The sequence below is a fragment of the Arachis ipaensis genome, chromosome B8 (genome assembly GCF_059453495.1).
Source record: "Arachis ipaensis isolate K30076 ecotype BB chromosome B8, ASM5945349v1, whole genome shotgun sequence".
Lineage (NCBI taxonomy): Eukaryota > Viridiplantae > Streptophyta > Magnoliopsida > Fabales > Fabaceae > Arachis > Arachis ipaensis.
This window is the reverse complement of record NC_142443.1, coordinates 28,110,924-28,171,871: the sequence shown is the minus strand read 5'-3', so window position 1 is coordinate 28,171,871 and position 60,948 is coordinate 28,110,924. Positions and strand designations below refer to the sequence as shown.

The 60,948-nt window shown below is 33.4% G+C and overlaps 2 protein-coding genes, 1 long non-coding RNA gene and 1 other non-coding gene across 9 annotated transcripts; 2 read left to right on the top strand and 2 right to left on the bottom strand.

Annotated features, from left to right (window-relative positions):
* The first annotated feature begins 1,067 nt into the window (after positions 1–1,067).
* On the top strand, positions 1,068–3,557 carry LOC107614396 (uncharacterized). Its single transcript, XM_016316607.3, has 7 exons — positions 1,068–1,207; positions 1,359–1,442; positions 2,590–2,656; positions 2,777–2,899; positions 2,973–3,056; positions 3,139–3,225; positions 3,311–3,557. Exons 2-7 carry the CDS (start codon positions 1,375–1,377, stop codon positions 3,395–3,397), a joined length of 516 nt encoding a protein of 171 aa, XP_016172093.1. The 5' UTR covers positions 1,068–1,207; positions 1,359–1,374; the 3' UTR covers positions 3,398–3,557.
* Positions 3,558–15,351: 11,794 nt separating this feature from the next.
* Positions 15,352–19,467, bottom strand: LOC148547528 (uncharacterized). 5 transcript variants are annotated; one of them, XR_015896796.1, is made up of 10 exons: positions 19,209–19,467; positions 18,354–18,967; positions 17,719–17,819; positions 17,563–17,592; positions 17,071–17,322; positions 16,896–16,989; positions 16,528–16,545; positions 16,354–16,390; positions 16,139–16,251; positions 15,352–15,622 (listed from the first exon to the last, which is right to left on the bottom strand). It is a non-coding gene; the product is annotated as an uncharacterized LOC148547528 (long non-coding RNA). The 5 variants fall into 5 exon arrangements; XR_015896799.1 differs by having other exon boundaries at positions 16,139–16,268; positions 18,371–18,608; XR_015896795.1 differs by having other exon boundaries at positions 18,371–18,608.
* Positions 19,468–26,475: 7,008 nt separating this feature from the next.
* ABCC13 (multidrug resistance-associated protein 11) lies at positions 26,476–46,029 on the top strand. 2 transcript variants are annotated; one of them, XM_016314577.3, is made up of 36 exons: positions 26,476–26,846; positions 27,362–27,402; positions 27,552–27,651; positions 27,811–27,966; positions 28,060–28,191; positions 28,322–28,422; positions 28,791–28,854; positions 29,189–29,440; positions 30,346–30,415; positions 30,927–30,987; positions 31,749–31,836; positions 32,263–32,381; positions 32,770–32,867; positions 33,279–33,345; positions 33,623–33,740; positions 33,892–34,008; positions 34,142–34,222; positions 34,326–34,574; positions 34,814–34,915; positions 34,997–35,064; positions 40,070–40,201; positions 40,310–40,457; positions 40,669–40,952; positions 41,085–41,241; positions 41,604–41,779; positions 41,869–41,980; positions 42,086–42,139; positions 42,364–42,486; positions 43,037–43,135; positions 43,557–43,649; positions 43,736–43,846; positions 43,926–44,087; positions 44,176–44,363; positions 44,467–44,656; positions 44,816–44,983; positions 45,362–46,029. In XM_016314577.3, the coding sequence occupies exons 1-36, from the start codon at positions 26,805–26,807 to the stop codon at positions 45,440–45,442; spliced, it is 4,404 nt and encodes a 1,467-aa protein (XP_016170063.1). In that variant the 5' UTR covers positions 26,476–26,804; the 3' UTR covers positions 45,443–46,029. The 2 variants fall into 2 exon arrangements, with proteins under 2 accessions (XP_016170063.1, XP_016170062.1); XM_016314576.3 differs by having other exon boundaries at positions 40,307–40,457.
* A 1,340-nt stretch (positions 46,030–47,369) lies between these two features.
* Positions 47,370–47,451, bottom strand: TRNAS-AGA (transfer RNA serine (anticodon AGA)). Its single transcript has one exon. It is a non-coding gene; the product is annotated as a tRNA-Ser (tRNA).
* Positions 47,452–60,948: the final 13,497 nt, after the last annotated feature.

Sequence of the window (60,948 nt, the reverse complement as noted above, 5' to 3'; positions counted from 1 at the left end):
AGTGTCGCCGTCGTCTGGCCGTCGTGTCTTCGTCGTCTCGCCGTCGTCTTCCTGCTGCCAGTGAAAGGTTAGTAAAACTGTGATTTACTGATTTGAGGATAGTAGAAAGTTGAGTCTGTTACTCTGTTTCAGGGATCTGAGGTTGAATTTGTGATTTGTGATTTCTTGAGTCTTTTGTAATGGTGCTGATTTGAGTTTGGAATTTGTGATTACTGATTTGAGGTTAGTGGAAAGTTGAGTCTGTGTTACTTTGTTTGATGAATTTAAAGTTGAATTTGTGATTTGTGATTTTTTGGGACTTTTGTAATGCTACTGATTTGAGTTTAGATTTTGTAATGCTACTGATTTGAGTTTTGGGACTTTTGTAATGCTACTGATTTGTGATTAACCCGGTCCAACCCGTTCGGGTAGGGTAGGGTAGGGTCTGGGTATGTCTGCGGGTAGGGTAGGATACGGGTTTAGGGTGTACCCTACCCTACCCTACTCGCACCTCATATATAACACATATTTTATAAAAATTAGGTATATAGTGAAGGAAGTGAGAATTGAACCCACAACCTCCCTTATGTAATGACTTACAATAAGTGAACAACCACTAAAACTAGTTAGTTAATTTAGTAATTTAAAGCATTAGTTTTTTATTTTTTATGTTATTAATATGTATAAAATTTGAAATGATTGAATTTTATATTTACTTTGAAAAACTTGATATTTCTGCGGGTATGGTAGGATAGGGTAGGGTTTAGAATTTTAGGGTGCGGGTAGGGTTAGGATTGAGAGATTCTCAACCCGCAGATAGGATAGAGTAGAGTTTTAATAAAATTTTCATCCCGCATGAGGGAACGGAATGCCATATGAGCTATGGCTCGTCGGCAGTAGTATGGGTGGTTTAAATTACTACCAAATACAAAGTCGATTTAATTACTTTTTGGTTAAATAATTATTTTTTTTTTTTATTTTTGAGTTTTGCCAGTTGCTAATTGGATAAGATTTTAGAAAGCCCATTATACAAAAAATCAAATTAATGAAAAAAAAAGAGTTAAATTACCAAAACACCCAAATTGAAAGTCTAGTTAGTACTGTAGTTCTCACTTCTCAATGTGAAAGAACCTCAACAAAACGTCACTCTTATCGTTCGCAGCATCGGGTACGGCAGCCACAAGAGCCACGCCACCGTCACCGCCGGAGTCACCCTCACTGGAAGGAGGTATTTATTACACTTTCTTCATTCTTTTATATTGGTTAAGAAGTTTTGGATTTTGAGCAGAGAGAATCTCACTTGACAGTTCTATAGCTGAAGCTTAATGGTCGTAACTTTTTGTGGCCTTCATTGCTCTCTCGTTCCAATTTCTTTGCAGATTCAAAGCAGAGACTATGAAGGTGTTTAATATAAATGAAGCCACACTTTCTCTTGCACTCTACACCGACGTCACCAATTCCAAGTTAGTCTTTTTCTCTGGGTTTCTCTCTTATTCTAAAAACAATTATAAATTATGGAATATTAGCAACTTGTTATTGGAAAATTTTACTTGTTACTTGTTAATGAAAGAAAGATATTATTGCATTTTTGACTTGTTTGACATTTGTATTTGTTCAAGTTATTGAGACTTTTCGTCACCCAACTATCAGAGAGGCATTGTTGTCTAAAATTACCGTTTTGTTCCTTTATCTATTTAATTAGGTTAAATGGTTATTGGAGGTGCATGATTGGTCCAGTAAACATCAAAGTAGCTATGATCGAATAGATCATAAGGGGCTTTGTTTTTATTTTTATTTTTATTTTTTGGGTCTTGATTTCGCAGTGATATGTTTTCTTTGTTAATTACAAAAATGATATCTTGTTTTCATTTGTATAAGGAAGAGTAATGTAACTTAGCACACAAGAGATAGAATTTGTTAGTTGTTAGGTAGTTAATAATTTTCCGTTTGATGTTTCATACTACATCAGTATATATAAGGCTGGTACTCTTATCTATGAGTACTTCCTTTCGATTTCCTTAGAACTCATTTCACATTTTGGGAACAAGAAGGAAAGTAATTAGTACAATGTAACAATTTTGTAATTAATAATGAAAACTTATCAACTTAAAAGAAAGCAACCCAAACCAAACATATCATAAGGTTGTGTTTGGATTTTCCTTTGAGACTAAAATACGCAATGGCAAGTCGAAGACAGAAAAATTGTGTGTGTCTCTTCACAACCAAATGAGCTTTTGTATTCTCTTTGTTTTTGTGTCAGAGACAGTATTCAGACGCAGCGTAAGGAATAACTTCAACTGAAAGTTATAATTCATGGTAGCTAGAGTTCAATTTTCCACTTTTTCTTGTGATAGTAAGAGCGTTTAGTGAAACTAGTGTTGCGGCAGTTAGAAGTGGTAATTTATAGACTAGTTGCTCCTTTCTAATTGTTTTAGAATGGTACTTGCAATTTTTTTCTTATTTATATCATACAACCAATCTGTAAAAGACTAAAAGTAAATATATGGAACACATTGTAAAATATTGCTATTTGTAATTCATTCTAAAGATTGGGATCCTGCTTCCCTTCCCTTCGATAAATTATATGATGGAATTCTTGTTTTCTGGTAGGGAGCTCTTGGAAAGTATGCAAGCTGGGACATTGGAGCCAGAAGTTGCATTCCTCAATGCTTTACTTGTATTGTTTCTTATATTTGTGCTTTATGTCATACCCAGCTCCATTTATAACCATGACTCTAGTGCTTTTATGTGCCATTTTACATCATTCTAATGTTCCAATTATTATCAACTGAACCAGATTCCAGATGTTTTTCCTCTTCTAGCTGCTGCGCACAAGACGCTTGTAGCTAAGTCACGGGATTCTTTGACCACACGCACTCTTCACTCGGAGCTTGTTTACAATTACTCAGGGTCCAAGCATGTAAGTATGCATTTGTATTTGATTCTGGTTCATTCCAATTAAGTAGGCTAACTTATGCTTGTATTGTTGATAGATTAGTGAATCTTTGAAACGATGTGGTATCTCAGATAACACGACGTACATCCTTGCTGCTAGATTTGATGCTACTCCTGATGAGGTCAGACAATTCTAAAATAACGTAGGACACCTTTTTTTTCCTTTTAAGCATGTAACTTTAGTGATCTCCGTGTCGTCACTAGATAAAAGGCATTGAGAAGCTCATTAATGGAAAAGAGATTGAACTGGAGGAGCTGGAAGGAAGAGCAAACCAATCCCAGATACAAAAGGTTTGGCAGGGCACTGATTCTAATTTCTAATGGCTTTGTATCGTTTTCTTCAGACTATATGATATTCTAATTCGTTCCTTTTCAGCATTACAAGCTATCTGCCCCCGAACTTGGAGTTTCATCACTTGCAGATGCGATAACTTGCCGAATTGCTTCTCGTGATGCCTTGTGAGAACAATGACTGCGATCTCCATGTATGTTACAAGTTTTATGATCTCTCGTTGATCTATTGTAGAATATTTGAAAGAAAGCTTTTAGCTTCAAATAGGTACCTTACCTCTCAATGTTTCCTACATTTGATATTTATTTTAATCAATCTTACTTGAGTTTCAGTAACATTTCTTATGGAAAATGGGAAATCCAAAGTAAGCTAGTTCAGCAATATAACCATTGGTTTGCACACCTTAAATTTAAAACCATGATGACTAAAACGAATTTCTTGCATCAATCTCTTATTTTATGCCCAGAATTCCCAGATAAGCATCCCCTGTGTATAATGTTACGGGCTACATATCCCTTGCAATGGAGTGTACCCCCTGAAACCATGGAACAATAGAAATGTCATTCTTACCTAAAATAGCTCCACACTAGTAATTATTATTACTTTCAAAATGGGGAACCCACGTTTCATTGCTCAAAGTAGAAAGCGTTACTCATTTTTAAAGCTTTTGCTTATTGTGAAAGATTGGAAGCGTGACAGTATTACATTCCTCATACATTGAGTCTTGAAACTATATACATGAACATGACAGATTAAACTATGCTTATATCGATCTTAGAGTCTTGTATATTCGTGCATTATAGGTTAAAAAAATAGGTTAAATTATGTAGTTGGTTCTACACTTTCAGTGAAATTGTAAATTGGTCTTTACACTTTAAAAGTTTATAATAGGTCTTTAAAGAGAATTAAAATTTGCAATTTAGTTTCCATCGTTTAAAAAATGTTTGATTTAACAGAATATTTTCAGTATATTCTCTATTTTAAACATGTAAGTTGCATATGTTTGACAATAGGGACTAATTTGCAATTTTAGTAAAATTATGGAGACCAACAGTGTAATTTAAACATTTGAAAATGACCAAAAACTCCCTAAGCTATCTAAACCCACCTTGCTCCTTCTCAGTTCTCTCGCTGTCACTTTCTCACTTTCCAAAATGGCATCCCAACTCCAGCGCTCTCTATCTCTCACCTAGGCTCACCATTGCGGTGCCTCTCGCCTCCGTCATCGTGTCGAATTCACTGATAAATTGAGTTGCTATTTTTATGTTGATTTGTTGCTATTTTCTTCTTAGACATTGAATTGTTCACTCTGACCATGTTTGGGATTGAAAATGTTCTCTTCCATTTATGGTGTCTAGTATTGGGATTGGAAGAGAGGAAAAAGTCGCCGGATGAGAGAGACAAGATGGAGGAAGGAGGCGAGACCCAACTCGTGAGCACAAATACGGTGGATCCGGCGCGGCGACGGTGAACCGAGGTGAGAGACAGAGAGCGCTAGGGTTGGGATGTCGTTTTGGAAAGTGAGAAAGTGAGAGTGAAAGAGCTGGGAAAGGGCGGGGTGGGTTCAGATAGCGTAGAAAATTTTTTGTCATTTTCAAATGGTTAAATTACACAATTGGTCTCATACTTTCACTAAAATTGCAAATTGGTCTCTATTGTCAAACATGTGTAGCTCACATGTTTAAAATAGAGAATATGCTAAAAATATTTTGTTAAATAAAACACTTTCTGAACAGCGAGGACTAAATTGTAAATTTTAATTCTCTTTAGGGGTTCAATTATAAACTTTTAAAGTATAGGGACCAATTTACAATTTCACTGAAAATATAGAGATCAACTGTGTAATTTAACAAAAAAATATAAATATTAGATATGTATTTTCAAAAATGTTTGAGATCAAATTTTGATGTAGTTTTTTGTAAATATGATTAAAAAAATAATTAAAAAATTAAGATATTTTTATATTTGAAATTGATAATTTTTTACCAAGTGAAATTTTATGCGATTACTTTTTTGAATAGCTCTAGAAATTAAATTTTATTCCAATTTTTCAGATCTATTTTTTAAATAATTATCAAATTATTTTAAAAAGGTTTTAAATTAAATACACAAATTGTTTATCAAATATAAAAATTATTTGCCACTTATACAAGAAATGATGTTTTTATTTTTGTTATGTTTTGAAATTTTTTAAAAATATTTTTATCTTTGTGATATTTTCAAAGTAATTTTATTATGCAAAAATCTTTGGAGAAGAATGAATGCTAGTTTTAGATATTCTTTCATTCATTCAAGTTCAGAAGTTTGTGTTGGAACTCTAAGTCATAATGAGCCACAAGTGCCATAATGATACGCAATGAATCTTTCTTAGAAACAGGTGAAAATGTTTTTTTATAATCAACACCATTCTTTTGAGTAAATCCCTTAGCAACAAGTCTAGTTTTATATCGTTCAACATTGCCTTTTGAGTCTCGCTTAACTTTGAAGACCCATTTACAACCAATACATTTAGCACCTTCTGGCAATGCAACAATATCCCAAACTTTGTTATCTTCCATGGATTTTAACTCTTCTTTCATGGCATCATTCCATTTTTCTGAATCATTATTATTTATGGCTTGTGTAAATGAAACTGGATCTTTAGATATTCCAATATCTTCTTCTTGTAAATAAGTCTCATAATAGCTTGGAATAGCTGACTTTCTTTCTCTTTGAGATCTTCTCAATGGTATTTCTTGAGACTCATTTTTTTCTGATATTTGTGAGTTAGTTTTTTCATTAGGAGCATTATCATTCAAATCTTGTTCATCACTATTAACGTGTTCAACAATAGTTGGAACAACTCTTTGAGTAGGTGTGGATAAAGGAACACTAATATGTATAGGAACATTAACTTTAATTTCCTTTATTTCTACATTTTGATGATTTTCACTCCCACTAACTTTACCATTTTCAAAGAATTTTGCATTACCAGTTTCTACAATTCTTGGACTATGGTTTGGACAATAAAAAATATACCCTTTAGACTTCTCTGGATAGCCAATAAAATAGCCACTCACTGTTCGAGAATCTAATTTCTTTTCTTGTGGATTAAATATTCTTGCTTCTGCTGGACAACCCCGAACATGTAAATGCCGTAAACTGGGTTTCCTATTAGTCCATAACTCAAAAGGAGTCTTTGGAACAGCTTTACTAGGAATTCTATTTAGCAAATACATGGCAGTCTTTAATGCATACATCCACAAGAATTTAGGTAAAGAAGAATTGCTAATCATACTTCTAACCATATCCATTAACGTTCGATTACGCCTTTCTGCCACAAGTGTGTATGGCATTGTGTATTGTGCACATATGCCATGTCTTTCTAGAAGTTTTGCAAATGGACCAGGACATTGTCCTGTTTCATTATGTTTTCCATAATATTCACCACCTCTATCTGACCTAACAACTTTCACCTTTTTGTCTAATTGCCTTTCAACTTCTTTAATATAAATCTCAATAGCATCAACTGCTTGAGACTTTTCTTTAAGCAAATAGACATATCCATAACGTAAAAAGTCATCAATAAAAGTGATGAAATATTTTTCTCCACCAATAGATGGAGCATCAAAAGGTCCGCATACATCAGTGTGTATAATTTCAAGAAGCTGACTACTTCTTGTGGCACCTTTCTTGTTTTGTTTGGTTTGTTTTCCCTTAATACAATCCACACATAAACCAAGATTAGTAAAATTTAAATTTTGTAAAATTTCATTCTTTACTAATTTTTCTATTCTTTCCTTGAATATGTGACCCAAGCGTTTATGCCACAAAAATGCAGAACTTTCTTTAGGCGTATTTGGCCTAACTATATCATTCTGGTACTCAATAAGCAAGGATTCAGAAAATTGATCAAGAAATTTTAATTTATACAAGCCATCAATTAAAACACCCATAACCAACAATATTAGAATTTTTAAATAAATAAAAACAACCATGTCCACCATTAAAAGAAAAACCACAATTGTCCAACTTTGAAATAGAAATTAAATTCCTAGACATTGAAGGTACATAAAGAGTCTTAGGTAAATCTAAATGAAAGCTTGTATCCAACACCAAACGATAAGTTCCTATTCCTTCAATTGGCGCTTTCACACGGTTTTCCATGTAGAGGAACATCTTACTTTGGCTTGTGGTTTGGATCGTAAGGAATCCCTACATTACATTAGATACATGAGTTGTAGCACCGGAATCAAGCCACCAAGAATTATGAGAAATATCAATTAAATTTGATTCATAAGTACATATATATGTTTCAAATATACCTTTCTTTTCGAACCATGCCTTACGTTTAGGACAATCCTTTTGGAAATGTCATTCTTTCTTACAGAAATGACACTGTTTTGTATTGGCATGTCCTTTCTTCTTAAAATTCTTGGGCTTTGTCTTTAATTTCTTTTCTGATTTGCCAGCTCCTTGAACCAAGTTGACAGAATGACCACCACAATTCTTAAGTCTATTTTCTTCCTGTATGAGCTTTCCAATCAATTCATTAACGTCCTATTTTTCCTTCATGACATTATAATTAATTTGAAAAGCTCCATACTCAGAAGGTAATGAGTTCAGAATGAATTTCATCATAAAAGAGTCATCAACTGTCATACCCAGTGACTTTAATTTTGCAGCAATATTAGTCATCTCAATAGTATGCTCTTGCATGCTCTTAGACCCATCAAACTTCATGGCCGTGAGCTGTGACATTAATGTACTAGCGAGTGAATTATCAGCAGAACGGAAGCGGTCTTCCACAAACGCAAGATATTCTTTAGCACTTTCTATTTGTGGAAGGGTAGTCTTAATATTGCTTGCAGTAGTCATTCGCATAAACATAAAGCTTAATCTGTTAGAATGTTCCCATGTCTTAAGTGCATACTTTTCATCCTCATCATTGTCATCAGTGACAATGGATTTCTCTTCTAAAAGTGACAAGTCAAGATCCAAAAGACCTAAATGGAACTTCACTTGTTCACTCCATTCAGAGAAGTTTAAACCATTAAACATGGTAACAGATGAAGCTTGTGAATGAATTGAAATACCTGTCATTTAATCATACAATGCTCATATTAAGTTTAATTTTATCATCTACTCAGATTACAGAACATAACAAGCATATTACAGTTCACCTTTGGGTAAAATTCTATAATATACTAACATATTAACATACAAATAACTGCCATATTTATCATACTTGAAGATTAAAATTGTCTGCCAAATACATATACCATCTTTGGACAATACATATATCTGACCAAGAATAATAATTTTTCTCGTTCAAGTCTATTAATAATAGAAGAGATTTCCTTTGGGTAAATCTAATTCTAAAATTAATTAACACATTATTAAATATACTGGCATTTTACGTTATAACTTGGTCACTTTGTGTACACAAGCAGTAAATAATCTAAATAAATTTAATACTATAAATAAAATATTTATAGACTTTTCATAAAATTAGAGTACATTACATACTCAAAATAATTTCATAATTGTCATCAAAACACATGCTCTGATAGACTTAAGAATTGTGGTATCAGAGCACGTGTTTTGAAAGTATGTGATTTTCTCTGATCTAATTATGATATCCACGGTGTTTCATGTTTCTGATTAATTATTTATAATTGAATTTTAATTAAGTGGATTTTAAATTTCATGCCATCAAAACTGCATATTTGTAGTTGTATATGTTCTATATGTTTTCTTCTGAATATTTTAATTTGATCATAAATTATACTTATGTATGAATTTAATCTTGAGTTTAAGTTTAGTATTGATGACAATTATGAAATTATTTTGAGTACGTAATGTACTCTAATTTTATGAAAAGTCTATAAATATTTTATTTATAGTATTAAATTTATTTAGATTATTTACTGCTTGTGTACACCAAAGTGACCAAGTTATAACGTAAAATGTCAGTATATTTAATAATGTGTTAATTAATTTTAGAATTAGATTTACCCAAAGGAAATCTCTTCTATTATTAATAGACTTGAACGAGAAAAATTATTATTCTTGGGTCAGATATATGTATTGTCCAAAGATGGTATATGTATTTGGCAGAGAATTTTAATCTTCAAGTATGATAAATATGGCAGTTATTTGTATGTTAATATGTTAGTATATTATAGAATTTTACCCAAAGGTGAACTGTGTTCTGTAATCTGAGTAGATGATAAAATTAAACTTAATATGAGCATTGTATGATTAAATGATAGGTATTTCAATTCATTCACAAGATTCATCTGTTACCATGTTTAATGGTTTAAACATCTCTGAATGGAGTGAACAAGTGAAGTTCCATTTAGATCTTTTGGATCTTGACTTGTCACTTTTAGAAGAGAAATCCATTGTCACTGATGACAATGATGAGGATGAAAAGTATGCACTTAAGACATGGGAACGTTCTAACAGCCTTATGTTTATGCGAATGACTACTGCAAGCAATATTAAGACTACCCTTCCACAAACAGAAAGTGCTAAAGAATATCTTGCGTTTGTGGAAAACCGCTTCCGTTCTGCTGATAAGTCACTCGCTAGTACATTAATGTCACAACTCACGGCCATGAAGTTTGATGGGTCTAAGAGCATGCAAGAGCATACTATTGAGATGACTGATATTGCTGCAAAATTAAAGTCACTGGGTATGACAGTTGATGACTCCTTTATGATGCAATTCATTCTGAACTCATTACCTTCTGAGTATGGACCTTTTCAAATTAATTATAATGTCATGAAGGAAAAATGGGACGTTAATGAATTGATTGGAAAGCTCATACAGGAAGAAAATAGACTTAAGAATTGTGGTGGTCATTCTGTCAACTTGGTTCAAGGAGCTGGCAAATCAGAAAAGAAATTAAAGACAAAGCCCAAGAATTTTAAGAAGAAAGGACATGCCAATACAAAACAGTGTCATTTCTGTACAAAGGAAGGACATTTCCAAAAGGATTGTCCTAAACATAAGGCATGGTTCGAAAAGAAAGGTATATTTGAAACATATGTATGTACTTATGAATCAAATTTAATTGATATTCCTCATAATTATTGGTGGCTTGATTCTGGTGCTACAACTCATGTATCTAATGTAATGTAGGAATTTCTTATGATCCAAACCACAAATCAAAGTAAAATGTTCCTCTACATGGGAAACCGTGTGAAAGTGCCAATTGAAGGAATAGGAACTTATCGTTTGGTGTTGGATACAAGCTTTCATTTAGATTTACCTAAGACTCTTTATGTACCTTTAATGTCTAGGAATTTAATTTCTATTTTAAAGTTGGATAATTGTGGTTTTTCTTTTAATGGTAGACATGGTTGTTTTAATTTATTTAAAAATTCTAATATTGTTAGTTATGGTGTTTTAATTGATGGCTTGTATAAATTTCACATATCAAACTTTTCCTTTATAGGTGCAAGTGGAACCGTGACATGGATGGCATGTGTGAAGCCATTTCATTGCCACTATTTACTAAAAGAAAGAAAGCTCTGATTAACATGTGCATAGATTCATGAAACTTAACCTTATCTCATGTTTCAGGTTGCTTTAATTCTTTATGTGTTATTGCAATACACATGATTCACTATGAATCTAGGTGTGGATGGTGTTGGAGTATCTCTATTGCTTGTCATCTTGTATAAAGTGAAAGAATTAAAGTAGTTGTTGTAGGCTTTGTAGCACTTGTCCTCTATCTCCTTTTCTTCTTTTAACATAATGTTTCCGTCCGATAAATCATGAACCAAGCTATTTTAAAAGTAATTCGTTAAAGATCTAACTTTCTTTAACGATTTTTCATTGACTAATAAATTACACACAAACCGAAATTTATATTATCAATATTTAAGTAGTTGAATAAATTTTTCTTTGACCAATTTGAATTAGTTTCTCTCTCCTTTCTATTGTAAATTCATGAGGAAAATTCATGATTATCTTATTATTTCTTCAACAAAAATATTTATTATGAACTAATTAACAAGAAAAATTTAATTTTGATGTGTTGTTATCAGTATAATGTAATTTTATACGTGTATTTAATTATATAACATTACATCAATAAAAATATTTTTTATATATTAATTATGTAAATAGTTGGCCAAAAAAATGACTATAATTATACAAATATATAAAATATTTTATATTATCAGTATATCAAAATTAAATTCCTAAAAATAATACTAATCTGTTGAAATAACAATGTCAAGGGTATCTTTGGTTTGAGATACATGTAAGAGGAGCTGGTCCATGAAAATCGATTGTCATTGTTACCCTCAAATCAAATACATTTCAAGAAAATAAAAGATTAAATGTGAGAGAAATATAATTTGTATAGTAATATTTTATTTTTATTTTTAGTATCTATTTATATTAAATTACAACAAGGTTGGGTTTATTTCAAAATTTTCAAAAGGTATTTTGATAACATAATTTTTTTTATATAATTGTAGGCTTTTTTTTGGGCAATTATTGTATGTCAAAAAATAGTTGTCAATTAAGAACAAAATATGATCTTTGCCAAGTAAAAATTGGAACAAACCTACCCAATGAAGTTCGAATCAAATTAAGCTTTCTGGCCAATTATTTAAGTTGCGATTCGTTTTGGGTGAAATTATTATTAATTATATTTTTGCATATAAAAACCAAATTAGATTGGTTTAGTAGTTAACTCACTAGTATCGCCAATTGCATAATTGACAGCATTAATTTCTGTTAAACTATTTCCTCCTACTATAGTGCTAAGTGTTAAATATTTATTTATCTAATTTATACTGCAAAGTAATATTTTATTTCATTTAATATACTTGATAAATTAAGAATGATATAGAAATTTGGTGTCCAATTCTTTTTTTTTATTTTATTCCATCACTATAATTTAAGTTATCATTATTTTTAGGGGTAAGTACGGTTTTGGTCCCAAAAGTTTAGCACCAGAATCGAAACTGTCCCTCATCTAATTTTCGATTTAAAATCGTCTTTAACGTTTTTTTTTCGTATTAAAATTGTCATTTTTAATAAAATTTTTTGTTTTATTCCTAAACTACCCGTATTACTATTTTAATAATAAAAATTATAATTTTTTTTTAAAAAAAAGAGAAAACACGTGTTGGGGGGAGGGGGAAGAAAATGCATTTTGGAGGGGGGAGGGTGTGGAAGAAAAGGATATACGAAGGGGGAGGGGAGGGGAAGGGAAGAGGGGGACGGCGTCGGCGAGCCTCCGTCGTCGCCGCCGCCTTGATTTGATTCTGGGTTAGTTTAGTTGGATTTTAATTTTCTGTTAGTTAATTTTAGGTTATTGAATTGTTGAAAGTTGCTGCTGAATTGTTGTTGTTGTTGTTGAATTAGCTTAGGTTATTGAATTTCTGTTAATGGTTAATTGTATACAAGATCCATGGTTGTTGTTCTTCTGCATCTGGTTGTTGCTATTGAATTTGATGTTGGTCTGGAATTTCCTAATCTGTTCTTGTTCTTGTTCTGAATTTTCCTAATCTGTTCTTATTTTTTGTTCTTGTTTCTTATTTTGTTCTTGTTTCTTATTTTCCTAATCTGTTCTTGTTTCCTAATTTGTTTCTCATTTTCCAAAATTTATAGATTTTTATTTTTGTAATTGAAGATAAATTTGGGTATTTTTAATTCTTGTAATTGGATTTTGTTAACTGTATCTAAAATTTTGAAATTTTGAGTTTTGTTAACGGAAGAAGAATTTTTATTCTGAAATTGTTCTGAATCTGGAATTGAAAAATTTGTTAATGGAAGAAGAAGAACAATTCTCCTGAAAGAAGAAGAACAAGAAGAATGAAATGGTGAAAAAAAAGAGTATTTTTGTCATTTAGAAAAAAATTTATTAGAAAGAACGATTTTAAAATGAAATGCAACATTAAGGACGATTTTAAATCGAAAATTATAAGAGGGACGATTTCGATTCTGGCGTTAAACTTTTGGAACCAAAACCATACTTACCCCTTATTTTTACTATCATAAAGCAGTTTATACATAAAATTATTATTATTTCTATTATCTCATATATATTATTCTAACTCTCTTATCATACTATTATTATTATCCCTTTTTTTTTTCATTCTCACTCTTTTCTGATTTTTTTTTTTCATTTATATTGACATGGATATTTACTATAAAGTTATATACGTGCTACAACAAACAAAAAAACATGCATACCAAACTTTCTTCTTTCAATTATTTACTTTTATTTTACTATTAGATGTTAAGTTTTCTTTTTTAGAGTTAAATATTTTTTTATTTAATTTATACTATAAAAATAATATTTTATTTTATTTAATATACCTGATAAATTAAGAGGGATATAAAAATTTAGTGTCCAATTTTTTTTTTCATTTTATCCATCACTATAATTTAAGCTATTATTATTTTTAGAGTTAAATACGATTTTGATCTTTAAGGTATAGATAAAAAATTTTATTCATTTTCAATTTTTTTTTAATACAAAATCATCCCTAAGATTTAGCTTGGTTTTAAAGTCATCATTTTGAACAAAAATACCCTTCTATCCCCAATTTATCCCAATCTTCATCTTTTCCATTCACGGCAACGAAAGGGTGCAGAGAGTAGACTAAACAGGCTGGTGGCAGCAAGGACGGATCTATTCATTTGAATGTGGGGGCAAGCGCCCTCACTACAATTTGAAATTTTATTGAGTAGTATATAATAATAATATTTATTTGCCTCTACTAAATTATTAAATTTGACCTCACAATAATTTTTTATTCAGTTTTCGATACTTGATAGTTAATTTGAGAACTCCATATTAGATAGGATAATGATCCATTTTTAAATTTAAATAAGATTGGTGTTCTTTCTTAAAAATCGACTCGAAAGAATATTATCTATCCATTTGTGTTTCTTCCTTTGAAATTAGCTTTAGTTTTTTTTTTCATAATAACTACACTAATTGAATGAAATTTTTTAACTATGAATATCATCAAAAGTTAATTGTATGAAAGTTGAGTTTTAAATTATTGTTTAATGATATATACAAAAAAAAGAGACATTTTGATTATATCGTCAAAGTTTTAAAATATGAAATATAAAAAATTAAATTTTAAATTATATGTTATTATTTAAATTACTATTTTAATATTTTAATTTATAATTAGATATTTTAAAATCTAATCATATTTTACAATAAAAAATATAATTATAACAATAATTATGCTACGTATACATAAAATAATCACTTGTACAGAATAAATCTTAAAATACAAATTTTAAAATATAAAATATATATTAAAAATAAGTTAAATAATATATGTCTTTATACACAAATTTATAGTAGATAATTTGATAGCTAATTTTTTATATAAACGTAATATTTTTATTATAAAAATTATTATCATATTATATATATTTTGCCCCCACTATCAAAATTTTCTGGATCCGTCACTGGGTGGCAGCGACGCGGAGAGACAAAGACGCTGGCGGCAGCGACGCGGACAGGCAGAGACGCAGGCAACAGCAACGAGGCGAGAAGACACACGGGCGCACTACTAGAAAACTAGTTATTACAGACAGATTTAGTCCTTATTACAGACGGATTTTTGGTTACCGACGGATTTCGTCCCTCTGTAAAAGCCTCGTCGGAAATTATTTACCGACGGATTTTTTTTCCGTCGGAAAATTACAGACAGATTTTTACCAGTTACCGACGGATTTTCCGTCTGTAATTACAGACGGATTTTTCGACGAATTTTCCATCTGTAATTACAGACAGATTTTCAGACAGATTTTCCGTCTGTAATTACAGACGGATTTTCCGACGGATTTTTCGTTTGTAATTACAGACGGATTTTCCGATAGATTTTCCGTCTGTAATTTAAACTTTGATAAATCATCTCACACTCTGATTACAGACAGAAAATCTATCTGTAAATTTGTCTGTAAGGTAAAAAAAAATTTTTAATTACAAAATAAACTTATTTTTATACACAATAAATATAAATTTAATACAAATTTTTATCTAATTTGTATTTGAATATTTATAATATTTCAAAAAATAAACAAATTTCATCGTATTATCAAACTAAAAGAAAAGTACTATAAACAAGCAAGTCAATATATATAATTCAAAACAAAAACAAAATGTATTGATCATCAACTATAATTCCTAGTATATCATCAACATGCTGCTTCTTGTAAAACATTCTGGATGGCATTAAAACGGCAAAGAATGATTGGATGAGAAAAGTTAAACCCCTAAACCAAGCATCTACAGCAACGAATCAGCAGATATCTATATTCTTTCTTTTTCTGCCACTCACACAGGCCCAGTCATCCATTTTCGACACTTCTATGCCTTCTAAGAATAGTGAATATTTTTGTAATAAGTTCTGGACCTACATAAGGAACAAAGGAGATGAACCAAGTGATCCATAATATGAATAAGTGATCATTCCCCGAATAAGAATGCTAAGTAAAGAACGCAGTAAATTTAATAGCTATTAAACAGAAACCAAACAATTAGCAGTTAGTATTTAACAGCTAGAACACAGGACTAACTCGATTTCATAAAGAGCATCATTGCCTCATTGACTCGATTTCTAGTTCATAAAAGATGAACCTGTCTGATTTTCACTCATGCCCTTCCAAAATTGATTTGAACAGAAACACTAGAAGATACACCCAAAAATTTTAGCTACTCTGCCTTCGAGTGAAAGGCATACAAAGACATTTTTCTCATGAAAAACTTTGCCAAATATCATAGAACAGAGACTAGATGGCTGAAGAAATGTGAATATAGCATAATAATGCAGAACTTCAATAGCAAGGAAGTTGCGTAGATATTAGATCAATCTTCTAAAGCAACACAAGAACAACTTCATGATATTGATCTAGAAAAGAAGCAAACTGACCTGAGCTCCTTTCATCTAGTCATCCTCCTCAATAATTTTAACTTCATATCTTGGTATCTCTTTCAAACCAATAGAATCAGCAGCATGTGAAATGCTCATATTTATATCCTCACCTTCAAGAAAAATGGAACTAACACAAATTAGTAGAGTTTTAGAAGTGTTTGAAACAGTTCACATAAAATGAGTGCCTTGATCAGATTAGAACTGCAGAGTACCTCTCGTTGGTTTTCACCCTCTGATATTGTCGGATTCCTGAAGAATCAAGAGAGAAAAAAAAGAAGCAAAGATCATATTCACATTCATACCAAACCCACCGAAAAGATAAGAACGGAAAAGAGATAAAAGAAACAGTAGTGCCATCACTAGATAAAAGAAACAGTAGTGCCCACTTTGCTTAGGTATGGACCCTGCATAATCAAATTTCAAGGGAAGTTGAGTAACTTAATTGAATAGAGAAGCTTCTATTCTAAATTACTAATCAATATTAAGATGCATCAAATATATAAAATTATATGTGAATAACAAGGAGGTAATGTTCATTTTAGTCCTTTGACTAAGTAGGAATAACTCCATTTAGGCAGACACTTAATCAAAGCTACCACACACATTGAAATATCTATTATTGTCAAAACAGATTTGAATGTAATGCTGTATCTCAATGAACTAAGCAATAGGCAAAGTGCGACACTGGTTTTGAAGATAAAGAGCCTAAAATCAATGAAACAACAACCTATGCATTAAAAGATAAGAAGCATACTTATTGAGCTAGCTCCCTGGTAGGAGAGAGCACGAGGCAAAGAGAACATTGTAAATTAGAGACTTGGGCAAGGAAAACCATTTAATGAGAAAAACTGCAGCCAAAAATAGAATTCAATAAGCCATTGATTTGCAGCAACAAATACATATATCGACAAACGATACTGATTTCTAACCTTATTGGCAGCTGAAATAGGTCCGAAGTAGCTTATTGCTTATTGCAGCAACAAATACATATATGGACTTCTATTCTATTCTATTTTATTTATCTAATCACTAACACAAGTTGCATTAAAGACTTTACACCCACGCCATCACTAACTCTCAATTCCTAAAGGTCTATTAGTATTCTGAGGATCATAGGGTTCACCATAAAAGAAGTCCGGAACAACCACATACCAGAAGCTGCAATTTCGTCTGCAAGCTTCCTAAACAACAAAAGATGAACAATGTTATTTAGGACAGGAATACATTGAGATGGAAACATAGATAATTGACAATAAGAGCAGATTGAATCAGATTAGCCTCCTGCTTCTATTGGTGGTAAAATTTATCAAAACCTTCAGAAATTTTAAGTGAAAGATAGCGAGACTTTAATCTTAGCAAGTAACCTCAAACAAGCAAGTAACTCTAACAAGCAAGTAACCTCAAACAAGAAAAGCTTATACCTTCCTTCTCGTCAATTTTTGTTCAGTCAACTGTCAAACAAGAACACATTCAAATAATTATTTCAAATAAGTAAATAAAGAAACAAATAAATAAGAAACAAGGAACCCAAATCTATAAAGAGCAACTGGCGTATTAAGAGCAAAACACTAATGTACCTATTAAGAGCAAAACACCATCTTAAGGTGGTTGCTGTTGAACTCTGACTATCTATAAGGAAGCAACTGGCATAGAAGCCAACCACCATCCCACAACTTCTCTGCAGATATAATAAAACAACAGAAGAGGCTAACTAATACATCAATTACTTGAAAAATACACCATACATAAACATAGGAATTATCTATGAGAAGAGCAAAAGGTACAACACAGTATACCAAGAATTATCAGACAAAAACAAATATTGATTTTACTTTGTGCATTAATTAAAAAAAAATATCACTTTTTGAAAGAAAGTAATGTCGCCTACACACTTGAATTCAGATATTAAACTAAGTAGTATTACCTGTTATTTATCTGCATATAATTTAGTGTTTTTGGCAAATTAAAGTTTTTAAGAGTGAGAATGACCCATATCCTTTTTGCTAATTCTCCAACAAATCCATCAAAGTTTCAAGGTGTGTGTCATGTAAGTAGTAGATAGATGTCAATTGCTCATTAGGCATAAACAAGTGATAGAACTAGTAATGCTATTAAATAACTAAAAAAATAAGTAAGCCATGAATTAGAGTATCCTCGTCCAGATAGTGATAGAACTAGTAATGCTATTCAAGGATAGGTAAAGAAAGCATACTTTAACAGAGACAATACCATTAGAGTATCCTCGTCCAGATTTTTCCTCAATGACGTCTCAGATCCCCAATCAAACCATAACAGGTTCTATATCAGTAGAACCAAACAAGCCTAGAAACCAGAAGTTGTTGGTTTTAGGCAGGGCTAGGTGAGAACATTTTCTTGGTCAAGTGTTTAATGAAAAAATGGCCATATCAAGGATTGTTGGTAATTGAAGTTGATGAAGAAGATGAAGTGCCTTCTATGATACCTAAAGCTGTCACAACAAATGGATCTTTGATGTATGAAACATGCAAGGTATTGATTATTGAAAGATGGTGCTGCGGTTCTAGTTATATTGATTAACAAATAAAAGTACCACAAGAAGTTTTCTACTTGTGATATACTAACAGAATTGACCCAGCTCGACAACTCACACAATGAACAATTAAAAAACTTGGAGGAAGAAAAACAGCATCAAAAGAAACCGAGAGTGGAATAGATCATAAATCACAGCACAGCTACTCGAAATTAAAGATCCAAACAAACAAATAAAGAAAAAAAAGAGAAAAGCTTGTGGCAATTAATAGTGACTCATAGTGAACTCAAGTCAGCTTCGGGCATAGCCTCCAAACCCTAGAAAAGATAGATTACTTGATTATTCCCATTAAAAAAAACTTAAGCACCAGAAAGCAACTAACTAAATCAAATTCTGCAAGAACAAATTCTAACAGAAGAAATCAAAGAGATAAACCAAAAGGTTGATAAGGAAATAAGAAAAAATTAAAGGAAGCAGAGATGAAATCACAAAATCAGAAATGAAATCACAAAATCAAAGGCAAAAACGGCGAGAAGCAGAGAATCAGAAATGACGCACGGCGAGGAGGGGAAGAACCCTTCGTGACGGTGACGCCACGAGCTCAACTCAGAACTTGGTGCAACGGCGAGGAGAGGAGGAACCAACAATGCGAAGAGGGCCGAGTAGAGCTTCCCCAGATGACGAAGGTACCCACGGTCTGTCTCCGCCGGCAGCGACAATACCTTCTACCGGAGGAGAAGCGTTCGACGACAACTTTGAAGAGGGAGGGATGAGGGTGAAAATGAGTTCATAGGTCAGGAGGAGAATGGAGCTCGATAAGGGTGGTGATAAAATTAGGGGTAATTTAATATTTCCGACGGAAAATTTTAAATTACAGACGGATTTTCTGTCTGTAATAATTTAATAAAACGCAGCGTTTTATTTATTTAATTACAGATGGAAAATTCGTCTGTAACCATTTCCCACGAAAAAAAATAGTTTTGCCGACAGAATTATTGACGGATTTTATTTTCCGTCTGTAATTTATGCTAATTTATTTTTTTTGTTTTCCGACCAAAAATCCCTCTGAAATTCTGTCTGTATTTTCGTGGGATAAAATCCGTCGGAAATATCTGTCTGTAATAACTAGTTTTCTAGTAGTGGCGGCAGCAACCCAGGCGGGGAAGAAACGCATGCACCAGCGACGCAAGCCGGCACAGACGCTCGCGACAGCAACCTGTGCCGTAATGTGTACATTTGACATAAAATGTCATAAGTTTCGATTCATACACCCAAAAATCTACACTTCTACTACTCTATGAATGGTATAATTTTTTATTGCCGTAATGACAACTTCTCTAATACTTAATTACATTCTCATGACGAATTCATGATTCGTCATGACAGAAGGCTTTGGTACAGCAATACTGTGAAATAATTTAAAAAAGGACAATGGTCTTAACATACAAATATACAAGTTATAAAGTTGTAACAAATACATAAATATTAGGGTTAAATACTTTTTTCGTGCTTCAGGTTTAGAATGAAATCAAAATGACTCCTAATCTTTTTTTTTTGTTCAAATGATCTTCAATATTAAATTTAGTATTAAAATCATCATTTTGAACATAATAATTTTTTTAAATGATACAAATAATATTTCTCTATTATCACCACCACCTCACCCACTACTCCCAACTCCTCCCACTTGAAACAGAAACAAAAGAAAGGAAGAGAATAAAAGAAACACATGCAACAAAAGAAGAGAGAAACAGAGAAGGAGAAGAAGGCTTTTTTATCTAAATACGCATGGAAAAATGATTTATTCCCTAAATGCGCATGGTTTGAAATTGTGCTCAAGATACGCACACCCATTTCATCCCTGTCGATCACGAAATGGATTCTAACTCCATTTCACAAGAAGCGCCCACAAAATAGACCTGCTGCATGTCAGAGAGTAACTCAAGTATGCCTTCCACGAAATGGAACATATCACAGGAGGCATCCACGAAATGGAGGCGTGAGATATTAGAATTGAATACGAATCAAAACAAACAGATGGTAGACATCAAACTTGGAGAAACAATGGAATATATATATATATATATATATATATATATATATATAATTAATTTTGATGTATGAGAATGTAAAATTTTTTCCACGAATATCCAATTAAATTTATATGTTTAGATAATATTTTAAATAATAAATTTTAATACGGTTATTTATCTATATAAAATTCTTTTACATTAATAAACAATAATAATAATAAAATCTTATTCGGGTTTCGTACCCCTAAAACCGATACCTGAACCAATTATTAACAAAGGCTATCAGTTTGGTTTGGGTTGGATCCGATTAACCGTTGATTCCAGAACCAATTTAATTGGTTTGGTTCGAGTTCAAATGCAAAATCACTTTTAGATAAAAAATTACTAAAAAAGACATCCATTTAAATAATTTTTTTATATGCATGTAAAATCAGAACATTAACAAATTAAATATAAAAATATTTATCATATAAATAAAATAAATACAATAAAAAATAAAAATATGAATGAGAGTACTATCAATCTTATAATTTCAAACAAAAAAATATTCTATAATTTTTCTAGCACTGCCATTACTCTTTAATTTAGTATTTTTTTGAACTATAAATTTTCATTATTTATGCCTATATTGTTACTTATGATTAATTTTTTATTTATTTTGTCTTTTTTTATAGAGTACATCAAAGAAATAAAAAAAATCATACAGATAAGAAATAAAAAAATTTCATAAAACCAACAACATATATCATATGAAAAAAATACAATAAAAAACAAATAAAATTCATATGAATAAAATCAAATAAAAATTTCATACACAACATAAATACAATGTAGTAAAAGATAAAAAAAGAATTTATATTAACAAAAAATAATAAAATATCATAAAAATTAATAAAATACTTGAAAAATTAGAGCACTATAAAAAATATAAAAAAATCAACAACATTTGTCATATAAAAAAATGCATTTGCGTCTTCATATTTTAAAAGTTGTATTGGCATAAAATTAGAATCCAAACATTTTATTTACGTAAATTGTCCTATTATTTTATAGTAACAAACACTAAAAATTAAGATGACTATAATTACAGAAATTTTGATATTACTTAAAAAATATAACAAGAATTAAGATGACTTTTTTTATTACTGCTTTAACTGATGAATGGCTAAAATACTAGCAAAAAATCTTTTTCTCTTCTATATATTGAAGTGCCTTCTAAAAATAATTAAACTCGCTTATTATAGAAATATAGCATATAAGAGTATTTCGTTGTTGGCTCAGCTGATGTCCACCAATTCGTTGGTGCCAGGCTTGGCCATTTCGTGGATGCCTCATGTGATATGTTCCATTTCGTGGAAGGCATGCTTGAGTTGTTCTCTGACATGCAGCAGGTCCATTTCGTGGGCGCTTCTTGTGAAATGGAGTTAGAATCCATTTCATGGTCGACAGGGATGAAATGGGTGTGCGTATTTTGAGCACAATTTCAAACCATGCGCATTTAGGGAATAAATCATTTTTTCATGCGTATTTAGATAAAAAAGCCGGAGAAGAAAGATAAGAAAAGGAAGAAGAGGGAGGTGACAACAGAAAAGAGTGCGACTGCCGTCTCACCTCGTGACTGTGAGAGAGAGACAAGACGAGGAAATGAGAGAGAGAGAACGGGAGAAGAGAGAAACAAAGAGGGAAAGAAAGAAAAGGAAAGAAAAAAGAGGAAGGTGATGACGGGAAAGAGTGCAACTGCCGCCATCTATCGTGACTGAGGTTGGAGCTACTCCTATCGACGTCGAGCTCCATCACCATTGTCGAGCTCCTAATGGTGAGGGACTCTGTTTTTTCCCCTCTCTCTACGATCTATTCAGCTGTTTCTCTCCTCATTAGCCACAGTTGCTATAGCAATAACGACAGTGGCTTCCTGCGTCGCTTCTTCCTCATCTTTTTTCCTCTTTTGTTCTTCTTCCTTCCCCACAACTTCTGTTTCTCACTCTCTTTCTATCTCTGCTTCTTTCTTAGACCAACTCACACTTTCTCCTTTTTCGAGTTTCTTTTTTTTTCTTTGTTTCTCTTGCTTTCTTCGTGTATTGTGTATGTTGGGTGTGAATTTAAGAAATTAAAATTATGGTAATATAGATATACAATGACAATGATGAAATGAGGGGTGTGGCAGTAGATGCCCATTGAAAGGTGGAGGGAGGTGGTGGTGGTGTGAACAGTTGGAGTGAGGAGGGTGAGAAAAATGTGATGATGAAGGATATTTTTGTTTGAAAATTAAAAAAAATGATGATTTTAAAACAAAATTCAACGTTAGAGACGATTTTGAATATAAAAAAGAATTTAGAGATAATTTTAATTTTCACCCCAAATTTTAAGAACGAAAAAAAATACTTAATCCTAAATAATAATTGAAGGTTGTAGAAGGTTTAGAGAAGGGGGTTGAATATATGACATTCTTTTAAGTTACTGAAATAACCCTTTTAAAACAAACTTTCAGTTTGAATCTGTTTGAACTTAGCAGCGAAAAATTTATGAGACAATTTATTTTTGTCTCATGAATATCAGAAAACAGAACAGAGCAGAGAAGAGAGAAGCTGACACCATCATGTATCCTGGTTTAGTTGCCTTGTGCAATGCAACCTACATCCAGTCTCCACCACAACAGTGGTGGAATTTTCACTATAGTTAAAGTGTTACATACACCAATTCTATAGGATTGACACAATCCTTTCACTCTCAAGTTCTAACCTAACTTGACTTGGTTATGCTAATGTCTAACTATTCACTCTTAGTACTCACCCAACTAAGAAAGTGGTACCTCACTGGTACAAGATACAAGACACAAAATCAACCTAAAGAAATCTTAAATCACTATAGGCTTTTCACTCATGTGTATCTCTCTGCCTCTTTTCACTCTTATACTTTTTCAATGACTCTCTCATTCAGCCTTTTACCTCAAGAAATTACAGAAAGATAAACATTAAAAAAAAAATTACAATTTGTAAAATATGAAGGAGATTGATGCTTCAACAGCTTATTTGCTATGTGATAAACTAGATTTGCTTGTCTCTGATTCAGTTCCTCATTTTGGCGGAATGCTCCTTTGACTAGGAAGCACTGTCCAAGTTGATGAACTTCTTCAGAGAACTTTTCTCAGAACATACACCTCAAAACACTGGTTATCTCTCCTTCGCTTCTGAATGATGAGAAATCTTCTTTTGTATCTCCTTACATGTTGCTGAGTTGCTCTCTCCTATGTCAACCCTCGAGCTGTGTGCTTCACCAACTCACTTTTTCACTTTCTTCCATTTTTCCTCAAATTAGGAACTATGGTTCTGACCTTCTTTCTTGACCGAAAGCCTCATGACAGTAAGGAAGAAAATGTTTTCAATGGTAAACCCAGATCTGAACCATTGAAATACTACTTGGTTCTCAAGACACATTTTTTTTATCATAGATTCACAGCAATGTTGAACAGAGATCATCTTTCTCATGTATCCCAATTTGGAGTGGCAAAGAGTTGAAGATGAAGAGAAGAAAATGAGATGCATGTAGAAGAAAATAAATCACCTTTAGCTTCTAACTTATTCTTAATACAGATTGATGTGGATGATTAGATTTCAACCTTTTTGCTAAACCTTCTCTTTCTTGCTTCTTTGGTGAATAGCTTAGGAAATAAGCTCTCTCTCATTTCTCTGATTTTTTATCAAGAGGAAAAAAGGTGAATGTTGCTTTTAGTGAAAGCAAATCGGGCTTTGAATGGAGGGATTTGAATGGAGATGCAATCGGACTTAGATCGGTTATCATTCATGCAACCCGTTTGCTTTCTATTCATCACCTTTGGGCTTCTATTGTTTTTGTGGCCCACTATAATAGATTTAGCTTGCTTTGTATTGGGCTGTTGTTGATTTGTAGCCTACCAGCCTTATTTTTATTTTCCATCCAATTAGAACTGTTACAACAATGAGTTTTGGCCTGCAATATTTAGTCATAAATAATCAACACTAATTATTTAATTTACCCAATAAAATAATATTTATCATCATTAATTAATTTAGTTAATTTCTTAACTCAACAATAATATATATATTAGTCCATGATTTAAAAATATTAGTTAAATAATATGTCTATTAATAACAATTTATATTTTACAAATCACATTATTAATTTATTTACAATATAAATAATGACAAGATTTCATTCTTTGTCATATTAATCAAGTAATCATTCCAAATCTAACTAAATTTACAATATTAATCTACTATACAAATGTCCAAATTATATATATGTTTTCATATATTTAGAAAATTTTAGTACCTGCATAATTTTCAAATTAACACATGCATATAAAAAAATGACTTTTTAAATAGATGCTGATTTATTAGTGTATTTACCATTTTCATGATATCTATTTTTATAGTGCCATGAATTTGTTCTTCGCCTTCATTTAGATCAATTACCTCGTAATTGATTTCAAACTCCTACTCATTATCATTATTGTAATTTTTTCATTCGATTTTCAGTTGGCTTGAGATTGTTTGAACTCAATATATAATTTGATGAATGACATTTTTGAGCGAGTTTTAATATAGATTGAAAATATCTTTTGCATACTCGTTTCATTGGTCACATACGTAATCTGAAATAAAACAAATCCACCAAACATTGAGATAGGATACTTGTACAAAATACATGACACTCTTTTTAAAATTTGAGAATCTATCTTTTTATAAATCACATGTTTTAGTTCTTCAAATGAAAGTGTAAAAAGAATATCAATATCATATAGATTTTGATATATAATATTTACTCCCCAAACGTTTGTGACAAATATGACCATCATAATATATTTTTAACATAATTTTATCATTCATTTTATTTTTTTATTCACATTGAAAAAACTTTTCATTTGAACACTTCTCTTCTTTGGAAGCAAAGGAAGAGAGCATGAGGTGAGGCCAAGAAGAAGAGAGTTTTGCGCAATTGACAAAAGTGTTGCCTATATATATCTATAAATTGGACAGTTCAATTTGTGATTTTTCATTTAAATATTTTTTTTAATTTCAAATTGAATCTACCGATTTGGTATTTTCAAAATAAAAAATAATTATAAAATCGAACCTACCAATGTCTGTACTTTAGAAATTTAAATTTTTTTATGTTAAAAAATCGGATCGTCCAATTTCTCCTTTGAGTATGTGCAGAGCAAAATTCTCCTTTTATGATATTAAATTAAAAAAAATTTCAGTACAACTAGGATTGTTCATGGATCGAATCCGATTCACATATTCGGTGTTTATTTGAATCTGATCCGAAAATTACGGATATCGATCTAATACGTAAGACTTTTCGAATCGGATCTGCACACTAATAGAATTGGATTGCGGATTTTAGATAAGTATTCGCATATCCGATCCGCATATATGCGGATCTGCAAAAATAAATAAATAAGTAAATATTCTTTTTAAGTTTTATTTCAACTAATAATTATCATATATATTATACTATTTTATTTTTATTATTTAAGAAAAGTATGTTTAATAATATTTTAAGAGTAAACATATTTAAAAGAGTGAAAAAGAAAGATTTTATTGTTATTTTTTAATAAAAATAAAATTTTAAAAATATTTTTATGTTTTGCGCATATATCTAAAATTCGATTCGATTCGATATGCAAATATGTGGATCAAATCCAAGATAAAAAAATCTCACATATTAGATCCAATAATTTTAATGCTAATTAAATCAAAATCAAATCGAGATTTTGAACATATTAATTCAATTGGTGTTTACCCCTGAGTGTAACACACTCCTCCTCCTCTATGCGAGTGCATAACTCTAACTAAATTCATATCTAAAAGAATAACCCAAATTCAAAAAGTGATTGCACAAAAATTATTTATTGTAAAAAAAATAATTTCATTATAAAAAAGAGAAAAAGAAAAAGCTGTCAACTTTTTTTTTTTCCATAGTTGCATGGCAACGATATAATGTCATACTAAAATGCAGGAAAGACACTTCGCTGCACGAGAGGGTGAGTGAGCGATTCAATGATTCATTCAAAGTTCGAAGTTCAAACAAACAATCGGTGACTCTTCTCTTTCTACAATTCTGTGCTCTCTTCCATTCCATGGACGACTTCCTCGCTCTTATTTGCCCTAATTCTCCATTCGTACGCTTCTCTTTTCTCTTCACTCATTTTCCCTCTTTATTTTGCCCTTTTATCAAGGAACCAACGCTATTCCAATTCTGATGTTTAACAAGTAGCACCAGTGTGTGCCACATGCGTTTATTTTTCATTCTGAAGTCAACCCCCAAGTGACTATGACTAGTTATTACATCAACACTTTCAAATATACAAACTCTTTTGTTTAGGTTCATTTTTCATAAAGGAACAATTTGAATCAGAGTTATCATATTCTGCGTCTTGCTATATCCTTATCTGATGCGAGGTTATAGAATTGAGGAATTATGTGCTTCTGAACATGTTTCTGTTCTGTAATTGAGCTTAGAATTAAGTTTACTGTTGTGAAGACTGTGCAACTAGAGCAGCTTTTTTATTTTTACTGTTTATTGGAGAAATGATTCCACTGCTAACGAACAATAGATTATGGATTAAAGATTACAACTTTTTAAGATCATAATGGTTCATGCACTCATGACTTGCACTTTTTCCCTGTTTAACAGATATGGAATGGAAAGAGATACTCATACTGTTTTGAAGACATATATCCTTATTTAGAAATTTCAGTTTTAAATTTGTGCATTGATTTTTTTCCCTTAACGATATTTACATTTCATACTAATTATTATTATTATTATTATTATTATTATTATTATTATTATTATTAATTTGATTTTCCTTAATAATACCTACTCTTTTAGGCATTGGATTGAATATAGTGACTACTATTATTATTGTTGTGCTTGGATTTAAGCAGAAGAGTGGTCGAGGAGTTCACGGATCGGATGTGCAGGTAATAGTTAAAAGTTGATTAGAAGCCACCTGAAACTACCACCAAAAAAGAAAAGAGGATAAATCAATAAATCTTCATACTTATGATTTTTGTATTTTAACTTTTAAGGATGTACATAAGATATCTTCTTACGTTGATGTTTTTGCAATGAGTAAACAGATGACTGTTCCAGAGAAATCGGTTCTTTATTTTGTACCAGCTATTGAAGCATGCCTTTCAGTCCTGGAAATTATTTTTGTGTGGAAGAAAGAACATAATAGTCAGTTTGTTGGATATCATAAGTGGTTTTATAGCTGTTCTGAATTGATTGTGTGGGTAAGTTTCTTAGAGTTAAGCTACAGTATTCTGCATAGTATAAGGCATGTGGTTTTATGTGATCTAAAACCTCACTTACAATCCTATATGTAGACAAATATCATTCTCTTCTCAAAGCGTGCCAGCAGTCATTACATAATCTTCAGTCGTGTTTTATGCTTCTGGTGGATTCTGAAACCAATTTTGGGGGTCCTCCGTTTGGTGACTACATTCCCATCATTGGAGGTACTATTACTTGATGCCATAGGATCTTCCGGGCATGTCAACTTTCTTTATTACTAACATCTTTTGTTCCTTTAACAATGAATATTGCCAGTTGACTGCATGTGGCAATTTGTCTTAAATTTCGTTGCAGGTTTCAGTTTGCATCGTGGAAAGCTTAGTTGTTCTCTTGAGTATCACGTATGGCACAGCTATAAATGTGATTAGGGTGAAGAGAGAGTCTTTCAAAAGAAGGTATATACCTTCCTGTCATTCTTATCATAGTCGCTTTCTATTTTATATTTTTGATAAGCATTCAACATCAGATAAAATTTTGAAAGCGGGCATAATTGATTCTCTCTCTCTCTCTCTCTCTCTCTCTCTCTCTCTCTCTCTCTCTCTCTCTCTCTCTCTCTCTCTCTACACACACACACATTATGAACATAGGTTGGATTGCATATCACTCTGCTTATCACTTATTCAGATAATTTGATCTAACTGTGGTAACAAGCAAAGGGAACACATTTGATTGACTATGTATTTATTCATATAGGAAGGATAGTTGAGTTCTGTTGCAAGAAGACATTGATATATCTTTACTGAACCTAATATCATAATTTCAGTTTATTGGGAGATCCACTTCTTTCCTATGACTCAAGCCTTGAGGAGGGTGGCCATCATGACCTTGTGAGTTGATAGTTGAAAACTTTTAACTTAAGAGTTGTGTCATGTGAAGAGGAATATACTAGATAATTGGATCACTTGTGTCTACTTCCTCCAAACACTCTTTGCAGGACAGTGGAATGCATTTCATGCTCTAGACAATTTGCCTAAGACTTAGTTGGAACATTAATAAGATTTTAAAATTTTTGTTTTTTTATAGATAATTAAATTTATGGTTATGTTCAAATGAAATTTCACTTTTTTTGTTTGATCATGCTTTATTAATTTTATTTTCATATATTTAAAGGTTCATATGATCTTACTAATTTACTTTTGTTTTTATAATTCTCTCTTAAAGGAAACTAATGAGAGCATTTGGGATTTGATGACTTTCAAATTCATAGCGCCAGTAATGAACCGGGGGGTGGTAAAGCAATTAGACTGTGAAGATCTGCTGCAGATACCTACTAATATGGCTCCATCTTCTTGTCATGATATAATTTCATCCTGCTGGCAAGCTCAATTGACTAATGATGCTTCAAAGCCATCCTTGTTTAGAGCACTCTGTAGTGCCTATGGATGGTCATATCTCTACCTGGGTTTGTTAAAGGTAATTTTTCGATAACAGACAGTGTTTTCTTCCATGTTCGACATAAATCTAAGTTGTACAAAATTGATGCTTGTGCATTAGTATTTATGTACAACATTTACTCAAATAGGTTTAAGCTTCTTTAGACTGGTAATTGTGTAATCTAATTCTTCTAGCGAATGCTATCTTAAAATTGTCTGAAATTTTGAATGCCACCATAGTTTCTGTCTAGAGTACTTGTTTTGTCTGCTCTTCTGTAAAGATTCTATTTAATAGAAGAGCAACGGTCATGACTTTGTGGGCCATTGGTCTGGATAGATAGTAGATTATATTATTCCTTGCAATTCCAGCTATGCCAATGGAAATACATTCATCTTATGCAAGGACACATGATGTATAGCTTATTTTACATGCATCTAGACATCTTTATGGAAAATGTTTTTTAAACATCCAAATGTACTACTTACGCCACCACCTTTAGACTTTAATTTGGCCCCTACTCCAACACTCAAATTCTTGTTTAATACCCTTAGAATTTGTTTGATATCCCATTGACACCCACTTTTGGATATTTATTTCTACCCTTTTAATAGTGTTGATACCTTGATCTGTTCTAAATGTATGGAAGCTACAAGGATTCATGTCAGCTTCAAAACAGAATGTATTAAATACAATGACATTTGTTATCATGTATTCATGTCAATTTTAATGGTCCTGAAACCTAATCATATTTACTAATTAGATTAGATTTGGGAAAAAATTTAAGAAAATTATGTTTAGTTTCTCTCATTTGTTTTGAGCTATCTTTAACGAAGTATATGTCAATATTAAAATGTTCCACAAAGATACGTAAAAAATTAACCAAACAAAACCATTTTTTTAAAATAATTATGCTCTATAACTACACAATATTCTACTTCTTCCAGGTGATTAATGATTGTATTGGTTTTGTGGGACCATTGCTTCTCAATAAGCTAATCCAGTTTCTTCAAAAAGGTATTTCAACAATGAACAGTTCGTATTTATCCATTGTGATCATTAAATTCTAACATAGATATGTATTTTGACTCTTCTCTTATAATATTGATATTGATATTATCCTAAAACCATGCTGGTAAATTACTGCTGCTCTTCACATTTTCTTTAATCTTTCCTTTTGTGACTTCTGAAGCATCAGATATCTAAACAAGAAAGCAGGAATAATACATGATATTCCTGAAGCATATATATATATATTATGTTTAGGATTTTTATTGTTATTGTTCTTCATCAAATGATAAAAGTACGATCATTTGATAATAAAACTTTTATTGAAGTGAATAAAAGAATTGAACTAAGACCTTTTTATTTACGCAGCATGGAGAATTAAAATTGGTTAGTTTATATATAATGAAACAAGGATGGAAATCCTGTACTTTTTGTTCACATTTTTCCTCGCTTCTCATTAGTCAGTTTGTACAAACTATCATAATAAAATGTTGGTTCCACTTTTCTTTAAATCATTCAGGCTCAGTGACCTCTGATGGGTATTTACTTGCAGTATCCTTGGGCCTGACCTCTATAATTAAGTAAGGTTCTTTTATCAATAACTCATTGTGTCCTCTTTTATTTTCCTGTGATATATGTTTGTAGGCATTTCTCTATTTGAATACTTCTTGTTGCTGTCTATTATGTTTCGCAAATGAGGAGTAAAGATTACGAGACACCTTTATGAGAATAAATTATTTTAGAACTCACTTGAAGTTTAATTATCCAGACACTAGGATCATTCTTAAAATATATAGGCCATCAGTCTAATTTTCAATAAAAATGAACAGCACAAAACTGCATACATTAATTAACTCTTCATCTTTCTCCCATTATTAATTTGGTATTATGCTACACAAGTACATAAACACTAAACAGCATAAAAATAACAAAGCCTGAGAAGTGAAAAATATAAATGATTCATTATTTCTTTCAAAAGAAACAAAAAATTGTGTTTTGAAACATAAAACCATTTACAGGATTCTGCATTACAGCCAAATATTAGGGGTTTTAATGATAAAAGCTAAGCTTCAAGGAGAGTGGTCAGAGGATAAAATTGCTTCCCCCCAAGCATGCTGAAATGAAAGGGAAAACCATGGTGGTTATAATGCAATAAAATTTCTCAGCAAATAAAAAAATATAAACTGCCTTATTGCAACTGTGTGGAATGAACACAAATGACACACACACACTCAATGATCCAAAAGGAATTTCTTTGTATCTTAATGGATTGATATGGCCTCTATTAAGATCTTGTGCTGTATTTACCAGTAATAATTAATAAGACAGTGTTCTGTTCTAGATCCTTTTTGGACACACAATATTCTTTTCATCTTGCCAAATTGAAGCTAAAGCTGCGATCCAGCATCATGACTTTAATATATGACAAGGTATGCAGCTTTTCTCATTCTCAATAATTCCAAAATTATAGATTGTAAACTCAATTAGATCCCTTTGCATGTGTGTGTGTGTGTTTTTCCGATCCTAAACTCGGAAAAACAAGGAAGGTTGTGTTAGGCCTGCAACAGCCCATGTAAAATTTTGTTGCATCCCTATGCATGATCATGACGCAATAATGTCTTTGGATCCATTAGGGTTGTGTTAGGATTGCGACAATCAACGTAAAATTTTGTTGCATCTCAATGCATGACCACGCCGCAATGATGTCTTTAGATTCATGTAGCCGGCCCTAAAAGGCTTTTTTCAGTTTCAGTTTCTTACACTAATGTTATTATTGGTTTGCACATTCTATGATTTGGCTGATGATAATGATTTTCTAGTACTAATATATATATAAATTTTTCATGTGTTTCAAGTGTCTACATGTGAACCTAGCAGAGCGTTCAAAATTCACAAATGGAGAAATTCAGACATTTATGTCAGTAGATGCTGACAGAACTGTCAACCTGTGTAATAGTTTCCATGATACATGGAGGTATTCCCTTCATTATTTCTTGATGCAAAATCTTTACTTCAAGTTATCTTTTCCATCGTCTATTGAATATCTTTTGTTCAACAGGCTTGTCATCTTTTAGAAGATTCCTCTTTAACCTTTTATATCTTTGGAAAATACTGTTTGTTTTCAAGTGTAATTAAATTTCCTCGTTTATTTATATCAAGTCTTAAGTACTTATGGATACTAGTTTTCTACTGCTTTAACATATTTTAGCAGTACGTAAAAATGTTGGGATTTATGTAGATGTATTTGATATACATGACTGGGAAACCATCTTTTACAACTTAAAATCGATGTTAAATCATGTATACATTATTGAATCAAGTTTTATATAGATCATAAGCACTGTAATATTTTTTTTTTTCAGCTTGCCTTTACAAATTGGAGTGGCACTTTATCTTTTATATACTCAAGTCAAATTTGCTTTTGTATCTGGATTAGCTATAACCATTTTACTGATACCAGGTAATACCACCCATAAAAAATTTTCAGTAACAGGGAAGCTACACATGTTACATCAATCTTTTTAAGTTGATTCTTAGTTTACATCAATGAGCATCAATAGCTGGAATGAATTCATAGTTTATTATAAGTATTATCACTAACTGAGTTTGTTTCCTAAATCCTAAGCGGGAACTCTGTTCTAATTTGTTATCAATGAATGTGTATTTGGCTGTACCATCAGGGAAGATTGCTTAATATTTCTTTTGATTTAACATTGTTCTAGACCTAGAAGCCAGTTTCCATTTCAGAAATGTACACTTGACCTTCAATTCCTTTTTTTAAAAGGTTTAATTTATGTATTTAAATTATCGTTGTTGTCACTGCTATTGTTTTCTTATTATTTTGAAAACTATGATATTTGAATTGATGTAGTGAATAAATGGATATCACAATTAATTGCAATTGCCACTGAACAAATGATGAAGGAGAAGGATGAAAGGTATCCATTGATTTCTTTTTCAATTGCTAAATGAACCTTTGGAGTTTCTAAAAGTTTTGGCATGTAATCTTTTCATATTTGTTACAAACATGATGCAATATTTTTCCAGTTGTTCCCTGCTTCTTTTTAGTTGTTAGATTTCCATGTTCTTGTTTTTCTGCATTCAGGATCAACAGTTTTCCATTTTCTAGCCAGTTGTAGCATGTTACAAAAATGGGTTAATATTTTTCAAAGCTGTTGGTGCATATTTACAATCCTGAAATTGTGGTTCTTACAGGATTCGTAGAACAGGAGAACTTTTGACCTATATTCGCACTTTGAAGATGTATGGATGGGAACTTATTTTTTCTAGTTGGTTGATGGAGACAAGATCTTTGGAAGTGAAACACCTAGCTGTAATGCTTTAAATTTTGATTTTTCATCTTTAGAAGTGAAACTGGAAAATTTTCATTGAAACCCACTGAGCTAGTGTTCAACAACGGCATAATTTAATTGATTACTGTCTTATTTAATTTTGATCCTCGTGTTTTATCCATGTTTTTTTAGACTCGGAAGTACTTGGATGCATGGTGTGTATTCTTTTGGGCTACCACACCAACACTCTTTTCTATTTTCACATTTGGACTCTTCACACTGATGGGAAATCAACTTGATGCCGCAATGGTATTTTCAATTTTTTTTTTACCTAATCTTACTTGCAGACAAGTTTTTTGTTTTTCTTCTTTTTAGTTTTGCATTCAATTATTTTTTTTTCATCATCAAGAATTTTGAATTGGTTGGAAAACCCTAATTGTAGGTTTTCACTTGTCTTGCTTTGTTTAACACACTGATATCGCCATTGAATTCATTTCCATGGGTGATTAATGGATTGATTGATGTGAGTATCCTTTATTCAGTGAAGATTTTACCTACAAAATTAGCTTATATTGTACACACTAATTGATGACACCAATGAAAGGATTCTCTTAACTTAATTGTAGGCCTTTATATCCTCTAGAAGGTTGAGTAGATTTCTTTCTTGTCCTGAGCATAGATCCAATGTGGGAGACACCGGTTCCAGTTCATCATCTTTCTTGAGTAAACAACCTGATTCTTCACAAAGATTGGCTATCATTGTCCAAGATGTATCTTGTACCTGGTCAAGCAGTGATGAACCACCATTAAATATGGTGTTGAGTCATGTGACTCTAAGCCTGTCCAAGGGTTCCTTTGTTGCTATTATTGGAGAGGTTAGATTTTTACTTGAATTTTATCAAGATTTCTTCAGCCAATCATATGAAAACTGCATTATATTGGTTAGGCTGCTTGCAATCTTTTATATATGTTAGTATCATCAACATTAACAATTCACAACATTATGTTAGTATCATCAACGGAATGGAAAGAAGTATGCACTTCATCTAACATCTGAAGCACTACTCTAAATATATCCATTTCAGTATTTCACTTTTCAACTGCATTTGCTCAGGTTGGTTCTGGTAAATCTTCCTTGTTATATTCAGTTCTTGGAGAAGCGCAACTTGCTCATGGATATATTTATTGTGATGGATCCGTGGCATATGTACCACAGGTTCGTGAAATGATGATGACATTATTGACATAGTGCTTAGCCTTGAAATGAGTTTTCTTATGTCTTCCCCTCAAATTTCAGGTCCCCTGGATTTTATCTGGTACTGTACGTGACAACATACTATTTGGGAAAAGCTATGATCCTGTAAGGTATAATTGGCTTACTTCCTCTCATAATTTTGACTTGATATTGATCTACCTGAGCTTTACAAACTTGTTTTGAACGTAAATGTTGAATATCAGATTAGATCTGTTTTGATATAGTTTCCATCTTTAGATATCTAATTCTGTTGGATCTCCTAGTATTAAGGGATCTGATTCTATCTCCTAGTATTAAGGGATCTGATTCTATCATATCTCCTAGTATTAAGGGATTTTATTTCTGTACCTATGTATATATATATATTGACGCTGGGAGATAATTCTCTCAAGGGAATTCATCCAAAACACAATCCTTGTCTCACTCCATTCGTATATTTCAAGTTGGTATCAGAGCGGGTTCCGACCCGGCTCTGGTTTCTATTTTTTTTTTTTTTTCTTCTTTTCCGGCTGCAATCTCTCAGCCGTGTTCCCTTTTCCCACCAGCTGACACTATCAGTTGTGTCTCTTCGTCAGAAATTGTTTTTTTCGGCCTGTCCCCAAAATTTCTCCGCTGCCCAGGCTTTTTCCGGCCCTCGTTTCCCTTCTGCAGGTGTTTTCCGGCCGTTTCTGAGTGTCTGCCATCATGTCTTCTGAGGTAATCCCCGACACCAACTCCAATGGTGGTAAACCGGCTGTTCTAACAACTGTCGTTTCTGGAACCGCTACAATGACCTCTGAAAAATTGATGGGTGCCAAAAATTACCTTTCTTGGGCTGATTCTGTAGAACTTTGGTTCATGGGCCAAGGCTATGAAGACCACCTTACTAAATCTGTTGATGATGTTCGCGCCGCTGACAAAACCACTTGGAAGAAGATTGATGCCCAGCTATGTAACCTTATGTGGCAGACCATTGATCCACCAAAGCTGACTATGTTTCGGGCTTACAAAACTTGTAAAAAGGTGTGGGATCGTGCTAAAGCTTTATACACTAATGACATTGCAAGACTTTACCATGTTGCTAAGAAGCTGTGTAGTTTACAGCTTCAAGGAACTGATATGGAATCTTATGTTGGGGCTGTGGAAGCTGTCAGGGAAGAGTTTTCGACTCTCCTTCCCTATGTGTCTAATGCTGATGAACATCATGCTCAACAGGGAAAGCTGTTTTTGGTACTTACGTTACTTGGGTTGCCAGCTGAACTTGAATCTCTTCGGCAACAAATATTGGGCACCTCACCCGTTCCTTCCCTTCAAGACGTATTTGCACGACTCTTGCAATCCGGCCCCTCTCTTGAGACCCATACTTTTGACCAAACTGCATTGGCATCCCAATCTTCTTCTCAAGTGTCCTTTCAAGTGCCCACTCGCGGCGGCCGTGGGGGTCGTGGTAATGGTCGTGGTAATCGTACTCGCCCTAGTTGTACCCATTGCCATAGGATTGGTCATACTCAGGATAAATGTTATGCTCTCCATGGTCGTCCTACTAAGGTAGCTAATGTTGTCCAAACTAATGAGCCATCTGACGTTCACTCCGCCGCACAACCACAAGGGATATTTGTCTCTGGCAATGATTATGATGAGTTTCTCAAGTACCAAGCTTCAAAGCAGGCATCTACTCCCGTTGCTTCGGTGGCCCACTCTGGTAATTCTGTTGCTTGTATCTCTCATTCCTCTTCTCTTGGACCATGGGTCCTTGACTCAGGTGCTTCTGATCACATTTCTGGTACTTCTTCTGTCCTCTCTAAACTTGAACACCCTGCATTTCTTCCTTCTATCACTTTGGCTGATGGTTCTAAAATTGGTGCTAAGGGAATAGGTCAAGCTACTCCTCTTCCTACAATACCTTTGAAATCTGTTCTTTACATGCCCAATTGTCCTTTCAATTTGATTTCTATTAGCCAACTTATTCGTTCTCTCAATTGTTCTGTTACCTTTTTTGCTGACTCCGTCATTGTGCAGGATCGAGGGACGGGACAGACGATTGGAACAGGATGTGAGTCTCAAGGACTGTATCGGCTTGCCTTACCCACTACTACTGTGTCTTCTGTTGCTGCTGTTGAGTCTCCGGACGTGGTCCATTGTCGCCTGGGACATCCCAGCCTCTCGAAGTTACAAGCTATGGTCCCGAGTTTATCTCGTCTTACTACCTTAGAGTGTCAAACTTGTCATTTAGGTAAACATGTTCGTAGTTCTTTTTCAAGTCGTGTCAATACACGGGCTGCGTCTCCCTTTTCTGTTATTCATTCTGATGTATGGGGACCTAGTCGAGTTACTTCTCATTCAGGCTTTCGTTATTTTGTCACCTTTATTGATGACTTTTCTCGTTGCACTTGGCTATATTTAATGAAGGACAGATCTGAATTATTTGTACATTTCAAGTCTTTCTGTTCTGAAATTCAAAACCAATTCAAAACTTCAATTAAAATTTTACGAAGTGATAATGCTCGTGAGTATTTTTCAGCACCCTTTTCGTCTTACTTGTCCTCCAAAGGCATTCTACATCAGTCATCTTGTCCTCATACCCCTCAACAGAATGGTGTGGCTGAGCGTAAACATCGTCACTTGATTGAAACTGCTCGCACTCTTCTTCTCCATACTCATGTTCCCCTTAAATTTTGGGGTGAGGCTGTTCTGACTGCATGTTATTTAATTAATCGTATGCCTTCTTCTGTTTTGCAAAATCAAGTTCCTCATTCCATTTTATTTCCTCATGAGCACATTTTTTCTCTTCCACTACGAGTCTTTGGTTGTACTTGTTTCATCCATGATCTTACCCCAGGCAAAGACAAGTTAACTGCTCGTTCTATCAAATGTGTTTTCTTAGGGTACACTCGATTTCAAAAGGGTTATCGTTGTTATTCTCCAGCTCTTAATCGTTTCTTCGTGTCTGCCGATGTCACTTTTCTTGAGAATACCCCTTTTTTCTCTGCACCCGACATCACTTCACCTTCCATTACGGAGGTGCTTCCTGTTCCTTACTTAGATGGGCCTCCTATTCCCACAAAGCCTCTCCAAGTTTATCATCGCCGCCCACGGCCTGCAGTCCAAGATAACTCATCTCCTGAACCCGTGGCTGAACCGTCCTTGGATCCTTCTTCGGGAGTTAGCAGTAGTCCTCCTATTGCTCTCAGACAAGGTACTCGTTCCACCCGTAATCCTAATCCTATTTATAATTTTCTCAGTTACCATCGTTTATCATCTTCGCACTATGCTTTTACCTCCTCTTTGTCTTCTGTTTCTATACCCAAAACAACAGCAGAAGCTCTTTCACATCCAGGGTGGCGCCAGGCTATGATTGAGGAGATGTCTGCCTTACATTCTACTGGTACTTGGGATCTTGTTCCACTGCCACCGGGCAAATCTACTGTGGGTTGTCGTTGGATCTATACTATTAAGGTCAGCTCAGACGGAACCATTGATCGATTAAAAGCCCGCCTTGTGGCTAAGGGCTACACTCAAATCTTTGGTTTGGACTATGGTGATACCTTCTCTCCTGTTGCGAAGATGGCCTCTGTTCGTCTTTTTCTTTCTATGGCTGCCATTCGCCATTGGCCTCTTCATCAACTTGATATTAAAAATGCTTTCTTACATGGTGATCTCGAGGAGGAAGTATACATGGAGCAACCTCCCGGGTTTGTTGCTCAGGGGGAGTCTTCCGGCTTAGTATGTCATTTACGCCGATCTTTATATGGCTTGAAACAATCCCCTCGAGCTTGGTTTGGTCGCTTTAGTGCTGTTATTTCTAAATTTGGCATGATTCAAAGTGAAGCAGATCATTCAGTTTTCTTCCGTCATTCTTCCTCCATGACCTCCATATATCTGGTTGTTTATGTGGATGATATTGTCATTACTGGAGATGATCATGAGGGAATCACTCAGTTAAAACAGCACTTGTTTGATCACTTTCAGACTAAGGATATGGGGAAGTTAAAATATTTCCTAGGAATTGAAGTGGCACAATCTAATGCGGGGATCTGTATCTCACAGAGAAAATATGCTCTAGATATTCTTGAAGAAACTGGAATGTTGGATTCTAGACCTGTAGATACACCAATGGATCCCAATACAAAACTTAGTCCAAATCAAGGAGAACCTCTTGCAGATCCTGGTAGATATCGCAGATTAATTGGCCGATTGAATTATTTGACAGTCACTCGGCCAGATATTTCATTTGCCACAAGTATCCTAAGTCAGTTTCTTGACTCTCCATGCGATAGTCATTGGGACGCAGCTGTTAGAGTCCTTAGATATATCAAAGGTGCTCCAGGAAAAGGTTTGTTGTATGAAGATAAAGGACATAACCAGATTGTTGGGTATACTGATGCAGATTGGGCAGGATCTCCATCTGATAGACGTTCTACATCTGGTTATTGTGTTTTTATTGGTGGAAACTTGATATCTTGGAAGAGTAAGAAGCAAAATGTTGTAGCAAGATCTAGTGCGGAAGCTGAATATAGAGCTATGGCACTTGCCACATGTGAACTTATATGGTTGAAGCAATTAGTTAAGGAACTTAAGTTTTGTGAGCCGAGTAAGATGGAACTGGTGTGCGATAATCAAGCTGCCTTACATATTGCTTCCAACCCTGTGTTTCATGAACGGACCAAGCACATAGAGATTGATTGCCATTTCATAAGGGAGAAGTTGCAAAGTGGGGAAATAGTAACAGCCTTTGTCAACTCCAACGATCAACTTGCAGATATTTTCACCAAAGCTCTCCGGGGTCCTCGGATACAATACATATGTAACAAGCTTGGTGCATATGATTTATATGCTCCAGCTTGAGGGGGAGTGTTGAATATCAGATTAGATCTGTTTTGATATAGTTTCCATCTTTAGATATCTAATTCTGTTGGATCTCCTAGTATTAAGGGATCTGATTCTATCTCCTAGTATTAAGGGATCTGATTCTATCATATCTCCTAGTATTAAGGGATTTTATTTCTGTACCTATGTATATATATATATTGACGCTGGGAGATAATTCTCTCAAGGGAATTCATCCAAAACACAATCCTTGTCTCACTCCATTCGTATATTTCAAGTGTAAAGAACTAATTATCATAGCTTAAACAGGTATACAGATACACTGCAGGCATGCGCATTAGATGTTGATATTGAATTGATGGTTGGACATGACATGGCGTATATTGGAGAGAAAGGACTAAATTTATCTGGTGGACAGAGAGCTCGACTTGCTTTGGCGAGGTGATGACTTGATGATGTTCTTTCCTTTTACTCTACTAGTTCATTTGTGCTCTTTTTATTATTTAATTATTATCAAGAAAAATGTTCTGATAGTTGGGAAATTAGCAGGGCAGTGTATCATGGCTCAGATGTTATTATGCTTGATGATGTTCTGAGTGCAGTTGATGCACAAGTTGCTCACTGGATTTTACACAATGCCATTCTCGGCCCTCTTATGCAAGGAAAAACTATATTGCTCTGTACTCACAATGTGCAGGTTATTATGTTCTCTCTTTTACAATTGTTATTTGTTTGCTCAAATTACATTGGTTTTGTCAAGCATTTTGGCAAAATTCTGATTAAATGATATTTAAACTGACACTTTAAGCTATAGCTGAGGAGAGTATTTTCAGATGAAGTATTGTATATTTTTTATTAAAATAAAAATGTAAACATTAGCATATTGACATATCTAAATTCATATGCAGGCAATATCTTTAGCTGACATGGTTGTTGTAATGGACAAGGGGCATGTAAAATGGTTGGGAAGTTCAGCTGCCTTTCCAATTTCTTCATACACAAGATTCTCCCCATCGAATGATATTGATTTAACTTCAAAAAATCACAGAGAATCTTGCAGCTCAGATTCTTCATCCAAACCTAAGGAGCAATCTCTTCCTGAAAAAGAAATTGTGCATTCTCCGGAGATAGCAGAGGAGATAGTTGAAGTTGAGTTAAGGAAAGAGGGAAAAGTTGAAATTGGAGTGTATAAGTGAGTAATAGATCATAAATTGATGATACAAGTGATGTTCAGGGAGCTTATCTTGTCAGTTTTGTGGATTAACTACTGTGCTCTTTGGATAATAATTCCAATTGTTGGTTAACAGTTTAGTGCAATTTGCAGGAACTATGCTGTCTTCATTGGTCAGTTTGTTACAGTTGTTATATGCCTGTCAGCTATCCTCATGCAAGCATCTCGGAATGGAAATGATTTATGGCTATCATATTGGGTTGATACAACAGAAACTGGTCAAACAGTGCACTCTGTGTCCTTCTATCTGGTGGGTAGCTAATCTGTGATACTAGTTTTCGTACTGGATTTCTCTTTGTGGACTATGACTGATACAATTACATATTTTCTGGCATCAAATGTCTAATCCAAAAAGCACAACAAAGTAGTTTCTTTCTTTCTTTCTTTCTTTCTTTCCCTTCAAATTTCCTTTTATTATTCTAATATGATGTTTCAGAAAGAAGTAGTTAAATGAAACTAGCTTGTTAGAAGTTCAGTTTAAAGCATAATTGAAAATTCATGCTCTCTTTACTGTATATAATATTGAACCATTTGGTTATGTAGTGAATAACCTTATCCCATCAGGTACTGATATTATAGCTTCCTAATCTGAGTGTGAAATTAATGTTGCAGGCTATACTATGTCTATTTTGTGCTGTGAATTCCTTTTTCACATTGGTGAGGGCATTCTCTTTTGCGTTTGGTGGATTACAAGCAGCAATTAAGGTACACAATAGACTGCTTAGCAAGCTTATCAATGCACCTGTGCGATTCTTTGATCAGACCCCGGGTGGAAGAATACTGAACAGGTTAGAATCAGATGTCTTCAGACCATAGCAGATTATATTAACATGAAATTTTCTTTAACATGTTTCATGATTTATATTTTTTCATGCAGATTATCTTCAGATCTTTATACAATTGATGATTCTCTTCCATTCATTATGAACATTCTCCTGGCTAATTTTGTAGGCCTGTTGGGCATTGCAATCATTTTGTCATATGTACAGGTATCCCTAATTTTTTTTCTTATTTCGCTAACATTTTATGAAAATTTGAAATTCGTACTAGCCTTCCTCATCGTTGAAGTAATTTTATCCTTTCATTTTCTGTAGGTCTTCTTCCTAGTCCTCCTATTGCCATTGTGGTATATCTACAGTAAACTACAGGTATTTGTTGGTCTTGTTTTTCATTTCCTTGATCTATCCACTTTCTTTGCTTTTAACGCACCTATAAGGATTGATGTTATTGTATTGTATAATTTGGAATTCTTCATAAAAAAAGGTAGTTTTTTAAACTTCAGATCAATTATGGTCTGTTTATAAATATAACTGTGAGTATTCATAATCTTGGTATGATATACATCGTTCAACTGATTTTAGTGTGCATTCAGTTCTTCTACAGATCCACATCAAGAGAATTACGCCGATTGGACAGTGTTTCTCGTTCTCCAATATATACATCTTTCTCAGAAACACTTGATGGAACTTCAACTATAAGGGCTTTCAAATCCGAGGTAAATATATACACCATATCAGAGTTTAATAATAATAATAATCACAGGATGAGGGGGAGCAATTGTTAAACATTGGATCATGTGGGGAGAGGGTTTTGAAGAAGAATGTACATCAGAAAAAAAAAGAAGAAGAAAAGAAAAACTGAATTAAAGGACAAACAAAAGTACATTTATCATATCACATCAATGAGTCCATATGAGATACGGCTATTTGTAAATTCTTACTTCTTATCATAGCCATGAAGAACATAAAATTTTGTGCATGGAATAGAGCTGCTGAGACAAGAGATTATATTTTTCTGTTTTATTGTTTCACATAAAATTCCTGCTTGATGCATGTCAATTTGTTTTTCTTTCTTCCCCCTTTTTTTGGGACTTCCAATACAGTTTGTCATCCATATTTTGATTTGGGTGACTTATATTCCACTTTATTATTGGGAAGTTTTGTTTTCTGAAGGGATTTGTTGCTTGCCCTATGTGTAGTGATTTTTATACTAGCCTTGACTTTTGTGCAATGAGTTAACTATAACAAAATGGGAATTATGGACAGGACTTCTTCTTTGCCAAATTCATTGAACACATCACATTGTATCAAAAGACTTCATACACAGAGACTGTAGCAAGTTTATGGCTTTCCTTGCGTCTTCAGGTAGTTCTTTGCCTTAAATATGTTTTGCAACATTTCAAGCAAAGAAAATGCAGCAATAAACCTACGGTTTATGCCTTATATAAGATTTATTAATGTAGAATTTAAATAAGCTAGTGGATTAATATGCATTATTTTTATTATGTGTAATAGTAACAAATGTGAGACTAGTCTACATGATAAGTACTTTGCTCTCTTATTAAGTTATCTTGGGTTTAAGTATAAGGAATAGCAAGAAGTTATTTCAATAAATATTTTACTGCTTAATTAGTGGGGGGAGTTAAGGGCTATAATAGGGGAAAAAAAGTTGTTCGCCAAATTTCTCTCAATTCCCTTTTGTATATAAAAGGTTAGGTTTGAACTTATGAAATCTATAATCTCATGTTCTTATTCTCAATTGCTTGTAATCTTGAACTTCTTCCAGTTATTAGGTGCATTTATCATCTCATTCATAGCTTTGATGGCTGTTGTTGGATCTCATAGAAGTCTGCCTATCAACTTTGGTACCCCAGGGCTGGTCTGTCGATTACCCTTTTATTAATCTTTGATTAGATCAGCCAATTAATGCAAAATTAAACATATCACAATTATTTATTCTGACAGGTAGGATTGGCCCTCTCATATGCAGCTCCTATCGTATCCTTGTTGGGGAGTTTTTTAACAAGTTTCACTGAAACAGAAAAGGAGATGGTTTCAGTTGAAAGAGCACTTCAAGTATGAAAAGACTTGTTTCATTTTCTAGAGACGTGTTTTGATTTATTTTGCAGAAACTAACATTCGTTAACATATCTAGTACATGGACATTCCTCAAGAAGAACAAGCTGGATGCTTAAATGTGAATCCAGATTGGCCTAACCTAGGAGTTATTGAATTCCAGAATGTCACTTTGAAATATATGCCATCTTTGGCACCTGCAATCTACAATCTTAGTTTTACTATTGCTGGAGGGACACAGGTTAGTTAGTGATACTTGAATATGCAATGAAAGTTTCTATGATTATTAACCCCGTCATTCTTCATACTTTTTACATGGCATGAATTAGGTTGGAATAATTGGAAGAACAGGTGCTGGAAAGTCTAGTGTGTTAAATGCCCTTTTCTGCCTGACCCCAATATGTTCAGGCTCCATTTTAGTTGATGGTACGGACATTAGAAATGTTCCTGTCAGAGAACTGCGTACACATTTGGCTATTGTGCCTCAGAGTCCATTCTTGTTCAATGGATCATTAAGGTACAGAACTGGAATGTCTTTGCATTTGATGATTCTGATGCAAATTATTAATTGCACAATATGTCATGTCTGCTAAATTTTTCAACGTGTTTCAAAACTCCAGGGAGAACCTAGATCCATTTAAGATGAGTGACGACTTAAAAATTTGGGATGCTTTGGAGAAGTGCCATGTGAAAGAGGAAGTAGAAGAAGCTGGAGGGCTGGATATTCTTGTAAAGGAAGGAGGTATATCGTTTTCCGTTGGCCAGCGGCAGCTTCTTTGCCTTGCACGTGCGCTTCTTAAATCTTCAAAAGTACGGGTGATGATTCAAGAGAAGTGGTTATAGTTTGAATTTCCATCATAACAGTAATTTTGCTGTTAATGAAGGATGATAGTGTCTTCCTTGAGAAACAAACTATACATCATACAAAGGCATAACAACAAGGTTATTTTTGTATTCTTGTCCTTGTAGGTTCTCTGTTTGGATGAATGCACTGCCAATGTGGACATTCAAACTGCTTCGCTTCTCCACACCACCATATCCAGCAAGTGCAAAGGCATGACAGTGATCACAATTGCTCACAGGATTTCTACTGTCTTAAATATGGATAGCATTCTGATTTTAGACCATGGCAACCTGGTATGTTTCATTTTGTTTTATTCCGCATCTCACCTCATAGATATGATCTATGACAAAGCACTATACTGACATTTGATCTATGTAATTGACCCCACCCCAGTTAGAAAGATAAGATTTAGCTGTTCTTGTATGTTTCACATGTCAAAAGGGTAATAAGCAGCTTAAGGTTATTTTTTACCGAACCTTGTTGATTTATTACTTGATTAGTTCATGGTTCAACATTACTTAGTATGTAGCTCCTAAAATTCCAAAAACTTTGCAAATCTCTTTACAGTGTGCTTTCCATGGGACAAGCAACAATTTTTAGCTACTTGAGCAGGTACTTGTTAACCCACCTCATTGAATAACATCATTTTCCCTTGTGTTGTGTCTGTGTAGGCTGAACAAGGAAATCCACAGGTTCTTCTGAATGATGAGTCCTCATTATTTTCCAGTTTTGTTAAAGCTTCATCAATGTAACTAACCATCGAAGGTGGCCACTAACACTAGTTGATGAGATCAAACAACTTCAACTATGGTTTTGACGTTGGTCTCCAGTATGCGAATGCGTTGCTGTTGAGGCCATTATTTAACATCACAGATCATCAGTAGTGTGTGCTAGCAACTAATCTCTGCCTGATGGTGTTTTGGCTGTTGTCTTTGTTGGTCAATTTCCTGTAGAACATCAGAACTGAGGTTGCCTGTATCTTAATGAACTCTGATGCAAGACCATAGATCATTGCTAATCCTATGAAAGTTCTGTCTGGATTAGTTTAAGCTCAAACAGAAAGCAAGAAAAAGAAGCAAAAGGATGAAGATACTCAGCTACCAGCTACGCTGCAGTTGAATCATAGCTTTGGGTGGGTGCCCCTTAAAAGATTCTGGTTAGGGGACCTCTCCAATGGTTATTGTGTTGCTTAAATTCTGTATTAGAACTTTAAAATGTAAAAACAGTTTTTGACAGTTACTATAAGATCAATACAAGGTGCTCACGTGCTCTTGTAAAGTTTTAGCAGTTACTATAACTATGTTAAATATGTTCCAAAGTTTTTCGACTGTCAAAGAAAGAGTATAATTTGCAATTGCAAAAGAAGAATGCTTATTAGCTTAAGCATATTGATGCTGAACTTTGGTACTATAACAACACCAAAATTTTATCTCAGTAGATGAGACATCCATTTATGATCCGTGGTGTAGAAATTCGACAAAACTTTTTAAGTTTTAACACCTCACACAGTCTACCTCTTTTATCGGGTTTGAGATTGGGATTGGACTTGTCAAATAAAAAGTCAACGTTTATATGTCTAAATCTTAAGGGTTAATAACGGTTGCCAGTCAAGTCATATTTTGTAGCATTGTGACATATCTAATAACAAATGGCATTGTGTTTTAGAGAGCATTGCATTGTGATTTTTGTTTGCAAATCATGACATATAACATTCCTACTTGATATTTGGCCATGTTTTAACATCTATCTATCTATTCTTATTATACGAAAGTCTACACCTAAATTCTTCTATATTGTATTTAAGCCAAATTTCTCCTACTAATGATGCTATGTTAATAATTTTACTTGGCAAAATTTAAAAATCAACCAATCATCTTTTAGTAAAAAGTTTTTTAAAAAAAATCGTATCTATTATTATTCAATCAAAACGTAAAGTACTAATTAAATACAATAAATATATATATTAAAAGTGCCATAATAATAATTATAAAAATTTTCAGTTACAAATATTAAAATTCTACAACTTAAATATATTAATACTCTTACTACTACATTGTTTAGTCTACTTATGCATGCTACATAAGATTTTACTACTCTTTATTTCTTAATATTTCATACCAATTAACGAAAACTCCTTTAAGTAAGTTTAAATTTGTCACATTTTTTTATTAAATACATTCAAATATATTATGATTATAAAATTAATTCATAATTTTATATTTATATTTTCTGTATTTTTTATTCTCATTTATTTTTCTAAATCCAAATTTAAATTTAGCACATCTCTTTACTAAATATATTCAAATATATCATAATTATAAAAATAATTTATATTTTTGGTTTTTTTATTTTTATTTATTTTTTTAATTATTTGCAACCCAAAGAACACTGTATAAAAAGACAAAATATGACAATTAAAACAAATATAAAGATAGAAGCAACAAATAAAAATGTAATTTTGTACAACTCTAATATAAAAAGTCTATGTCTTTTTAAATAAGATCAAATTTTCATTAGATTATGATTATAAAATTAATTCATAATTTTATATTTATATTTTTTGTATTTTATTCTCATTCATTTTTCTAAACCCAAATTTAAATTTGACACATCTCTTTACTAAATATATTCAAATATATCATAATTATAAAAATCAAATTTTCATTAGATAAAAAAAAACGTGAACGGCAGGATTCGAACTTGCGCGGGCAAAGCCCACATGATTTCTAGTCATGCCCGATAACCACTCCGGCACGTCCACTATGTTGTTTTAAAATTACAAATCATATATACTGTATAATAAGCTAAAATAAGTGAAAGAAAGCTACACCTTTTTGCCCGAAGTTTTTTGTTATACAATATTTAGTGTATTAATAAGCAGGATTCACTCTTATATTTGTTGTATATAAAATTAATAAAAATAAAATTAGTTAAGATGACAAGTAATTTATTGTTTGACCCATGATCTCTTAATTTATAACTTTAAGTAATTTCCAATGTTTGACCCATGATCTCTTAATTTTGGAAATAGCAAGATTTTTTTTTTAAATTATAGATAACGAACGATGTTTAAAAAAAAAATTGGATATCAATTTTTTTTTTGTATTTTTATTAGAATCTTACTACATATATAAGTATTTTTTATAATTAAATTTAATCAAGTTGATTCAACTCAACAAAAAATCACTCACATAATGTACGTGTAAATCATATATTTTTTTTGTATTTTTTTTCGTGTTATATTTTTTTTTATGCGTTTCCTTCTTCGCCTCTTCCTTCTTCTTTATTGTTGTTGTTGCTGAATTTTTTTTTAAATTTCTTCTCATCCGATCCTCCTCTTGGTGTTAGCAGTATTTTTTTAATTTTTAATTTTTTTATTTTTTTAGAGTACGAAACAAGAAGAATTATAAAAAAGTAAAACAAAAAGAAGATGATGAAAAAAGAAAAAAAAATATTTGAAAAAACATAAAACAAAAAAATAATATTAAAATTTTTTAGCTATGACACAAAAAAATTTTTAACCGTGACATAATAAAATTTTAAATCAACTAGAACTTGTTCGACTTCTTTTTTCTTCGGGCAGAATTTATGTGTTATTGTTTGTATAATTACATTTTTGCTTCAAAAATTTTTGTGCTTATTGTTGAATATAATAAACCAAAAAATAAAATAATAAAAAATTATAGAATTCTGTACAAAACTAAAAACACAAAAATTTTTACTGAAAAACGCAATAATTTTGTTAAAAAAAATGTCTACATTAGTGTTGCATTTTTTTGGATACTTATTATTTTTCTTTTTTTTTTGTGTGAAATTTCTGTGTTATTATTTATAAAATTTTGTATTTTTATTTAAAATTTTTTTGTATTTATTGTCTAAAAGAATAAACCAAAAAATGAAATAAAAATTATAAAATTCTGAACAAAACTAAACATAAATTTTTCTAAAAATACATAAAAATATTTCTTTTAATGTTGTAATTTTTTTTGCAACTTGTTTTTGCTATTACTTCATTTTTGTTATGCATTTATTTCGTTTTTTTGTCTTCTTATTCTTATTCTTATTCTTATTCTTTTGAGAGAGAAAGAGAGATATAGAGAGACATAAAAGAAAAATACGTACATAAAATATTTAGTTAAACTTAGTTATTAAAACAATAGACTATCTAGTATTATTATTCTCATTATATACTATACAATATGACTTGATATAATAATTTCTCTTTTTCTTGTAAAATTATGTCATTATAATAAATAACTAATACAAAAGATTTTGCAATCCATGAAAATTATTTATAGTTTATGTATCAATACCAAAACTCAACACAAATACTAAAGTTGTTGAATTAAAAGATGATGAGTAAGTTCAACCTATAAGAATGAGCAGATATTTGTATAAAAAAATTGCAAAAAATTGAAGTGATAGTATCATTTATCTATATATTTTAATTATATAAAAGTGTATATCAATTTTTTATATAATGAGTTTAAATTATAATATTTTTTTAATGATATCATATCAGCAATTTTAAATATATGATAATAGATGGCAATTAGTTAACCATTTTTAAGCAAAATAAAAATTTATCATTTTAACCTCTTTAAGTAATTAATTAAATTTATTACTTATCATTATTTAATTTAAATATTAAGTATCGATTATGTTACACGAATGAATACTGCAATAGAACTTTACTATAGTTGAGAATCTCAATAAAATTGCTAAGAATAGTATCAATTAACTTTTGGTGAAAAATACAATATGAAAAAGAGAGAATAATCACATAGAATCGAATTGATTTTATTTTATCACTTCTACTTACATTATATACATTGTACTAGATATACACACACACTTACTAAAACAGAGAAGCTAATAAAGCTGTTGAGATGGACAAAACAGAATAACAAAATATCCACTTTTATTAACTATCAACTAATACTAGCTAAAACTAGCTAACAAACTATTTTTTATTTACAGTCTTACCCTCAACACCCCCTCAAACATAATGAGGGATGAGTCCATATCCTAAGTTTGCTCTTAAATTTGGTGAATAGGGTAATTGAGAGAGATTCTTAACAAGTCTGCTACTTGGTCAAGAGCAGAGATATGAATCGCATAGAATTATTTAGAATTAACCAGTTCTCTAATAATATGAAAATCCATCCCAAATGCTTGCACCTGCTGTGTATTACAAGATTCGCAGCAAGTACACATGTGCTATTATTGTCACAATAAATTGTTGGAGATATTGTTTGTGGGACTCCCAATTCTCCCAATAGCTGCTTGATGCTCATGATCTCAGTCTGAGCTGAGGCTATCGCTCTATATTCTGCTTCAGTTGTAGACCTGCTAATCTTGGATTGTTTACCACTCTTCCAAGCTATTAAATTTGTGCCAAGGTAGATACAGTAACTAGTAGTCGACCACCTATCATCTAAGTCCGAAGCCTAGTCTGAATATGCAAAAAATAAGATACGATAGTCAGTGCATTTGGAAAAAATTCAACCTTCATGAAATGTACCTTGTAGATATCTAAGTAGCCTCTTGACTGCCTTCCAGTGTTGAATGGTTGGTGAGTGCATAAATTGAGAAATTTTATTTACAATAAATGCTAGATCTGGTCTTATAATTGTGAGATACTATAAGGCTCCTATAATGGATCTGTATTGCTTAGGATCTTCATAAGGATCTGAGTCGCTTTCGCTCATCTTTAAAGATGTCATCATAGGTGTAGGCATAGGATTTGAATTATTCATCCCTGCACGATTTAGCAAGTCTTTTTCATATTTTGTTTGAGTGAGTAACAATTTTTGGTTAGGTAAATAATGAGCTTCAAGTCCTAAAAAGAAATGAAAAAAACCAAGATCCTTCAAAGGAAAAATACAATTCAACTATTTGATTAATTTATCTATTTCAATAGAGTTTGACCCTATAACAATGATATCATCCACATATATCAGCATGTAAGTGACATCAGAATTTGTTTTTCTTATGAACAATGCCACATCAGAAGTTGTATTTCGAAAACCAGGATTTCTTAAAGTAGAAGCAAGAGTATTATACCAAGCCCTTGGGGCTTGCTTGAGATCATAGATGGTCTTGTGCAGTTTGTAAACTTTCACTGGCTGCTTTTCATTGTATCCAATTGGCTGTTGCATATAGACATTTTCTGATAATGCACTATTTAAGAATGCATTATCAAAATCAATCTGTCTTATGCACCAACTTTGGATGAGTACAATAGTGATTATAATTCACACTGATACTAGCCTCACCATAGGGATGAAAATTTCTTCAAAGTCATTTCTCTCTACTTGGTGAAAACCTTTAGCAACTAATCATGCCTTATACTTGAGAATTTTACCTTCTGCACTCTTTTTAATGGTATATACCCATTTGTAACTAACAATGGTTGCATTGGATGGAGGATCAACCAAGGACCACGTCCCACATTTAATTAGAGCCTCAAATTCTTTGTCCATAGCCTGCTTCAAATGAGAACAAGTGAGTGCCTGTTTCGCATTTTTTGATACTTGATTGATTAAATCAGAAGAGCCAACAATAACCATAAGGTTTTTAGGCTTTATAGCACCATATTTGAGCCTAGTGGTCATGGGATGAATATTGAAAGAAAGAGACGGAGTTGTGTTAGCAATAGGTGTACTAGGAGGGAGTTGAATCTCTATCTCAGAGATTGGGATATTGTAACACCCTAATTACCCTAAGCCTTACCTCTAGCCGTAAAGCAAAGGTTAATCAAAGGTTACGACAATTCTAAGGCTTATACATAAATATATATAGAAGGAATAATAATTCTAGAAGCCCGATGAAGAAATAAGCTCACAACAGAGTTTCAAAAGCGCAACACATTCACACGAAGCTATACGAATCGAGGCACAAGATATAGATACGAGATATCCAGATATATATAGATATATAAGTAGAATAGTCATAACGTACTAGCCGCAATCCGCGAAGTTTAAGCCGGCTAGTTATATACAGACAATACAGAATTTTGAACAGTAAAACAACATATACAATATCTCTCTCAAAGTAGGCCTCTAAGGCAAATATAAATACAAAAGAGAGAGAACTAATCAAAATAACCAAAAGACTCCAAATTAAGAATAAAGGTCCTCCGCTCTGTCACCATCAAGTAACTCACCGAGGTGGGTTGCGACCTGCATCTGAAAAACAACAACAAAGTACAGAATAAGAACCGGAGGTTCTTAGTATGGTAATAGTGCCCAGTAATGTAAGATATAAGATTTTGAGACACCCGAGGCAATTCTAGAACTTCATATCCACACAAGATTCAACTTAAAGCATACTTAAATTAAAACCATAACTTTAAAACCTTTAGAAAAAGGAGTAAACTAACTTAAGAGATTTCTAACTATCAGTTCACCGCTGTCCCACAGCCTTTACCAACCTAACCGCCATGCGATCCCATTGCTACCGCCTTCTAAACCTCCTCAATCTCAGTAGAAAACACAAGTAATAACAATGCAAGTAAAACACAAGTATAGCATATATCAAGAAATTCAAGAAGCAAGTAATCATGTTATACAATTAGGCAAGCAATTCAAGTTGGCAAAAGCAAGCAAACAGATAGAAGATGCACATGATGAATGCCTGTCCTATTGGCTATGATATCACATTATCAGTTCAACTGTCAACCCGACACATCTCCATGGAGATGTCACTCTTTGGTCTCAGAATGGGAACCCCTGAGATATCGTGCCCAGAACACGGTCCAGGATATAGTGCATGCACACTCTAGTGATTCCAAAGGGATGCGAGCGGGATACTCTTGTCACGGACCTCACATCTCAACGTAAGGAGGACTAACCACAACCCTTACTCTTGTCTTAGTTAACTTACTTATGGTATTTTCTATGTTCCAAAGCCTAAAAACAAGTTAAAGAATCTTAGGTAAGTGTTACGAAGTTTACAAGCTTGCCGAGAAGGTAAAAACAGTTGAAAACAAGGTTTTCATTGAAAAACAGGGCAGTGTGCATACACATAAGGTTGTGCGTACGCACCCCCAGAAGAATTTTCTCAAAGTGTGGTACGCACAGAAAGTAAAAGTTTTCATTTTGAATGCACGCACAGATACGTGCGAATGCCCTCAAAAGAAGGCACTTCCTAGCGTGTGCGTGTGCACGATGTCGTGCGTACTCACAACTTGCAAAACTTGTAGGGTGTGTGTGTGCATCAGTATGTGCGATCGCTCTCAACAGTAGGTATTTCCTTGCGTGTGCATGTGCACCAGTGTGTACGTACACACGTTTTCTGAAAATCACAGGGTATGCATGCACACAAGGTTGTGCGTGCGCACATACGCACAAGTCAAACCAGAAATCACAAATTCTGCAATATCACCGAATTCAGATTTCTGACACCAACTTCTGATGATCATATCTTTCTCTACAAAATTCAAATTTCTACAAAATCTATACTGTTTTAAAGCTCTTTGGATTATCTTTAATTTGATATAAAATTCATTCAATTTAAAAAACTATAGCTCAAGATATGATCCGTCAAAGTTTACCAAAAATCTATTTTTACCAAAAATCTCTAAACATCAAATTTACCAAACTCTCAATCGACAATCACTTATTCCACATTCAAAATAATCCTAATGTACCTAAACGATATTCTTATATCCTTTAATTCATTCTCCAACCTATCCATACACATTTTCTCCATTCCCACTCAAAAGTCCTACTTATACACCTTCAGGTTTTCAATAAATCACAACTTAACCTTAATTAAAAAATTCTCACATTCATCAACACCCACAAGCATCCAAATCCAACATCACTACTCAATATTATCATTATTCAACTTCAATCTCAATAATAAAAAATAATATCACAATTCATTAAACTCATCACAAGCATCAATAATCATAATCCATTATCAACAATTCAAACCTATATATCCTGTGGTCCACTAACCTAAATGTCCAGAAATATTACATATTACATAGAGGAAACCAAAACCATACATTGACCGATTTCCAATATGCACAATACCCAAAGTTTGAGTCCAAACAAGCTTCCAATCACAAGCAATTCACCAACTCACATTCCAAACTCCAAATCAACTCCAACAAGTGCAGGAACTTAACTAAAATCATATAAATGACCATAAATCAATACCTAGGGTTTCTAAATACACAAATTCACAAGGTAAAGAGTTTTCTTACCTTTTCCGATGGTGTTTAGGGTACAAATCACCAATTTTCCAACCTTAGGTACCACCTAATCAATTGAAAATACAAAATCTATTCAAAACAAAAACCTAGAATTTTGAATTTCTTAGAGCAGAAGAATCGGGAGTGAAATTAGAAATTTTACCTACAAAAGTTAGATAGAACTAACGGGCTTAGCAATAGCTTCGCGTAGCGGCTGACGGCACGCGAATCGAAGCACCATAGCTTAAGTTATGAACGATTGAATATGGATGTGAATGGTAACTTTGTAACCCTTGCTTTCTTCTCTCTCAATTTAAGTTGCAGCTGTGTTTGTGTTGTGTGGTGTATTGAATGAGCTGAATGCTCATTAAAGAAGGGTCTTATATGTTGGGCTTGGACTCAATTTGGGCTCGGTCCAACCCGTTAGTGTTTTTGTCCTATTTGGTCCAACTTTGGGCCAAACGTTTAAAATTAGTGTCCAGTTTTCAACTTTAATTATTTTTCTAAGTCTTTCTATAGTTTTTATCATTTTCGCACAGTACCGGATAGATTTAAGGCGGTACTGCCGGTTAATTTACCGGTACACATTTTTACGAAATTTTTCGAAGAAAATTAAATATTCCAACTCAGAAAAATCTATTGTGTCTAAATATCATATTTATATTTTCTAATTAATATTCTAAAATTTTGAACCTATTCCGGATAATTAAATTATTATTATTTTACGTTAATTAATTAGTTAATTAATTCGCAGTTCTTACATTCTCCCCACCAAATAAGAAATTTCGTCCTCAAAATTTGGTTTACCCATCATCATCATTAAATGTTCCATAAACTTAAACCTACCTCTTATTACGCTTCTTTTCATCCCTCCATGTCAGCTCAAATTCCTTTCTACATCCTTTATTCTTATTTATAACGCCATATCTTAATCGAATTCAAGCCTACGCTGTACTCATTCTTCTCACTCTTAGCTCCTTTCAATCAACCTCAATACAACATTGGCATTTCAATTCAATTACACCTATTATCATCTCCAAAACCTACTCTAATTCAATCTAATCTTACAGCCATAATTAAACTTAGTTTTTTAGAAATCCTTACTTACCATAACCTACTAAACTCTTCAAGTATTCAAGCCTAAGATACATTTAGTCACCATTCTACTACCTATATTCCCAACTATCATGTTTCATTGCATGCCACAAGCTTCTGCTGCACCACTCTGATTTTTCTGGCACTAATTAATTAACTAATCTAATTATTCAGTCAAGTCATACATCATTATCGGATTACAAAACCTAGGCTTACTTCTAAACTTCCTCAACTTGACCCAAATAGCGTTTACGCTTATCCTAAGACTAATTCATAACTTAGTGCCTTGTAGGGTCTCTATGCCTAATTCTAATCTTAAACAATTTTCTACAGCTCCAAGTACAATATCCATAAATTTCCAACCATTCAACATTTTCAAAGCCTAACAACAATTCTTATACTAACCACAATTTCAATACCAACCACTCAATCACATTCAATCATTCCAACACCTAAAATATTCTATTCTCCATTTTCTTTACTCATTTGACAAAATCGCAAGGTCCACAATACCACCATACTGTTTATTCCGTATCTAATTATCCAATTCATTTACAGTTTCATCAATGTATACAATTCAGCCTCCCTTAGACATACTAAACAACTAATAAATTTCTACTTATCATAACTAAAATCAAATGTTAAACTCAGCAAAAAATTCAAGCCTAAATTTATTCTCACTTATTTTTCTCCTTCTCTACTTACCTCTGCACTCTATGATTCACCATGTACCAAATGTTATATTAACCCCCCTATAATCTACACGTAAAAACCAAAGTCAAGCGCGGAAATTCCTGGGTAATGGCTTAACTCAAAATCGTAGTCCTTTAGTGATTACATCCATCTCCATGGAGGTAGTTCCTCCTTGCTCCACATCTTCAACACAAGCACAAACACAGCAGGCTCCAGATTAAAAGTAAGAGAATTTACTTCGTGCAGCCTCAAGTGTCGTGATGCATAAACCATTACATCCTGATGTTACATCAGAACGCACTCCAAGATTTTTCTATGAAACATACCAGTAGATCCTTAATGGTCCATGGGGTTCAAGCAGTGCAAACACTAGCGCTGTAGTTAATATTTCTTTCAAGTCTTAAAGAATTTCCCCCATAATCTGACGTTTGTACCAATGGGCACCTTTGTGTGTTGACTCAGTTATCGGTAACGCCATTTGCAAAACCAAAGCTTCACAACTCCTTGTAAAGTCGCATGCTCACCGGTTTCATCCTTCGTGTTCATAAGTTGTGTCCTAAGGAACTAACATATCGATGGTTGCGTCTGACGATTGTATGCAATGTCAAAATGAGCTCAAGTTATCTGAAGGGATACCAAGCTCAAAAGGGAGGAAACAATTTCGAAGGATATCCGTAAGAAATTGAAAAGGTACATTATGTTGTGTTCAGACAAGGTTATAGAAAATAAGAAAATGCATTAGAAAGAAAATTAGAGTACACCTCAAGAAAGAAATTCCAAATCAAGATTCTTTGGAGGAAACAGTAAGGCAAATTGAATCAAAACATGTCTTTACTAATTTTAAGAGGATCACGAGCCCTTGAATAAAGGCGGTTCAATCCAATAGTACACGTTCAAGCTCACCTCAAGGAGTACAAGGTTCGTGCGAGGATATGTGCAAACAAAGAATAGGATTTGGGAAAGGTTCAATTTATTCACCAAGAGGGATTTCGAAAGAAAGAGCCCTAATGCTATTTACAAGGGAAAAGATAGATCGGTTCACAAGGATGTATTGGTGCTCTCATTCGTACAAAACCTCACACCGTCATTAAGATCACTGTGCTTCCGCAGCGTTACTCTGACTTGTTGGTCTTTAAGAATTGGATTATTTGCCCACGCCAACCAAAAATGTTCCTAAGTTCTATCAGCTCTAGTGGTAATACTCTACGCTGCACAAGTGAGTTTGGTCCTAAATTTTAATACTAAGTTTGACACCTTTATTCTCAAACCTTTCTCTCCGTCACAAGCTATGAGTAAATGCGTTGTCCCAATATTGCACAATACAGTTAAAGTTTTATAACCAATTATACACCTACCTCTTATCTCAGGCTCCCACATAGGGCGTTCACAGCGAATACATGGCTTTACTGTTAGTTCTGACTCGCATCCTGGTTTTTTCCACGACGGCAGTCCCTGGTAATGTGTCCAAATAATCCACAAGTATAGCATCGACCATTTCTTTTTGCCCATTGAAACTGGGTATTGTTGTTTCTTCGGAAGTTTCCTTGACCATGAGGATGCTGAGTGGCATGTCCATCCCTTTTGAAGATCTGGCCTCCTGGTGGAAAATACTTTTCACGACCTTTGCTACTGGTACCCCTGCGAGTATTTCTCATTAAAGTCTTCTTCTTAATGCAATCCTCCACCACTCTTGCCTCGTTCACCAATTCTGAGAATCCTTTAATCTCCAATGGAGCCACAACACGCATGATATCTTCCCTCAACCCTACTTGGTATTTGATGCATTTACAGCCCTCATAGGACTCAGGGGCACCCTGACTTATTCTCAAGAACCTACAGAGTTCTTCGAACTTGTTAGTGTATTCGGCTATAGTCATAGACCCTTGCTTCAACTGTATGAGATCTAACTCTCTGGCCTCCCTTATTGGCTCATGAAAGTACTTCTTGTAGAAAGCTGCCTGGAATAACGCCCATGTAATGTCCACATTTTGTTGGTGTAGCAGTCGGCGGTCTCCTTGTCACCATTGCTGAGCTTCTCCTACTAATTGATAAGTCGCATATTCCACAAACTGGTCATACGGTACATGTTGAGTTCGCAATGCACTCTCCACAACTTGAAACCAGTTGTCTGCTTTAGTAGGGTTTGTCGATCCATTGAAAACCGGCGGGTCAACTTTCAGAAAAAGCAGCTAGAATTCTCGGAACACCACTTAAGCTGTCCTTAGCACCTTCTCCATTTTCGTTTCTGGCTGATTGCCTTGTTCGCTGCATAGCATGAATAGTCATAGCAGTGCTCGCTTGAATCGTGTTAACTAAGTTAGTCATCACCGCCATGAGTTCAGCGCGATTGTCCGTCGACGGGTTACCCTCATTTTCTCTCCGAGTACGTGTCTGACCTCGTCCGTGAGTCACCATTAAGGGTCTTGTCCACACCAAGCAATTGATATCAAGGTGATCAGTCTCAATATCTTGAGCCTAGTGCTTCAATTATCCCAAAAAGGCACTCACAAACAAGTATGCTATACACATATCAAGCAAATAACCTAAATAGCATGAAAGAAAAATGATCCAGAGTACGCAATGAAGCACAATCGGTCAATCCCTTAGGCTCACGAGGATGAACCGCTCTGATACTACTAAATGTAACACCCTAATTACCCTAAGCCTTACCTCTAGCCGTAAAGCAAAGATTAATAAAAGGTTACGACAATTCTAAGACTTATACATAAATATATATAGAAGGAATAATAATTCTAGAAGCCCGATAAAGAAATAAGCTCAAAACAGAGTCTCAAAAGCACGAAACATTCACACGAAGCTATACAAATTGAGGCACAAGATATAGATACGAGATATCCATATAAGTAGAATAGTCATAACGTACTAGCCGCAACCCGCGGAGTTTAAACCGAATAGTTATATACAGAGAATACAGAGTTTTGAACAGTAAAACAACATATACAATATCTCTCTCAAAGTAGGCCTCTAAGACAAATATAAATACAAAAGAGAGATAACTAATCAAAATAACCAAAAGAGTCCAAATTAAGAATAAAGGTCCTCTGCTCTTTCACCATCAAGCAATTCACCGAGGTGGGTTGTGATCTGCATATGAAAAATAACAACAAAGTACGGAATGAGAACCAGAGGTTCTCAGTATGGTAACAGTGCCCAGTAATGTAAGATATAAAATTTTGGGACGCCAGAGGCAATTCTAGAACTTCATATCCACATAAGATTCAACTTAAAGCATAATTAAAATTAAAACCATAACTTTAAAACCTTTAGAAAAAGGGGTAAACTAACTTAAGAGATTTCTAACTATCAGTTCACCACTGTCCCACAGCCTTTCACTAACCTAACCGCCATGTGATCCCATCGCCACCGCCTTTCGAACTTCCTCAATCCCAGTAGAAAACACAAGTAATAACAATGCAAGTAAAACACAGGTATAGCATATATATCACGAAATTCAAGAAGCTGGCAAGCAATTCAAGTCGACAAAGCAAGCAAACAGATAGAAGATGCACATGATGAATGCCTATCCTATTGGCTGTGATATCACATTGTCGGTTCAACTGCCAACCCGACACATCTCCATGGAGATGTCGCCCTTCAATATCAGAATGGGAACCGCCGAGATATCGTGCCCAGAACACGGTCCAAGATATAGTGCCTGCACACTCTAGTGATTCCGAAGGTATGCGAGCGGGATCCTCTTGCCACGGACCTCACATCTCAACGTAAGCGGAACTAACCACAGCCCTTACACCGCCGCCGCGACCTCAACAGGCGGGATTAACCGAACCATCCCTGCCAGCCGCATAACGTCTCATCAATAGCAATATAAAACAGTATTTCAGTGGATTTTAAAAAAATTATTTTCTGTAAGGCCATCATTCCACCCCAAGTCCTAGACTCGTCTCAAGCATCATCAAATCCACAACTCCACAATTTCATCATACCAATCGTCCTTACAGTACTCTACCACTTCACTTAACTAATTCACTCTCAGTACTCCATCTTCTAAACTTTTTACTTGAATTTACCTAGTTAACTTACTTATGGAATTTTCTATGTTTCAAAGCCTAAAAACAAGTTAAAGAATCTTAGGTAAGTGCTACGGAAGTTTATAAGCTTGCCGAGAAGGTAAAACAGTTGAAAATAAGGTTTTCATTGAAAAAACAGAGCAGTGTGTGTATGCATAGGGTTGTGCGTACGCACCCCAGAAGAATTTTCTCAAAGTGTGCATACGCATAGAGGTGTGCGTACGCACAGAAAGTAAAAGTCTTCATTTTTAATACATGCACAAATACGTGCTAACGCCCTCAACAGAATGCACTTCTCTGCGTGTGCATGCGCACGTTGTTGTGCGTACGCACAACTTGCAAAACTCGTAGGGTGTGTGTGCGCACCAGAGTGTGCGATCGCTCTCAACAGTAAGCATCTTTCTATGTGTGCGTGTGTGCGTACACACGTTTTCTGAAAATCACAGGGTGTGCATGCACACAAAGTTGTGCATACGCACAAGTCAAAGTGTAGCCACTGTTCAGAGCACGCGCACACAAAACAGAAATTACAAATTCTGCAACATCACAGAATTCAGATTTCTGACACCAACTTCCGACAATCATATCTTTTTCTACAAAATTCAGATTTCTACAAAATTTATACCGTTTAAATACCTTTGGATTATCTTTAATTTGATATAAAATTCATTCAATTTCAAAAATAATAGCTCAAGATATGATCTGTCAAAGTTTACCAAAAATCTATTTTTACCAAAATTCTCTAAACCTCAAATTTATCAAACTCTCAATCAAAAATCTCTTATTCCACATTCAAAATAATTCTAATGTACCTAAACGATATTCTTATATCCTTCAATTTATTCTCCAACCTATCCATACACATTTTCTCCATTCCCACTCAAAAGTCCTACTTATACACCTTCAGGTTTTCAATAAATCACAACTTAACCTTAATTAAAAAATTCTCACATTCATCAACACCCACAAGCATCCAAATCCAACACCACTACTCAATATTATCATTATTCAACTTCAATCTCAATAATCAACAATAATATCACAATTCATTAAACTCATCACAAGCATCAATAATCATAATCCATTATCAACAATTCAAACCTATATATCCTGTGGTCCACTAACCTAAGTGTCCAGAAATATTACATATTACATAGAGAAAACCAAAACCATACATTGGTCGATTCTCAATATGCATAATACCCAAATTTTGAGT

Coding starts and splice junctions, on each gene's coding strand:
- LOC107614396 (XM_016316607.3), top strand. CDS start 1,375: ATGAAGGTGTTTAATATAAATGAAGCCACACTTTCTCTTGCACTCTAC. Junction 1,443..2,589: donor ACCGACGTCACCAATTCCAA/GTTAGTCTTTTT, acceptor GTTTTCTGGTAG/GGAGCTCTTGGAAAGTATGC. Junction 2,900..2,972: donor ATTACTCAGGGTCCAAGCAT/GTAAGTATGCAT, acceptor TATTGTTGATAG/ATTAGTGAATCTTTGAAACG.
- ABCC13 (XM_016314576.3), top strand. CDS start 26,805: ATGGACGACTTCCTCGCTCTTATTTGCCCTAATTCTCCATTC. Junction 26,847..27,361: donor TTTGCCCTAATTCTCCATTC/GTACGCTTCTCT, acceptor CCTGTTTAACAG/ATATGGAATGGAAAGAGATA. Junction 32,382..32,769: donor AGTTTCCATGATACATGGAG/GTATTCCCTTCA, acceptor TTTTTTTTTCAG/CTTGCCTTTACAAATTGGAG.